The sequence below is a fragment of the Phoenix dactylifera genome, unplaced genomic scaffold (genome assembly GCF_009389715.1).
Source record: "Phoenix dactylifera cultivar Barhee BC4 unplaced genomic scaffold, palm_55x_up_171113_PBpolish2nd_filt_p 001497F, whole genome shotgun sequence".
Taxonomy (NCBI): domain Eukaryota; kingdom Viridiplantae; phylum Streptophyta; class Magnoliopsida; order Arecales; family Arecaceae; genus Phoenix; species Phoenix dactylifera.
In genome coordinates, this window is record NW_024068808.1 from 15006 (window position 1) to 87094 (window position 72089).

At 40.6% G+C, this 72089-nt stretch overlaps 5 protein-coding genes and 1 pseudogene across 9 annotated transcripts in view; 3 read left to right on the plus strand and 3 right to left on the minus strand.

Moving 5' to 3' along the window:
• LOC120108696 (uncharacterized oxidoreductase SP_1686-like) overlaps positions 1-5140 on the plus strand; it is a 13215-nt gene extending 8075 nt beyond the window's left edge. Inside the window, exons 5-7 of one of the 5 annotated variants that reach the window (XM_039122373.1) lie at positions 606-740; positions 1153-1250; positions 4726-5140. In XM_039122373.1, the coding sequence (XP_038978301.1) occupies positions 606-740; positions 1153-1250; positions 4726-4918 (426 nt within the window). In that variant the 3' untranslated portion in view covers positions 4919-5140. Of the gene's footprint in view, positions 1-418; positions 564-605; positions 741-1152; positions 1251-4725 lie in introns of those variants that run through there. The other 4 variants (XM_039122370.1, XM_039122371.1, XM_039122369.1 and 1 more) reach the window with 4 other exon arrangements.
• Positions 5141-6869: 1729 nt separating this feature from the next.
• On the plus strand, positions 6870-12127 carry LOC120108697. The gene is made up of 4 exons (XM_039122374.1): positions 6870-7229; positions 9003-9267; positions 9792-9885; positions 11712-12127. The coding sequence occupies exons 1-4, from the start codon at positions 6952-6954 to the stop codon at positions 11963-11965; spliced, it is 891 nt and encodes a 296-aa protein (XP_038978302.1). The 5' UTR covers positions 6870-6951; the 3' UTR covers positions 11966-12127.
• Positions 12128-25151: 13024 nt separating this feature from the next.
• On the minus strand, positions 25152-48428 carry LOC103717388 (peroxisomal acyl-coenzyme A oxidase 1-like). Its single transcript, XM_008805750.4, has 14 exons — positions 48189-48428; positions 47458-47566; positions 43030-43091; positions 40802-41011; positions 40464-40551; positions 40219-40381; positions 38786-38984; positions 35395-35592; positions 31708-31839; positions 27280-27400; positions 26961-27071; positions 26437-26506; positions 25774-25957; positions 25152-25681 (listed from the first exon to the last, which is right to left on the minus strand). The coding sequence occupies exons 1-14, from the start codon at positions 48324-48326 to the stop codon at positions 25472-25474; spliced, it is 1995 nt and encodes a 664-aa protein (XP_008803972.2). The 5' UTR covers positions 48327-48428; the 3' UTR covers positions 25152-25471.
• A 6388-nt stretch (positions 48429-54816) lies between these two features.
• On the minus strand, positions 54817-56615 carry LOC103717387 (annotated as a pseudogene).
• A 4789-nt stretch (positions 56616-61404) lies between these two features.
• LOC103717386 lies at positions 61405-62852 on the plus strand. Its single transcript, XM_008805747.3, has one exon. The coding sequence runs from the start codon at positions 61774-61776 to the stop codon at positions 62518-62520; it is 747 nt and encodes a 248-aa protein (XP_008803969.1). The 5' UTR covers positions 61405-61773; the 3' UTR covers positions 62521-62852.
• Positions 62853-66896: 4044 nt separating this feature from the next.
• Positions 66897-67655, minus strand: LOC120103652 (DNA polymerase delta subunit 4-like). Its single transcript, XM_039122368.1, has 2 exons — positions 67435-67655; positions 66897-67314 (listed from the first exon to the last, which is right to left on the minus strand). The coding sequence occupies exons 1-2, from the start codon at positions 67565-67567 to the stop codon at positions 67115-67117; spliced, it is 333 nt and encodes a 110-aa protein (XP_038978296.1). The 5' UTR covers positions 67568-67655; the 3' UTR covers positions 66897-67114.
• Positions 67656-72089: the final 4434 nt, after the last annotated feature.

Below are 72089 nucleotides of genomic sequence, written 5' to 3' on the forward strand. Positions count from 1 at the left end.
TGCGGTCATAGAGTTGGTACCTTTAGGTTTATAGAGTGAGCATCGTATGAGAAGAATCACTAAAGAATAAACTTAAAAATAATTCTTATTCATCAAATCATAGGCTGTAATCCTGGGTTTCGAAGGCTTACACTACCCCTAGGACTAGGATTTCTATTGGTGCATTAGGAATCCACATGACACTCCGAGTAGATTTAAATAATGAAAGCTGCGAATTGGCAAGGAACTGATATGCTAGTCCTCTGCAGGTGGTAAAGTTGTCACATATGATTGGATATGCTTGATATTTCACAGAATTCTTTTTTCCTTTTCATGCGTGGAATTCTTTCGACTGCAGGAATAACATCAAAGAATCTCTAAATGTAATTCTGAAGCAAAAGAAATTATCAGTTTAATACTGGAGACTTCCTATGTGCAGGGTCTTAGTGGTTTACTACTCTTTCAGGACCACTCTTTGATATTTACTATTTCATAGAAACATGCCTGCTTCATAATGCAGTATGTTCGGCAACCTTTTTTTCTCCTGCTCACAATCTAACATGTTCAAAATGATATTTCTTTATCCTCAGGCATCATTATATCTCACAATTCAACTCTTCAAATAGGTACCAGATATCATTGATAATGCATATGTGATTGTAGAATTTGATAATGGCTCTCGGGGCATGCTTGACCTTTGCATGTTTGCTGAAGGCAGTAAAAATGAGCAAGAAATTTCTGTTGTTGGTGACATTGGAAAGGTAATTTTACTCAAAAGACTTTAAGATATTGATCTTGAATTTTCATAAGAATCCTTTAGCACATATTCTTATCAGCTGCCAATTTATGCACTAGTTGAGTGGTCTTAGTTTGGTCACAGCATTTAGTTGATAAACTAGTTCCCTTTGTCCTGGCATTGCATTTTTAATCCTCAATCTAATGATGTTTGATAATCCAGTTCCCCTTTTTGATTTTCTTTTATTTTTCCTTCCCAGTGTTTTTTTCTTCTTGTTTCTCTCCTTTTCTATCCATTTCATTTCTCATGGAATGTGTGCTGGTATTTCCTACCATTTCTCTCAAACACACAAAAAAAAACGATACGCATAAAAAAGAGTGGGATTTGTACTATTATATATTGCTTCTACTGAGGAGCAACTCAGAATTTGCTTACAGGGTGAGGCCTTTGTTCCTGAGAGTGTTGTGCGTGTTGGCAACAGAGCAGCAGGGAGGGCTGGAGTCATGACAATAAAAGCAGAGGATGAACGAATCAAGTATGTATTATCATTTATTATTATATACATAAATTATGCTCACATTTTCTGTTTGATTTGTAAATTTGTTTGAAGTGCAATAGTATTTTTTTCTCGATAGTTCTGCATGTTGAGAAGTTAAAATTTGGCTCGATAGCAAGCGAACCATTAGAATAAGGCTTAATAATGATGTAAATTAGCCTCTTAAAGTATATATAAAGGAGAATCCATACCACAGAATCAATGGTTTGATTCATCTGGAAAGTCTAATCTAGCTGGTCACAGTCTAGAGCCAATAAATTTCTAATATAAGTTTGTAAGTACTTTATTTTGCTTTTAGGTAATGTTTTAATTGCATATTCAAGTCAAAGAAGGAGCCCTTCATTTGGTTGACAAGGTGGCCGCACACTAGTGGCAATACAGCAAAGTCTAGTGCAGTAAACTTACTGGCAGCTCAGCAGGTTTGTTCACGCTGGTTATTGTGTAGGCTTATGCTAGCTGTTTTCTTAGGTGCCCCATTTGGACCTTCATGCTATTATTCTTATCTAAAGAAGGGCCTCTATATGTAAGTGTGGGTAACTAAGTCCAATTATACTTTACAACAGAACCCAGCTAACTTTTCTTTATCTTTTCTTGGGCTATTACTTCAGCTTTTCCCCCTATCTGCATTGTCGTAGTCAAATGGGTAGTCAAGTGGTATATCAGTGGATTTGATTTGTACAACTGCAGAATTAGGGAAAGTAAGAAACCGATATATTGTTTTTCTCCATGATTGTGGGAGAAGCAGTGAATCGTTGTAACAGAGTTGTTCTCTTACCTTCATAATCTTGTGAGAGGGACTGAAAATTGAGACTTGTGTGTGTCGATGGCTTAAGACCTTCCTCTACAGCAAGATGATTTGCTTAACAAGGATTCGCACGTTCGAGATGGATGCTTACAGCCCATACTCTAAAGAGGGTTCAGATTGAGGGACACCTTGATGTGGTGGTGCTGCTGTCATCCTTTTTCTTTCTTTCTTTCTTTCGTTTTTTTCTTACCGAGCACATGAAAATTTCCAGAAATTAACAAAATTCGTCACTGTCAATTTCAAGAAATATTATTTTATATGACGGGAGCAATTGTGAATGGAGCAGATGTTGAAAGGAAGCGGGATTTGTTTGTGGCACTAAGAAGTGCATGTGATAGAGTAATTAGAGAGGTACTTTGGCAGGCATTAAAGAAGAAGGTATTTTGAAATTGTTAGAGGCATATTTTGGGGTGTCAACAACCATTAGGAGTAATTTTGGTGAGACTAGTAAATTTTCAGTTAGTTATGCTTTATGGGGACTTACACGGGGTCCATATTTCTTACACTAATCATAGGTGGATTTGCTGCTGCTGCTTAGAAAGATGTGGATGTTAGTTTTAGATGATAGAGTGCTGATTGATGAGAAGAGGATTATTTATTTCTCAAATTTATGATGTCAAACCATTGTAAGATTGTAACCCAAGAACATAACATGATATATTATGTGGAGCTTCATGAGCTGTCATGTTTACTAAGAAAATGAAACAGAAAAGAGGGGGATGGGGGCCTGGAATTAGTTGTTAACTGGACAGAGCTATGCAGCCCAACTGATCAAGAGATCCAGGCCAAAATTTGTTATAATCTAAGTAATTGGTATATAATTGGTGATATGTTTTCTTTTCATGGTATAATATTTTGGCCTGTCCATGAGGCTGCCTCATGATTTGTGATGGGTAATGGTGAAGACTATCTGGTAACCAGAAAATTGATGGATGGGCTGTCAAACCTTTATAGTTTTTTTGATATACTAGGTTGCCATGAGTGTGGTGTATTTAGTAGAACAGCGCAACATAAGGACTGGTCAAAGGTTGTAACTGTAAACAAGGAAGAAGTAGGGATCAGTAAACAACTCTGGTGCATATTAAGTGATGTGGCTTAAATCTAATCCACCCATCACAGGTCGACATGTAGCGAGCATTTTGAAAAAAAATGGATTTCAAATCTTTTCAAATCCTTGGTGGGGTCCACAGATAAGAAAGGAAGATACGACAATCTATTGATTTTTGTCCCCAAATCATGACGGATCCATGCTCCCTCCTCTTTATAAACAAAGCCAGAGGGAGGAGCAGAGGGAGGGAGAAGGGGGGAGAAAACGAGCAGTTAGAGGGTTCCAAGCACTAGTTCTCAATGAGAGGCTCTCAAGGTCTCATGGCGACAAGCTCTCATGGTGACAAGCTCTTGTAGCTATCTCTGCACCCAGCTCCTCTTCCATAGCCATTCTTGCACACTATCTCCTCTGTAGACGGGATGCACGTCTCTATAGACCGGGATGTGAGTCTTTGGAGGTTTCCCAGTCCGCGCACCCTTGTTGATCAGGATGCGAGTCCCTGGGACCGGGACTCGCGACATTCGACCAGAGCCATGCGAGCTTCCAAGCAGAGCTCCCAGTTTGCACTTGTAATCCGCGTATCCTTGGTGATCAGGATGCGAGTCCCTGGAGACCGGGACCTGCGGCATCTGACTAGAGCCAGGCCGAGCTCTCAGGCTGTGCTCTAATGTTGAGCACTCCAGGCCGAGCTCCCATCTCCTAGGATGCACTCCAATGCTGAGCTCCCATGCTGAGCACTCCGGGCCAAGTACTCCAGGTTATATACTCAAGGCCTAACGATCTAGGAAGATCACTATACTCTGATACTTTTTATTCTCTTGCTATTTCACGTTGTTGTTACAAAGCATTGCTTGACTTAAGCATCGGAGGAGGCTCGGCCGGAGCCACCCCAGCGGACCTTTCTCTTCTCTTTGTGTGCACACCCGCGACACTCCACAGTAGTTGGTGTTCCGTCTTCTACCACCATGGACCGAGCGGGTTGATCTGTGTCATCCACGCCTCCAGATCATTAGAGCATGGTTAGGCAGGATTTGATCATCAACATTGAGAAAAGTTTAGGGGATCAGCTGAATGGTTATGATATCAAGACGTGTTACATGAGATTTCAGGCAGATATTGATTTGTATCATATGCTAGATCTTCAGGTAGATGGATGAGAATCTGGGAACATGTAAGAAAGAACCAGTGGCACCGGGTGTTGCTTTTAAAGTTCTTCCCTGTAGGATGATGTGGATCTCAAGCTTTTCTGCAATAAGAGTTGTGAAAGCCAGTAACAATAGCAGTTGTTGCACTGCAGATGTGGAGGTTAACTATTGATATTGATAGAACACCCGCTTGCAATATAAAATTATCTTTGAACCAGGTGAAAGCACACTCATGCCAGCTATATCAGACTAAATTTATAAAATTTAAACATGTCAAGATGTAAAAAATTTATAAGATTCATTGCCTTCCATTCTGCAACAACCTATCATTCTCATATCCTAACATGACTTTGATTCTGAATGGCTTGATGTGGTTCATTTATTCTTATTTTTTTTTCTCTTCTTTTCCTTTTTTTTTTATAGCCTCCAATGATTTAAATAGTTTGTGTTCTCCAGATATGACGGACTGCATCATGGATCGAGCTATTTAGAACACCTAAACTTCCTGTCTGCAGTCAAAGCTCAAGGTGGTGGTGCCCCTGCTGTTGACTTGAATGACGGGTTTCTCTCCGTTGCCATTGGTGTTGCAGGTCAACTTTCAATTGAGAAAGGCCGTTTTGTTACCATGGAAGAGGTCTTGTCAATCTAGTTAACATTCAAAATCTGTCTCTCACTATTCTCTCCAACAGAAAGGGAACAGTTGTCCCAAATGATGATGCTTTCATGTATTTTGTTCTCGAGGGTAGTCCGGTTATGCTGCTTCTTCCACTCTATGACATATAAATGTGTCTTTCTTTTCCAGATTCCAGTTCATCACTTCAACTAAGCGTATCAACTTTAAGGATATTTTTCATCACCTGGTTTTCTTTCACTGTATCAGGATATCAGTGCATGTAATTCAAACATCAATCCTTATAGCTGCGAGTAAACATCCATGCAAAAGTATACCTTTTAAGATATATGGCTAGGGAATATGGTATAAAGTCTCGCAGAGCCATGATAGCAAGGATGATTTGCTGTTAAAAGGTTGGAAATGGTGAGGCTGGCTTCACCCACAGAAAGTTGCAGGCTTTGATGCTTCAACAGGGATTTATATGGCATAAAACAACCAGAGCAGAATATAGGAGATGCAAATGGTTGCACATGTATCTGAGGATGCTCGAGGATCTGGAGGAGTGTTATTAGATGTTAAATTTTGCAGAGCTCAGTGTGGGCCATACTTTGGTAGTAAATGTAAATATTAAATTTATTATGGGATCATTTGCTCACTGAATTATCATACAACTAGAGAGGATTGCAATCTTGGAGTAAAGTCGTTTGTTGATAATATGATGGTAGATACTTCAGATGATAGAATGATGAACTGTCTCCAAAGATGCAAGTTAACTAGATCTTCGAATTCTAGATAACAGATAATCCTCTAGTAAATGATCCTAAGGAAACCCACCATCAGACTGGCTCTAGGATTGTTAAATACTGTCAGCATAACTAACCCTCAAGAACATCAATAAGACTGAGTTTTAAATATCCCAAATTTGAAATCCATACAGAATAGCATCCATAACTATAACATGTATGAACATTATGGAATTTCCAGCCCCTGACTGTGGTTGTTTTCTTCCTAAGAACAAGCAACATCTTGTAAAGCGCCGGATCATCATCGCAAATTCTGAGCTCGGAATGAAGAGGCTTCAACCTACAAAAATGATACCGTCAAATCCCTTCTCAGGCTTAGCACAACAAGTGCACAAGCATAGGAACAAGAAAACTCATAGCAGGATAGCAAAATAAAAGTCTTGGACCATCAATGGTGTAAAGATATTGTTATTTGGGTCGCTTTTCCTCCCAACCTCAATAGACCCAGTATGAGTTCAGAACCCTCAGACCTCCCAACTTCCATCCTGCTCTCTCCTCAGCTACAGACCTCTTGTTTGTTTGGAACTTGAGTTGAGTGATACACGAACACGATAGATGACATATCCTTATATTAGAAGCAAAAATGAATGATTCGAAACTTGCCAAAAGTGTATACTTACAAAAAGGGTGCAGAAAGAAGAATCAGTGAGTAAACTTTCGAGACAGGCCAGAGAGCCATAAACTAATCATAAATTCCACGATCAACCTTTATGAAGGTAATTAAAAGTTAAACCAATTACCTTCTTAGTAGCAGCTTGCCTATCAGTTCACATGTGTGAAACTGGAGGCTTAACATATCTCTGAATAACAATTTTATCACAATTGAGAATAGCATGCAGCACTGCATACCATATCTGCTGATAAAGGAATCACTTCCCCCCCCCACCCCCCCCTGCATAATAGCCTCCCAACAGAAATTTAAAAAATAGCTCCAAAAGTCACAATCTAAACAATCTAGTTTCAAACAGATTCACTAATCAAATTGATGTGTTGTGTTTGCATGATCAAAGTTTCTGAATTTGGTCTGGAACACAACTCTGGATTTGGCTGAGAAGCGAGGAATGATGGGCTGTATTTGTTCCTCAAAGTTTTGAGTACTATGGGCCTTATTTGTTCAACTTAGAGCTCAAAGGCTTTGGGCTACGCCACTGTTTTGCGCTATTAAATCAGCAGAAAGAAGCCTCCTATCCACAAACCCCATCCAAAACCATGTCAAGATAAATCGAACCACCGTGGAGTAACGCAGGGAGAGGGACGAGACCCGGAATGGGCGGAGGCAGCGCGCTCCGTCCCATGGGCCGCGCGGTCGGGGTGGGCGCCGCAAAGGGCGTGCTCTCGGCCGCGGCCGGCGCCGCGACGCCCGCCACGCCCGCGCGCATCCTCCCCATCTCCTCCGCCTCTCCTCCTCCCCCCTCCGTCGCCACCTCCTCGTCGGCGGCGAGCTGGCACTCCCACCCTCGGGAGCTGGCCGTCGCCGGGCACCTTGTCTTCGAGCCGGCTCCATCCAGGGAGGAGGCCGAGGCGGCCGTCTCTGCTCTCAATCAGTAGACTCTTCTTCTTTTTGTCCCCCCCCCCCCCCTCTTCACGCTCTATTTGGATATGCAGATAGTTCGTTTTTGATGTTCGAATTCTGTTATCTGTGACGATCGTTTAATGATTGCTGGAACCATTTTTTGTTGTTAATTGGCGCTGTTATAATTTGTCACAGCATGTCTGTCCCGATGGTTACATACTCTAACTTCTATCATAGATACAATATTCTCCGAATTTTTTAAAAAATTCTCAAGCTATTCTCAGTTTTCTTCTTGGCTTAGCGATTCTCTGAAGTATCTCCGAAAAGGAACCAATCTACAACTGAATTATTATAGGATTATACATGAATTTTATGATTTATTCACGAGTGATTTAAGAGACTTTTATGTGTTACAAACTAGTGATACCATAAAGTGTTGGTAGGCGGGGATGTTTTTGCTATCATTTGTTATTCTTGTCTCTCCTATACTCTCCTATACTTATTTTTAAGCAAGTAAATATAGAAATGTTTTAGCAAACTTAATTGTGTTAGTTTTATTATTTTATGTCTAAGTTTGGTTTTCCGAACTGTTTCCCAACTTCTGGCAAAATTTGCTAGATTTTTTTTCTCTGAATTCGGAATCATTATGTCACACCAAATTGTTCCTGAATAAAAACTCTTGTGACTATGATTTTTGCATCGATCACTACTTACAAAATGTTTTGCAAATGTTTATGGTGGGGCTTGATATGATAATTTGGAGGACTAAACAAGGTATGGTAGTTACATAAGGTTGATTAGCCCCAAGTAACTACAGGAATATTTCGACAAATGTCTTCTGCATATAAATAGAATTTAGGAGCAACTTGCTGCATTTCTTAACAGAGCTGACTCCTCAAAGCTGCCTACAGATGACCATTAAACTTAAATATATTGGATATCACAAGTATTTGGTTTGATTTCTTTATCTGATTAATGATTGGGCTGTTATGCTAAGTTGAGAAAATTGACATGTCAGACTGTCAGTGGCACAACTGCAACATGGTCATGCTTCAGTCGTTATGATAAGTCGACGAAGATTGTTGTTTTAGTTACTATACGTCCTTTCATTTACATCATCTTTATGCCTGTCTTTTTTTTCTTTCTTGTAATGCTCATGTTTAGATGAATCTAATGGAGCATGTTTTAAGTCTATTTGCAGTTAGAGTTTGTGATCCTTGGTTGCTGCCTTGATGGTTAATTCCCTCAAGTTTCTTTACTCTTTGGCATTGAACTCCCATTTTAGTTATCTTTAGATCTTAGGTACAGAATCCAATCTAAAGGGACTTAACATGTGTGCCAAAAACTAAGCATATGTTGTAATTTATCAATTTATTCAGGTAATTACATGCAGTAAATGGGCAAGTTTTAACAGATAATGACAACTGCTGTTAATAAACATGCATGAAATGTACAAATGGATGAGGACAGTATCTGAGAAGTCATTTAGATGGAGGAGTGCCATCTTGTCTGTATCTTACCACTTCTTACTACGATAGAATTAAACTACAGAATGATTCGGTTATTTTTCTGGAAAATAAACAGCAGATCTCACTATAGCTCATCACATACATGGTTCATTTCAAATGAGAATAGAACTGGATAATTTTCTCTTACATATTTGGTCATTTGTTTGAAGATTTCTTATGCTAGCGTAACTACCTCATACTGATCCGCGAATCATTACCTATCAAAATTTTTTGCATGCTGATGACTTCTGTTATTCTACAATAGCTATATTTGTGGAATAATTTGTTTCTTGTAGGTTATTTGTTCAAGCGACACATTGCCATACTTTTAAAGATGGAATTTGTTGTTGTCTGGAGGATGCTGTTGGTGAAATGCCTATTTCATCTGACATAATGCAGAAAGATTGTTCAGCTGAACCAGAATCAGTGAGGATTGAGCAAGCACCACATCTTCATATGGAGCATGCGCTGCATTTTAATAGCTTAAAAGCTTTTAAATCTCAAGGAGGAGAAAAAATTATCAATGCATTTGACCTATTGCAGTCAAATCCATCTGTTCAGGTAACACTAGGAGTTCATACTCTTTTCTTTTCATTTTCTCTCTTTATGGTAGTGTTTGGATGCTTTTTATTGCCATTCATGCTTGTCTTCCCTTTTCTTTAGTTATCCTGCAGAATATTATTATATTTTTATGTTAGAGCTTATTCTTTATAATGCATCATCTATAGTTGCGCCTTCAAATTCTTCAATTAAATTACATCATCTGAAAATATAAATATATCAAATGTAATGCAGTTCTTCATACTGTTAGAGAGAAAATCATTTATTTGTATAGTTTCTGCTCTTTTACATCATTCTATGTCAAGTTACCATAAATTACCGTAATTCTATGCAAAACATAGTTATTAGTGTCTTGTGTACTACTCAATATTATAACTGCTGCAAATGGTGAATTAAATTTGCCAAGCTTACCCTGAAGCATGAGTGAAGATTTTTGTCTAGGATAACATTTTTTTATTTACTTCTTGAGTTATGCAGTTGTATGCATGAATTAGTTTCATTCTCTGGTTTCTTTTTCTTTACAGAGGATGGTTGTTTCTTTGTCATCTGATAAAGCTGTGTGGGATGCAGTTATGAGAAATAGGGCTGTACAAGAACTCAAGAAATCATTCTCTGCAGGTTTGTGGAAGCACTTTCTTATTAGCTAGTATAGTTAACTTGCCAGTTCATGCTGCATAACAATGATATTCTATACTGAAATTTTTTCATTTCTACTTTCCATAACAGAAAAGCAAAAGATCATGTGTTCTTTTTTTGCCAATTTTTCTATGTTTAGATAAAATGGCATTTGTCAAGAATACCTATTGAGTTTAATTTATCACGAGTTCCATAACTTCATTATGATAATGCCAAAGAACTAAATCATGTTTATTCTTTCACTAATTAATTTCTCAACTTTTTTCTTGACTTACGTTCCAGTACTAGGTTTCCTTCTCTCTTTTATTCTGGAATGGTTGGGGGTGGGATCTCAGTATTAACGACTATTTGCCAAGCAATATTAGTACTTTCTTCACAGTATCTCCCTTTGACTAATAACTGCTTGGCTTATATGTCATGTTTTCTCTGAGAAAATTCTTATGCATTATCATAGCCAATTCAGTTTTTACATGTTGAGATAGGTGAAAGAATTGATGTTTGTCTCGAAAGAAGTAAATTAAAGAAACCGCCTAATTAAATGGAGAGAAGTGAATGTCTTCTTTGAAATAGCAGGTCTGGACTTTGTAGAAATCACCCAGTAGATGGAATCAGAACTGCAACAAAGTCACGATAAAATATAAGATGCCTTCTTTGCTATCCTAAAATCTGTTTCTGGAGTTTTATGGTCTGTGATATGTAGTCCTCAATCAGTTCTCTTTGAGGTTCAAATGTGATGTGCGCTTATACTGGCATTATAGTTATGCATTTTAAATTGAATCATCAACATCGGATACATGGATGTAAGTAGAAAATATCCTGTCAATTTCTGGGATGAGTCAGTATTATTCTTTCTTGCTGTGAGTTCTCTTGGAATGCTTTGAAGGCAAAGGCCCAGGTACTTTAACATGGGCTGAACCAGGTGGCAATGGTTAGCAGAAAGAGATCCTAGGACAAGGGTTAAACGTAATGGGAATTGAACTCGATCAAAGATCAGTTCTTCATTTATTAATGATAACATGACATATTTGGACTCCCATATTTACAGTTACAGGATTATTAAGTGAATTTACAAATTTAATATAACCTAATGAAATGCTACATATTTAGTTAACTTGCAATTTCACACCTAGAAAATCTATTTAATTACATAGGAAGGAAAATCATATTCACTTTAATTGCGGAGTTGCAAGTTTTCCTGCACATATTAAGGACTTGTGATGCATATTTCTTTTGAAGTCTAGTACTACTTAGACAGAGCAGTTCCTGTGCTCAGATAATGGCATTATGCAATTAACTAGTTGACATAAAATTGTGCATTAATATTGATCTCTAAAGCTATGATCTTGATTATATCGTAGGTTTTCATTTTACCATGTTTCATGATATGCTCCTGGGAATTGGTTCTTCTCTGGGTTTAGGTGTTCGGTCAGATGCACATCTGGTGCAGTATGCAAGGGAGCATTCTGCACTGGTGTCGTAATAAATTCGAAATTTAAGATTCAAACCTACCGCATTACACTGTTGATTTTGTAGCTTGGTGAGTCATGTATTCTTCTCTTTCAAAGAGCTTTCAAAGACTCTATTTTTCACCACTGTTGCTACATTGCATGATAGAGGTATATTGCACTTAATTTTAGTAAGTACAACACAAATATGTTGGCCACCTTCTTGTTAGTCTTCTACTTGTAAGTGTGTGTATATATATATATATATATATATATATATATATATATATATATATATATATATATATATATATATATATATATATATATAGCAAAATTTTAAACATGGGTTTTGATATGCAGTTGGAAGCACTGAACCGCAGAGCTCTAGTGGAGGCCCTGACATTAATACCAGAATTCTAAGGTGGATCTTGGAGAATACCATGATCAAGATAATGGAATGCATCGACAAGATCACAATGCTGGTGAATGAGCTCTTTCACCCGGGAGAAAGAGAAAAAGATATGGGTGTTTTTGACGATTTGCTAAGATCCTCATTTATGCTATCTGTCATGGTGTTAATTGTTGTTGTCGTGACACGACTCCAGAGAACCTGATTGTCCATTGAGTTGATGCTTGAACTCTAGTCTGTACTTATGTTTATAAGAATGTATCAGAACCCTTTGTCTGTGTGTGTATTGCTTTTGTAGCCTTCAAAACAACCAGTGTTCTTGTTCAAAGTCTGAAATAAAAAATACATATTTTCTTGAGGGTGTCAACCAATGCAATTCTGGGTTGGTATTGAAAATATCATCCTGGTTTCAGCTGATATTTCTCCCATCCTAGTTCAGAAAAAAGAGTATTGATTTTGCCCATGAAAGCCAAGAATGTTCTCAACTTGCAATGGATTCATAACGGGGCACTCGGTTAACATCAGTAATTATCTGTGGGATGCATGGGTAGATTGTCAAAAAAAAAAAAAAATTGTCCAAGTTTTGTATTTTGGTGATTTCTCTTTGAAGAACTAGTAAAGTCACCAAATTTTTTTAGTTATTTCGGTTATGTGGAGACATGTTTAAATTTACAATTATAACAGGAACTATGCTTTGGTCAACATGTAGTCAGGATCTGGTGGCTTGTCATTCATCAGATCCGGGATATGATAAAGTTTTAAAGGATGAACTAGATATGGACAGTTCTAATAAAATTTCATTCTTGAAAAAAAAGATTACATTGAAGCAGCTATGAATTGGATATTAGATCATTTACTGCAAGAAATATGGGAGCATATTTTCATTTGATTCTACCAGCTTCCTCGTGTATATAGTATTGATCAAAATGAAATACCTCCATCCAAACATGAGTTGCATAACAGTGATGCTCCATTGTTCTGCAGACGGGTTGCAGAATGACATGTCATGCAGCTCTTCTTTATAATTCTGCCTCTGTTTACCGCTTAAATAAAGATGTCATAAAGATAGATAAATGAAATCTGAATATGGGAATATGCTTAATTTACTTGGATAGGGAGACAGATGGTGTGAATTTTCAGAAGAGTGAGTGTAAACATAAAGCCCACTCATTATAAAGCCAAAATTAAGATCTTCGAGATGTAAATGAATGGAAAATGGATGACATTTTCCTAGAGCAAGGAGTGACAGTTGACAAGAATGAGATAATGCAACTCATCAAGCATTGTTAATAGAGAAGGCGCAATTTCTTAAATATATTTTGCAAAAATAGCTATTTTTTTGGTTTTGTAAGAAGGTCATTTTGATTTTTTTTGACCACAATACCACTGGCCATGTTATCGCAATTAATGGTAGAATAGACAGGGAATGGGATGAAAATAAACAACATAAATGAAATAAAATATGGGGAAAAATAATGGTGGTTTAAGAGAAAAGAAAGGGAAAGAAAATCCTTTTCTCTCTTAATATTTACCACTACCTGCCACGACCCGCCACCTAGAGTTGGGCAACGGGCCGTGCCGGGCCGGCCCGGCCCAGGCCCCCCGGGCCCAAATTCTAAGCGGGCCGTGCCTGGCACGGCCCGTGAGGCACGGAAGGCCAGCCCGGCCCGGCCCCCGGCCCCTCTATTGGTGGGCCGGGCCGGGCACGGCACGGCACGGGTCGTGCCAGGCACGGCCCGTAACGGGCGCAAACGGGCCGTGCCAGGCACGGCCCGCAACGTCTCTAAACGGGCCGTGCCTGGCACGGCCCGTCTGGAGAGGGGGAGGGAAAATAGCCGTTTCCAACGGCTATTTTCGGGAAAAAGTCGATTTTACCCCTCCCAACAGTCCAATAACGGCTGAATGGAGGGGTATTTTGGGAAAAAAAAATTTTGGGCTTCTATAAATAGCCGGGTAGTTCTATATACACCCCCCCTATTGCTCAGGACACCCCCCAAAAACCAAAAAAAAAATACCCAAACTAACCTTTAGTGTAATTACCATATTGCCCTTGAAATTTTCTCATACACCCCCCTTCCTCCTCATCCGTTTCGTTTTGAAAAGAAAAAAAAAAACACCCCTCAAACCCCCCTTAAACCCCTCCTCCCCCGTTCCCCCTTCTCCCTCTCGTCGCCGGCATTCTCCCGATCTCCGACCACCTCGCCGGCTTCTCCCGGAACCACCTCGCCGGCTTCTCCCGAATTTTTTTTTTTCACGGTTCGTGCTCCGTTCGGCACTGGATCGCCGAACAAAAGGCTTCTGTTCGGCTGAACAGTGCCGAACAGAAGCTTTCTGTTCGGCAACCCTCAACCGAACAGATCTGTTCGGCTGCACAGTGCCGAACAGAAGGCTTCTGTCCGGCACTGTTCAGCCGAACAGAAGCCTTTTGTTCGGCGATCCAGTGCCGAACGGAGCACGAACCGTGAAAAAAAAAATTTCGGGAGAAGCCGGCGAGGTGGTTCCGGGAGAAGCCGGCGAGGTGGTCGGAGATCGGGAGAATGCCGGCGACGAGAGGGAGAAGGGGGAACGGGGGGGTTTTGGGCGTTGGCGAGGTGTTTTGGAGGGGAAGAGCGGGGTGGGGGGGGGGGGGTTTGGGGGGTGTAGAGAGCAATTTAGGTGAGGGGGTGGGGAGGGTGGGGGGTAATTTAGGAATTTTTAATTTTTTAGGGGTGTCCTTAGCAAATGGGGGGGTGTAGAGAGTATTTAATTTTTTTTAATTTTTGGGGGGTGTCCTGAGCAATAGGGGGGTGTATATAGAACCACCCTAAATAGCCCATTCCTCCCTCATTCTCACCACACCAAACCTCTCATTCTCTCCTTCTCTACTGCTATTATTTCTCTCCTCTAAAGTGCTCTTCTAGCAATTTAATTTTTAGTTTGTTCAAGTGCTACACAAGAGGAGGTTCCTGTTGAGAAGAGAAGGTCGCTTCTGTTGAGAGCACAAGAGGAAGCTCGGAATCTCAGCTCTGCCTCTGCCCTCCGACCCTCTACTCAATTCCTCCTTGCGGTTAGTTTTTATTTTTTGAATTAATCATAGATATGTCATCTTTTGAGGAAAGTCAGTTTGGCATTCCTGTTTCTGAGGGAGAAGAAACTAATCCCCAACCCCCTGTTCCTAGTTCCTCTAGAACTGGTGAACCGAGTGAAGGTCAAACCTCTTCTCGTAAGAGGACTAGTACTGTATGGAATGAATTTGATAGAGTTATGGTTGAGGGAGTCTGGAAAGCTAAATGTAAAAAATGTGCCAAACTTTATAGTTGTAGTAGTAGTGGGGGAACAGGGCATTTAAAAAGACATCAAGAGAGTCATAGGATGCATGATTCTCATGCTCAAACTCAAAGTAGCCTTAATATACAAGGGGGATTACTTGTAGGTAATTTTGCATATAATCATGAAAATCAAAGAAAAGCACTTGTAAAATGGATAGTTAAGGATGAATTACCTTTTAGTTTATGTGAATCTTTTTAATTTTGAAGAATACGTTCAATTAAACCTACAACCTGCTTACAAAAGAACTAGTAGGCGTACATTTAGAAGAGTAGCTATGACCAATTTTTTAGCAATGAAACAAAATTTAATTGAAACACTTTCTACTTTAAATGTAAAAATTTCATTAACTTCTGATATTTGGTCAGCATCTGTAGGTAGTAATTGTTTTATTGCCATTACTGCTCATTATATTGATAATGATTGGCAATTAAATAAACGTATTCTTGCTTTTCGTGCTTTTGATTTTCCACATTCTGGGCAACAAATTTCAAATATAATTTATCAAACTGCATGTTCATATAATATTAATGATAAAATTATGTCTATTACTTTTGATAATGCATCTAATAATAATTCTGCTGTTGTATTATTAAAAGACTCATTGCATCCCATATTAGATGGAAATTTACTGCATATTAGATGTGCATGTCATATCTTAAATCTTTCTGTTCAAGCTGGCATGGGCATGATTCAAGATGTGATTTCAAAAATTAGAAATGCAGTTTCTTTTATTCATGCTTCTAGATCAAGACTTCAAGAATTTAAGAAATTATGCATAAATCATGGTAAACGTTTTAAAAAATTTAAACTTGATGTAATTACTCGTTGGAACTCCACATATAGCATGATACATGATGCATACCCATATAAAAATTTATTAAGTGCATATATTAATGATCGTGGATTAGGATTTACATTGACTGAAACTAATTGGAATAAAGAAAAAATTTTGGAAGATTTTTTGCTTAGTTTTTATAATGCTACCAATGTTCTTTCTGGTATTTATTACCCTACTTCATGTTCATTTTTACAACAAGCATATATAATTAGTCAAAAATTTGCAGAACATAGATATGATGATGTTTTAATGCCTATTATTCACCTAATGGAATCTAAATGGAATGAGTATTGGGACAGGATATGTCCTATGCATAACTTAGCTGCTGTATTTGATCCTAGAGTTAAATTAAATGGCGTGCTAATTTTACTTGATGCATACGCTGAAAATATGAATCAAGATGCTGAATCTGCTAAAGATGAGGTAAGACAACTTCTTTATGATATTTATGCTATATATGATGAAAAAATTCGTGGATCTAGAACACAAATACAAACCTCTATTCCTCCTTCTAGTAGTTCTCGTTCGTCATCTATTTTTTCATTCATTGCACAGAGAAGACACACACATGCTTCAAGTTCCTCTTCATCTTCTTCATCTTTAAGTAGTGAACTAGAATTTTATTTACGAAATGATCTTCAGTCTGCATATGATGAAAATCAAATAGAGAATCTAGATGTATTATCTTGGTGGAAGAGTGTTAGAAATCAATATCCTGTTATGTCTGCAATTGCACGCGATATTTTAGCTGTGCCGATGTCCACGGTAGCATCGGAATCCGCTTTTAGTGCAGGTCGGCGTGTTCTTGACGAAAAGAGAAGTAGGATGACGGGCGAAACGGTGGAGATGCTTTTCTGCTTCAAGGATTGGCTGGATGCTGAGGCAAGACTTCAAGATAAAGGTGGACATAATACAACATCCTCTGATGATGATGATACAAACACTACTGAAGACTGAAGACTGAAGACTGAAGACTGAAGACTGAATACTGATTCACTGAATCACTGATGATTAGTAAGATTTCTTAATTTTTTATAATTGTACATTTTTATTGTATTCTGGAGGTCAGACCAAGGTCCAAACCTCGGCCCTTTCTTAGTTTCTTATTGTATTCTAGAATCTAGAGGTCAGACCAAGGTCCAAACCTCCCTTCATGTACCATTTTGATTTAAATTAATAAACTGGTAGGGGTCTATGCCAAACCCCCCACCATTAAGGTGGCTTTATATTCATAAATCAAGATTTCTTAGTGTTCAATATTTATTAATTTATTAAAAAAATTTTATCGGGCCGAGCCGGGCCCAGGCCCGGACCGTGCCAGGCTCGCGTGCCAGCCCGGCCCAGGCCCTTATGGGCCGTGCCGTGCTGGCCCACGGGCCGTGCCGTGCTTGGCCCGCGGGCCTAGACCGGGCCGTGCCGGCCCAGGCCCGAAGCGGGCCGTGCCTGGCACGGCCCGCTGGCCAGGAACCTCTAGCCCAACACGGCCCTATCAAAGGGGCCGTGCCAGGCACGGCCCGGCACTGTAGCTGGCGGGCCGTGCCAGGAACGGCCCGCTTCATGCCGTGCCGTGCCGGGCCGTGGGCGGCCCGGCCCAGTGCCCATCTCTACCGCCACCTCACCACCATTGTCTACCACTACTAGTGATCCTCATCATTGGTGATCAACATAGTTGTCCACATTATTATTGTTCTCCACTACCGCTCACCACCGCTCTTATTTTGACCATCATTCACCATCTCTGATAATCTCCATCACTATCCATGACTATTAATGATCTCTTCCACGATCTACTTCCATCGACGACCTTTACCATCAACTATCATCGCCGAAGATCTCCACTACTACCTATTATTACCGATGATTTCTACTACCATCGATGATCTTTACAGCCACCTACTGCTAATGATCTCCATCACCATCCACTATTATGTACAGTCTTCATCACTACCATCACCATCAACAATCTTTACCACTGCTTATTATCATTGTCTATGATCTCCACCACCATTGCTCACCACCTACAACGATCTCTACCATTCCATAAGGCTATTAATGACGAGTGGTGGATATTACTAACGCACATATATATTTAAAAATAATGCATGTATTATGAACTATGGATGCACACATACAAAACTGAAAAACTTTTTTAAAGATTCATTTTAATAAGATATCTTGGCACGATGACATTTTGATACTAGAAATAAAAAAAATCTAAAAAATAAAAAAATGGATTATATGGATGTGAAAAGTAGACTGTTATCACAGCAGTAATGAGTCAATCTTGTATTTATTGTGAATCTCAATTTGGAACGACTGATCTACGTTCAACTTTGCAATTAGATTTATTATTATGATTAGAATTTTGCAACTGACCTTGTTCCTATTAAAATGTATGCATGGTAATTGAGTAGTTTGTAAGAAATGCATTGCTTTTCTAAAAGGTGAAGCATTACTTTCATGTGCATCAATTATCGTTCCACTTATTTTTAAAAAATGATGCATGTATCATAAATTACTAATGCGTATATGTTGGACTGAAAATCTTTTTACGGACATTTATTTTTTTCGGAAAAAATAGATAAGATATCCAAATACAGTGGCATTTCATATTGCTAGAAATGAAAAGGAGTCAAATAAAAAAAAGAAAACTTGTATATGATGGATGTGAAGTGAACCAACGCTCCCTTTATTCCTACACTAGTTGTGTGTTGCAATTCAGTCTCCCATTATTTCTGTCTTTGCCTGACCATAGAGAACATATGCACTGTCATCCTCTAAGTCATGCTATATCATGACCAATTAATTAGGACTCCAATGTCAAATACATTTAGGTTAAACTATTAGCATAGAACCTTTTCCAGAATAATTGATTACTAAATGTAATGATTTTGACAAGAAAAGTTAATTAGTTTTTAAAATTATAAACAACTGTTTGGGCTCCAAGTCTTCTGAATTTGAACATGTCTATCCTGATATAAAGCTAATTGCAATGGAATGATTTTCTTATTGGACAACATGACCCTCCACTTACATCTGAGACAGATAAGCTAGTGTGCTCTATGTCAAGGACATGATGTAAGGTATCATGGTCGATGCACAGGTTTCATCTCAAATTTACTGATTCTCAAAATACAACAAAGTGCCTTATTTTTTGGATCAAGGGATCCTTCATAGTAATTTTTGAGGTGAATTGTTAATATTGACTGTTTAATGTAATTGCATACTTGAGCGTAAGTGCAAGAGCATCACCTTGGCAAAGGAGAAATTCCATGTAGTTACTATACACTTCAACATTCAGGGGGTGCAGCATACAAAGTTCGAACTCAACCCCTAGTTGCTAAGAAAAAAGGTAATGACCATTGAGGTAATCCCAGTTCATCCTTTTACGTTATTTTAAGGGTACGTGGTTGTTGCAGTTAATTTTAACATTTTAAACTGTGAGGACCCGTGCGGACATATGTTTAGTCCTATATCGGTTATTCGCTGGATAGATCTTGGATACTTATATAAGATCAATGAACCCAAATAATACCTTCTGGCTAGTCATTTTAGGTAAAGTCTTGAGTTATTACAAATGGTATCAGAGCGGACCCAACCCATAACCTATGTAGACTAGAAGATACTGCAGTATGGATCCATTGGAGGGACACTGCAGCACAAATCTATTGGGGCTGACCACGAGTTGATCGTGATATTTGTGATTAGATTTGAACGGATTTGAATCCTTAGCCTGACGAAGACGTCAGAGCTTAAATGGAGGAAGTATGTGAGAACCCGTGCGGGAGTGTGTTTACTCCCACATCGGTTATTCATTGAGTAGATCTTGGGTATTTATATAGGATTAAGGAACCTAAATAATATCTTCCAGCTAGTCATTTTGGGTGAGGTCCTAAGTTGTTACAAATACCAATGCATTATTTAACAGTATAGCAAACTGGAGCATTTCATAGACAACATATCCACAACATGTCATAAAGCAATGCATGTCCAATCATGCAAGTTCATAAATATGGATGTGCATCATAAAACGTTGCATTATTCTAAGCTTTGAAAACTGTACTCTTGGATTGTAGTACAACTATGGTTACTATTATTATCCATGACAGGGCCATATGCTGAGCTATTATAACCTACTAACGAGGGTCATTTGCCGAGCTATTATAATCCGCTGGTGAGGGTCGTATGCTGAGCTACTATAACCCTGGCGAGGGTCGTACGTCGAGCTACTATAACCCGCTGGCGAGGATCGTATGCCGAGCTACTATAACTCGCTGGCGAGGGCCGCATGCGGTGCTACTATAACCCGCTGGAGAGGAAGAGGGTCGTATGCCGAGCTACTATAATCCGCTGGAGAGGAAGAGGGTCGTATGCCGAGCTACTATAATCCGCTGACGAGGGTCGTACATGGCAATCTCAGAGTTCATAAACCTGATGTGGGGTCGGAACCCCGACACCAGCCCGCACACCGGGCGAGCAGGGAAAGCATCTGTGTCCTCCCCGAGGTATTGTCCGCTCTGGGATTGCCGCTTCGGGTCTGCGGGAGGTCGCCCAGGGCCGTGGCCCAATGACAGTCCCGAGCCCTGATGGCGCGGGGGTCCGCGGAGGTTGCCCCCTACCCTCACGATTTTGTCCCAAAAGGCGCCTCGATGAGAAGAGGTGTTTGCACCCCCCATTTAAGGCACAGACCTTTCCGCTGATTACCCGATGTGGGACTAAACTGGGAACCCCATCCCACAACACAGCCCCCCCAGCGGGAAGGTCTGTGCGTGGCCGGGGCCCTTCCTCTAGCGCCATCTGATGTGGGGTCGGAACCCCGACACCAGCCCGCACACCGGGCGAGCAGGGAAAGCATCTGCGTCCTCCCCGAGGTATTGTCCGCTCTTGGATTGCCGCTTCGGGTCTGCGGGAGGTCGCCCAGGGCCGTGGCCCAATGACAGTCCCGAGCCCTGACGGCGCGGGGGTCCGCGGAGGTTGCCCCCTACCCTCACGGTTTTGTCCCAAAAGGCGCCTCGATGAGAAGAGGTGTTTGCACCCCCCATTTAAGGCACAGACCTTTCCGCTGATTACCCGATGTGGGACTAAACTGGGAACCCCATCCCACAACACAGCCCCCCCAGCGGGAAGGTCTGTGCGTGGCCGGGGCCCTTCCTCTAGCGCCATCTGATGTGGGGTCGGAACCCCGACACCAGCCCGCACACCGGGCGAGCAGGGAAAGCATCTGCGTCCTCCCCGAGGTATTGTCCGCTCTGGGATTGGCTGGCGGCAAAATTGCCAGCAAATTGTCTGCCGAGCTGCTCAAAAGAGGAGACAGTACTCGGCTTCAGCCCGGTAAACCAAAGCCGGGCTGGTCCTCGGAGTGTCGCTGGGAAAGCCTTGCACATCATGGCCTCCGAGGCTCCTTGTAGGGCCATTAAGACCCGATAACTTTCCAGGTGGTGAAGTGGATCAGCCTTGCCGTTGTAAGGCTCCACCTGGGGCATCTTGAACCGTAGTGGAACCGGTTCATCTTCAATCTCCGGGGAGAAGGGCGACTTCGTGGTGAACTCGAAGTCGCCATCGCGTCCCGATTTCCTCCCGTGGAGTGCCTGGATTTGGCGCTCCAGTTTCTCGACCTTTTTGTCGAGTTCATCATTCTGGAGGATCGCTGCAGCGGTTCGCTCGGGTGCAGGTTGCCCTGGAACCGACTCAGCTTCTGAAGGTTGTGGCCATCTTCCATGGCCCCTGACTGGATGCTCTCTCCAGAGGGAGGCCTGGACTTGAGAGTCCTGACCTCGAAAGGAAAGTCCGCTTGTAGGGGGCTCCGGTTGAACTGGAGCCGGAGGAGGCGGTGCCGTTGGGATGCCCCTGGGTTGCAAGCTTTGGACAGCGGTAGCCAAGGCTTGCACCTATTGCACCAGGGCATCAAACTGCTCCGGCCGAACTTGAGGTGTTGACTCGGCCGGAGGCGGCGAGTTTCAGACAGAATGTTCGGGACTAGGTGGAGGACGTCGAGAGGCATTGGAAGCCCCTTTACTTCTTAGTTTCATGGCAGCAACTCGGGCCCTTCCTCTAGCGCCAACTGTGTTGTGGGATGGGGTTCCCAGTTTAGTCCCACATCGGGTAATCAGCGGAAAGGTCTGTGCCTTAAATGGGGGGTGCAAACACCTCTTCTCATCGAGGCGCCTTTTGGGACAAAACCGTGAGGGTAGGGGGCAACCTCCGCGGACCTCCGCGCCGTCAGGGCTCGGGACTGTCATTGGGCCACGGCCCTGGGCGACCTCCCGCAGACCCGAAGCGGCAATCCCAGAGCGGACAATACCTCGGGGAGGACGCAGATGCTTTTCCTACTCGCCCGGTGTGCGGGCTGGTGTCGGGGTTCCGACCCCACATCAGATGGCGCTAGAGAAAGGGCCCCGGCCACGCACAGACCTTCCCGCTGGGGGGGCTGTGTTGTGGGATGGGGTTCCCAGTTTAGTCCCACATCGGGTAATCAGCGGAAAGGTCTGTGCCTTAAATGGGGGGTGCAAACACCTCTTCTCATCGAGGCGCCTTTTGGGACAAAACCGTGAGGGTAGGGGGCAACCTCCGCGGACCCCCACGCTCAGGGTTCGGGACTGTCATTGGGCCACGGCCCTGGGCGACCTCCCGCAGACCCGAAGCGGCAATCCCAGAGCGGACAATACCTCGAGGAGGACGCAGATGCTTTCCCTGCTCGCCCGGTGTGCGGGCTGGTGTCGGGGTTCCGACCCCACATCAGATGGCGCTAGAGGAAGGGCCCCGGCCATGCACAGACCTTCCCGCTGGGGGGCTGTGTTGTGGGATGGGGTTCCCAGTTTAGTCCCACATCGGGTAATCAGCGGAAAGGTCTGTGCCTTAAATGGGGGGTGCAAACACCTCTTCTCATCGAGGCACCTTTTGGGACAAAACCGTGAGGGTAGGGGGCAACCTCCGCGGACCCCCGCGCCGTCAGGGCTCGGGACTGCCATTGGGCCACGACCCTGGGCGACCTCCCGCAGACCCGAAGCGGCAATCCCAGAGCGGACAATACCTCGGGGAGGACGCAGATGCTTTCCCTGCTCGCCCGGTGTGCGGGCTGGTGTCGGGGTTCCGACCCCACATCACATATCATGCTTTTCATAAATCTTCCTTCATAAATAGATTGAAAGATGAATAATAGCATCATAATGTATAAGTTCATGATCATGCTACAAACTTCATTTTCTTTTATGGAACATTCTATATCATCATAAATCGAGTGTACATAATATAGTAAACATGATGAATGTCATTTAGTCAAAATCATGTATCACTTGCTACATATGCTTGATCCTAATTTTTGAGAAACATAATTAGTAATATACAACTTCGTATTCAAATAGTTCATGTATTTGAAAGTAATAAGCTTGTGTCAGGATCACTTACCTCAGTTTGCTCACCAATTTCTAGGTTTAGATGATAATTCTTTAACATCAAGCAATATCATAAACAATCATATTATTTGTTACTTGCTCATTCAATTTTTTATTAATTTATTAACCTTTATTCTTCTTTTTTCTACTATTTTTCCACTTCTAATTATTATATCTTATTTCTATATAATCACCCCCTTTCCTTAATTCAAATTCTTTAATATTCTTTTAATTTTTCATCTTACAACCCATTCAAAGTCATATTTCATTGTCAGGCCCATGGCCCAACTAATCATGGCCTGGTTAAATTTTTGATTAGTTACTGGGCTTATTTTTATTCAGGCCCATGGCTTGATTTAATTGCTGGATCAAGCCCATGGCCCAATATGGTTTCTAAAAATAGTTTTGCCTATGTTTTGTTCTAATCTACAAGGCCCTACTTAGTTTCGAAAAGACCTTAGCTCCGCCCATGCACAGTTACATAGTTAATTATTATTTTATTTTATTTATATTTATTTATTATCTTATTTATTTATATATTTTTTTCTTCTTTTTCTTTTTCTTTTTTTCCTTTTCTTTCTTTCCTTCTTTCCTTCTTCTTCTTTTCTTTCTATCTCCGATCTTCCCTTCACCGAGGCCCTTTGCCCTACCGAAGAGAAAGAAGGGGACAGGACTTTGGCCTGACTGCAGCCCCCGTTCGAGAGCTGGCAGCGGCTGCGGCCGAGAGCCGTGGAGTCCCTCCGTTGTTTCATTTCAGAAACAGGGAAGAGGAAAGTAGGAAAAATAACATGATCAAGGGCTTACCTAGCTCCGGGGAAGCTGCGAGCACCATCTCCGGCGACACCAACGTGGGTTCAGGAAACCCTAACCCTGAAGGAAGAAGGGGAAAGAGAAACCGTGAGGGGAGGGGTCCCGGACTGGTGATCCTTTCGGGTTCTTTCTTTCTTTTTTTTAATTAATAATAGGCGGTCTTCGAATTGGCCGTGGCTCGCTCACCATCGTAATGCTCGCGACGGTTGAGCGGGATCGGAGGCCATTCAAGAGGCCGCGGCGTCTCCGCCTCCGTAACGCACGAGCAGAGATCACGATCCTCTGTTCTATATTTTATTTTATTTTATTTTATTTTTTGGAGGGGGGGGGGGGGGTGCAGGACTAGTCCTGCCGGCTTCAGCTTTTTTTGGGGCCTGTTCTCACATAAACAACCTTTCTTGCTTGTGATAAAAAGCTTAAGAGCTTCTCTCAGTAGTTAACATAATGCTGAAAAGTTAAATTTCAGAGACTCCTCTGCATGAACAGACAATTCCCACTTGTAGCATTCTACCAAGATTGACAGCAGATTATCCAGACTTACAGAAGAACGAGTCATTAAGTTTGCCATCATGAACAAGACTCACAGTGAAAAACATCCTTGATCTTACTTTCCCCTTATTTGCTCATAGGAACAAACTTTCTGATTCTATTCATTTGAAAGAACCTTCAATGAACTCCGTCATTACCATTTAAATTGCAGGATTCACAAAAAGTGAAGATGTTGACCTCAACTTATTGTTCTAGCTTTGGAACCTAACTAGGCAATTTTAGAGATGAACAAGTATTGCCTACAATTCTTAACGTTCTTATGACGAGACTTCCAACCATTCAGTCATTTAATGGAATGACCACGTATCAACATAAGCATCAAACAGAAAATATCACAAGCCACAAGAGCACTGCTTAGGGTGGTCGTGCTGATGATACTGGTATGCAATAATAGATTACCGGGAAGCTTAAAGTTGACTCATTTTAGATTTCCTTCCTGACAATAATAGTAGTCAGCGACATCGCATTCAAACTATGCTTCATTTAGACTACAGTTGAAGATGAACCAGAAGCATCTAATATGATCCACGAGGAACTGATCTCATAAAAAACTTGCTAATCCAATGAAAATTTCGACTTACCTAACCAACCACAAACCTCCTGTAATTTGTAACGAAAATGGTTCAACCAATGTGTGCCATCATGGCTCCAAACAGATATCATATCAATACCAATATCAGCTACATTTTCATCCAAGGACTCATTCCTGAACTTTATTGATTTCCCAAGTTGGCCATCAGGAGTATTTATAATTAGTCACTATTGCTGACTCTTAGATAGACATGACAAACTTCAGTTGATTGAGAATGCACCTTCACAGCCTTGATGCCCTAAACTTTTGCTTAAGCACAGGCTGAATGTATTCACGGTATCCATCAGGCACAACTGAGTCATTGAGCGGGTCCTTCCAAGCCTCTTCATAGAGGTTCGGATACACATTCCCATCATAGCGACCAAGAACAGACCCCAAGTAGTGATTGGTGTAGTTGAATGCATCAACAAGTGCAACAGCATTAGGCCGGATCTGCAAGGCACCATGACTTAGTATTTAATATATTTCTCAAGGAAAAATTCCAAGAACAATTTGGAAAACTTTTGCAAAATTACTAAGCTGACCTGGGAATAAAGAGACCGGAGCTGATCATTGGCCAGGGAAGCTTGCTTGGATGTGATGCACCCAGTTGCAAGGAAATCACCGAGATGCTTGTGAAGCACAGAGAGTGCATAGATGTTGCAGAGAATCTGTAGTTGTCCTTTGACTCCATGTCCTGGTATGTCTTGTTGGACCTTCTCAATGAACCTGAAATAGATATATAGCCATGAAATAACAGGCATTATGACCTGATGATTACAGCAAGATAGAAGAACCAGTAGAGGCACAGTTTTCTTTAATGCTTAAGGTACGAGTTTGGCGGTGCTTGCTAACACTATGTATAGCATTAAGCCCAAGCCACTCAATTATTGGGGCTTTTGAAGGCCCCTATTACCAAATCATGCCCATCTTGATCTTGTCGAAAAAAGATTTCCACACTATATCTATACTATTTGTATTAAGCAATGCTCGCCATACCAGTAAATACCAACCTGTATCGGGTATACTATACCATACTGGTATCGAACCAAGAGTTGCTACAGGGGATATACCGAGTCTCGGTATGTTGAACTAATCGTTGTACCGAGCGTACTGATGCTGTATCAGCATGGTATCGGAATTGGGTCTGGTATTGAGATTGTGAATCTTGGTATTAGGTCTTTGGAAAAGGTGGAGGAAACACTTACTTTGATACAATAATCAATTGGCAGTGTGCAACCGCAGCTTCCAATAAATCAGCAGAGAGTTCAGAAAAACCTGCATATATTAAATGATGTCAATAAAAGAATGTGAAATTGTAGCATGGCAACTTGAAAAAGAAGAGCCATGGAACTATTGCATGTGCTCATATTTGGGATTTTCTTTTGTAGATCATAGTTGAGACACTGGGGAAAGAAGCAACATTCGACACAGAAGTAGGAAACTAGCTATTTATTTCTCCAGTGGAAGAAATGATATAAGGGAAATGTTAAATTCTAGTTATCCCCATCTTTCTAGATTCTGCTACCCTGCATCAAGCAACTTCACCAAAAATGCTGGGAACACCACATGCATCTGCAATAAACAAAATCCAATATCTTGTACTGTTTTTTGACACCATCATTCATTATTAATTCTAGGACCTATGTGATGGCATAAAATATTAAAGAAAGAAAACTGACTGAAACGTAGATTTGACCAGAAAATTCAAAAGCATAGAGAATGTAAAGACCTTCTTCTGGGCTTGCTGCCTTGCTTATATTTTGGGCACAATTTACAGCAAGCCTAACAGCTCTAGCTTCAAATGCTTCCAGTATGACAGAAGGCTTCAGCCAGTCCTCAGCTGCACAACAAGACAGCAAAATTAAAGGTTAAAAGTGCTACTAGGTGTAACTTATAAAATCTGGACATAAAGTAGTCATCTACAATGTAAAAGTAAGCTAAGTTTCACAAGCAATCGACATCTCAAACTCCCAATGCACTTATATTTACCAATAAATTTCTCAGTTTTAAGTATATCAGAATATGTTAAATTTTGCAGTAAGATCTACCTCCACGAACATCACACTTGCACTGCATTAAGTGCTGTGCTCTCCCCATATATGCTGTGGTTCCGACAGGCTGTGTTCCTGACCCAAGCTGAGAAACAGTCTTCATAAGAAACCTTGCAACCTGCAAATCATCAAAAGGATCAGTTTGGATTGTATTGGCTGACAGCTAAGGAGAAAACATGAATTGTAAACCAACAAAGTGTTTGTAGCTCAGAAGCTCTGAGAGAGAAAGAGGGATCACTAAATATCCATAATTTTCTAAGGACTTGATTGTGTATCATTTTTATAAAGGAGGTAGCCCACTTGTGCAGTCATTTGCAAATGTGGGGCATGCTGTTATTAAATGCATATGATTCATGATATGAATCTTACAATCTGCAACAAAATGGCCATAGACTAGCTGGATCTCATCCTTTGATCAGGACCTGTTACTATCATGAGGTCTAGATTTGTATTATAATTTGTGCAATCCTTTGGGTCATAAGATCCAACTAATGCTCATGTTATTTAAGTGTTAAACCACACAGAAATCCATTTTTTACTTGACTGCATGGCTTTGGAGTTACTTATTTATCACTAATAAGCCTCAAACTTAAGCATGTAAAATTAGCAAGTCCATTAGAGTTTTAACTTTTAAAAAGTAAAGTAATTTTCGAGTTCATCGAGCAAAAAAAAAGACAAATTTTCTTAGTTTTATGTCATTGTGTTATTTTTTTTTAAATTAAAAGTTCCAACTAAAATATAACTGAATTGATAGGTTGTTGAAAATATCTTGAATAACAGATGTGATGTTTATTTCATTAGATATGATAGATATGGGCTTCTGATGGCGGAAACAAAATGTTTATATGTATGCCCTTTATTCTTAATTCACATTTCTTTTATATTCCAAAAAATTTTCAAAAGAAATCAGATAATATCTTATGATCCGTAATTCAACCTACAATTAGATCCAATCTAAACCTCTTTATGATTTATGATTTCAACCCTAATTTTGACAACATAATGAGGCACTCCTTGTGTAAATTCAACTGAATGGTGGTAGACCAAAATTTTCTACAGAGAACACCATATAAATGTTCCAATAACATTTGACTAAAAAATTACATGAAGAATATATCTTATATGGATGATCTGATCCACAAGGACCATGACCGGAAATTGTTTGATTGTCTTCTTTTTTTTTTTTTTGGTAAAAACGGCTACTCATCTCATATATCTCGAATGTGAGTACAGCCTTCCAAATCACAGGAAGTAAAAAGTACAACTGTGGAGGGACGTCTGATGCAGATGTCCAAAGCAAACCACCGGAATGTCGGGCGACAAAGGAGGCGACCCAGTCTGCTACCCGGTTCGTCTCCCTAAACACATGTACCGCCTGAAAGTCAGCTATCATCTGAGTCATCCTGCGGGACTCTCGGATGAGGGGGTGGCCATCCCCAAACTGATCCACTCCCTAAACCCAATCAATCACCACCGATGAATCACCCTCGAGGTGCACCCGCTCGGTCCCGAATACCTGCCTCTCATAGGATATACCCTCTCAGGCTGCCTGCAACTCTGCTCCAACCACTGTAAGCCCTGGCGTGCGCCGCCCTCCTGCTACTATCATCCTACCGAGATGGTCCCTGATCACAAATCCGACCCCTCCACACATACCGTTCACAGACCTGCTGTCGTCAAAGTTCACTTTGAGATAGCCAAGGGGTGGGGGTGCCCAAAAAACAAGGACAAATCGTGGCGCTGAAACAGCGTGATGAGCACCCCAGATGTCCCTAACCAACCCAGAAGTGACTACCGCAGCCGCCCCAATAACCTCCCTCGCAAGCAGCATCGCCCGGTCTACCACCATCCTCGAGGGCGACCTCCTTCCCTCAAATAGGTCGGCATTCCTATCCAACCATATATGGTAGGACAGGTACGCCACAAAAATTCCTGCCTCAACAGATCTAGGACACCGCATGGAACCTCTCACCAGATGGATCAGGTCCTGCGTTGAAGCCACCGAGGCCGGTAACGGAACCGGTGATCTCCTCCATATCTCTCGGGCCCTAGGGCACTGCAAAAGAACATGCTCCATAGTCTCCTCGATATCTGCACACTCCTCACAACATTGAGAGATTCTCGTACCACGCCGAGCTAACAAACTCCTAGTCGGAAGGCAGCCCCAAGCCACCTTCCAGATGAAGAGTGCCACTTGCGGATGAACCCGCATCCTCCATATCCACCGACCCTCAATCTGTCGAGCTGGCTCCCTGCTGATCAATCCATGAAGGTCTCTAGCTCGCACTCGTGACTGCCCCGTCGATATCCATACTAGCCTATCCGTCTCCCCCCCAGTAGGGGCCGCTCGGGCCAAGACCAACTCCGCCAACTGCTCCCCAAATACCTCCCGGACCAACTCCTCCCTCCATCGACCCCCCTCATCATCCAATAGATCGCTGACCCTCCATCCTGCTAATCTCGTCGTATCCACCATGGTCGGCATACAGCAAAGCGGCACCTCAGTCACCCACCTATCCTCCAGCACATCGATAGACCGACCGTCGCCAATAGCCCATCCGATCTCCGGGTAGCTTGTCTTTCTCCTAGGAAGAAGCAAAATATAAACAACCTGAATTTGGGATAGCTATTCGAAATCTTAGGAAAAAACTTGATTCGCTATCTCACATATGCTTTTTGTGAAAAAAGGCCAATTGAAGGGGAGGTTTTCTTCAAACTAGGAGCTGAGGCAACCATTCAATCAAATGATGTTAAGTATGTTTCCCATTTCCTCTCAAGAAACAAGTAGGGCGGTTCTTTGCAAAATTATGCTCAATTTCATATGTGGCAGTCCCTCTAAGATCTCTTTATTAGTTGGGGGAAGAATCAGCATGGATCACATTTTTTAAGGAATATATCGAGATGGAAATTTAATCTGGTCAAATAATGTGTGGTGCGTAAACAAGGATCGGTTTTTTAGCAAGGTACGAAATGTATTGTCAAATATTCCACAAGATTTATTTTCATTCAAATAAGGGATTCTGGCCAATTGAAAGGATCTTCTGATCATAGACTAAGTTAGTATGGAGTTTGTTTATTGGCAAATATGTTGCAACAAGAATATAGGTCTCAAGGGTGGGCAAAATTTTAGTTTCTTTTTTCCTGTGTGCGCACGCGTGTTTAAGTCTTCAACACATTTCTAGGGTGGCTACAAGAATATGCATGCATATTAAAGTTAAGGATTTGAGAAAGCTGATGATCGCAAGGGATATGGTTCTTGAAAAGACATCAATCAAAACATATTTTTTATGTGAGCCTTCAATAGATGGGAAAAGGCCTTGATGTCAATAAAAACAAGACCTCATCAATTTTTAGGTAACTGTCCCGCATCATATTTTCATAGGTGAAAATAAATGCAAATGTTATACTGGTCATCAAGTATGAGTAGATAAATGATGTAATTTAAGTTGAAAAAATAAGAACAACATATGTAATCCCAGAAAATCAAAGTCAGTCTTGTTTGATTAATTGAAAATGAGCCATTATCACCTTGGTTATCAGCCAAGAAGATTAATTTTCATCTATATCATCTAGGAATAGTATTTCATAAATTAACGCGTTCTTCACTATCATCTACCTAGCTAACAACAATCCTCCGCCTTTAATCAGGCTTATGACTAGCATTGACAATGAAGTTGGGTTTTGTCGAAACAATAGGCAAAGACAAGTTTTGACTTGCCAGTTGAAGGGTCATGATTATTTTGAAAAATATACGGAATCAAAGTATCATCAATGAAACAATTTATGTTACTTAAAAACTTAGTAACCCTATCACAATATCTTCTATCCTTTTTTTGCTAAGTCAGTTGCACTCAACAATAAAAGATCAACTTCTCCTAGTGCATAATATTGTGATAACAAGGTTTCAAGTATTGGTGCTGGTGGGAGTGTCGGTCACTAGTCAACATGGCACATGTCGAGCCATTCCACTACACAACGAATATTAAAGACTCAAAAATTTAAAAAATCCTTTTAACTTAAAAAAATAAAAATAAAGGGTGTCATGCCAACCCTGCATTAATGCCAATATTGGTCTGGCATATTATGTACTGGCCAGCACCAGACCAGCACAGTCCACTACTTGAAGACGTGATCATGGTCATTTGATAAGATAGTCACATAATTGGACTATTATCTATAAAATAAACATCAGTACCAAGATTGCAAAGGATCAACTCTTTATGTAGCATAAAATTAAGCAGGTTGATCTTTACCCCTTTTATGTCTCAGAGAAAGCAAAAAATCAGAAAGTTTAGGGTAGAGAATCTTAGCTGACTACTATCTTATAAAAATATGTAACCTTTTAAAACAGAGTAAAGAAATCACACCAAGTATATGAATTGTTCAAATATGAAAACTCTAAAAAAAAGGAAATAATACCCTGACCTGCAAAAGTAAAACAACATTATCTCCTTCATACGTGCAGGCAGGAACATATACTGCAAACAACTCAGGAAGCCCACTGCTACACAAATAACCATGACCACCACATAGTTTTCGGCATTCTTCGATGCCATCCTGCAATAAAAATAAAAAGGTTAAGATACATATCTAGGGCCAAGAAAATACATAAAACCAGAGAGAAATTAAGCAGATAAATACAGCACAGAGAGCAGAGGATGAATGAGAATAAGCAAAGAGGTTCTAACTTCATCAAGTGTGCATATAACAATACTTTGATAGAAGATGTAACAATGGTAATTGCTGTTTTACTTTGGTTTTTTAGCTTGGAGAAAATAAAGTTTCTATATGCAACTTGACTTTTTTCCTCTTCATTAAATCTCTTTCCAACTCTAAAGGAACCATGTAGTAGAACTTGCTCCCCTCTTGTGTGAGCAACTCAGGCCCTTTTCTTAAAATAGATTGACAACAATATGTGTTTTATGTCTCATGACAAGCTCCTCTTGTTCAATGCTGCCTTGGTCAAGAATGCAATACCATTTGATAGTCTTGATATCAAGTTGACCGATTGTAAAAAAGAAATCTGAAACTCTAATGGCACATATCTTTAACCAGAGTTGAACCCTCTATATTCAGAGTGATTAGTGGGACCCCTAAATCTTAACAAGCCACTTTAGACTAACATGCATGCCACCATCGTCCTTCACCAGTCTGTGGTTGTTCCTATATCTTATTTTCTAGTATTTGAATATAAAATTTATGTAGATCATCTTCACTGATGAACTTGCTCCATGTATGCAGTACAACCATCATTGATGCAATGAAACATCATTTAATCTGCACATGCACACAAGAGACCCATGACAGGAGACAATTGTAACCTCCCATTTCTCGGTCCTTGCAGAATGTTCATAGGAAAGCTATATACTTGTTCTTCCTCGTAATTGAATGTCAATGAGCTTACTACCTGTGTAACTATTGTCTTGTAACACATATATATTTAATTCTTAACACACAAATCCACAAGACAAGACAGTAGTAAGCTCATTGACAAAGTGATAATATATATATTATCAGTGTTGTGGTTTTGCATTCGATGGTGGACATCTTTCTATGGCATCTATTATGCATCGGATAGCAAGAATCAGTGAACTGGAGCTTTTGTATCCAAAGCAGGTACTGTGGAGATTATGGAATTCTGTGTAACTGTGTTGGAGGTCAGTTTGTTAGGACTTTGTTTACAGCATACTATATTTCAGCACATGGTGGTGGTCACATTACGCTTCAAGATTTCACCGGTATCAAACTTTTCATATTTTTTAAAATGTTAACATGCAGCAAGCTTTGTAGACTACTTTTATAAAAAGGACAAACACAGTGTTGCATGGGCACGAATATAAGAATGGAATCTTGATATTTATCCATGAACATACATACATATATACATATAAATATATATATAGATACATACATATATACACAGACATACATACATACACCGTATATATATAGATACATATAAAAGTATATATATACGTATATATATACACATATATAGATACATATACATATATATATGTGTGTGTGTGTGTGTGTGTGTGTGTGCATATGTATATATATACATACACATATATATACATATATATATGTATATATATAAATCCACTTTTTGATTTATTTCATCTATTGCATGACTGGAACAAAGGGGGATACACACTACACAACTATATATATATGTGTGTGTGTGTGTGTGTGTGTGTGGCTACAAAAGAGCTCAACTTTCTTGCAATCTTTAAATGTGGCTACAAAAGAACTTCATAAGTATCCAAGTGTCCAATATGTATCCAACTGATTGCGTATTCGACAGAGAATTTTGTAGCTGGATGCAGGTGTCCAAGTAACACAAGACAAAACACATTTTCCTATTTACTTGTTCATGTTATTGAGAAAACAATCTAACCATAGATCTGAGCACAATATAATTTTAGTTGGAAACATCTTTAATAAGAAAAAATGAAAGGCCTAAAAAGCTAAAAGAAAAAGAGAAAACTTGAAGCATGACAGTTTAACCATGTTCTCATCCATCATAACCTGATACCAAATATTTTTATGCCTCAGAATTCAAATCCCATTATAGGCCCTTGATTTTGTGGACTATCTAAAAGTGTAAATTGCTTCAAGCATCACCATATGGATTATAATTAATCTCATCCATTAGAGACTTCATGGCACATTCAGTTTGCATGTAAGAGGCCCTCATATTTTTGTTGAGTTTTTGAAGACAAAGGCGAAGCGATATGTTTTTTCCCCACTTCAACCATCTAGGTGAATACACTGGTAAATTGAGTAGAAATTAATTATGGGGCCGAGGGTTGAGAAAGTAAAACTTATAATCAAGATTCCGACATATAACGAACCTAAATTAAACAATCAATATCACAGTGGGACTATTGAAACAAGTTGCAGGATTTAGTAGAAAACTAATTAAGGAGATCAGGTCAACACTTTCTATCATGACAAGTAACAAGATATACCTAATCTGAGTCAAGGTTCTATGCTTATAAACCTAGAGCAGTCTAATGAAGAAGCATGATGATTCGAAATTTTGAATGGATAACCAATTAAGTAACTCATGGCCAAACACGTTGCTAATAGCTCCCTCCCCAGCCCCAACACCAGCGTAGGGCCAAAGATGTCATCAAGGAATTATATATTTCTTGCAAACAACAAATAATTCAATAAATTAACAATTTTTCCATCACATTGAAGAATTATATATTAATAATAGATTTCTTGCAAAAAAAATGTAACAGTTGTTATTCAAAAAGGGTTGATTTTTCTACCAAAAGAAAAGGGCTGATTTTTACCTCATATGTTCGAAAACCTGCACCCTCTTAAAAATTTAAGTTTTACCATAGCAATTATCAACTCCATTCAATTCCATGATAACAACTAACAATGCCATCATAGTATTGACTTCTACATTTTACAGCTTCAAGAGCAAAACATAAAGCCTTTCAAAAGTCATGAAGTTTTCTGGTCTTCAAATAATTTTTTTCTTTGCACAGTTGGAAATGTTAACCAACAGCAGGCAATAAGACCAAACTCATGAAAAAAGCTTATATGATTGCTTGAAGATTCGATGGACTTCACAACATTTAAATACTAGGGAAATAAAGCTGATTCAGGTTGCTCAATTAGTAAAACACGCCAAGAATAACCCTCAGAGTTCAGACTAAAAATGATGGACCATCGGATGCATTTTATTGACCTAGATAGACTAGTATAAAGCTATACCCTTTTGCAAGATTGCTAAGCATAAAGGATAAATGAATTTATCTCTTCATAAAAAAGAAAATATCTTGTTGATCTTCATAAGTTATTTAAATATATGAAGAAATATATCTAATCAACTATTCCACAAACCTTAAGGCTAGCCAGTCAAAAGAACCATATGCAAAGGGCTGTACATTTCCCAACAAACTAAATGTTCTTAAATTTTTTAAAACAAGATCAGAAACCCATAGATTAACTAATGGTGTAAATTATAAATAATCTCTGGCAAATCTTGAAAGGGTTTGAGACTGAAACCGCAAAAGAGGTGGGAATCAAAAGCAGCTTGAATCAAAAGCAGCATGAATGTTAGCTACATATAGTAAATGAGTTACGCACAGCTGTAGCAGAGGTCGTTAAGGATTTCAAACCAGCAGTGCATGCATGCGCCTCGGGCAATGTTGAAAAATCATTAGCTTGTAGTCTCTGAGTGACATCTGCATATAGCCATTTCAACCACTCACCCACAAATCTAAAAGCATAAGCTGAAGCCAGCAATGGGAAGAGCCTGCTTTGCTGAGTTTTGTAATCAATGACCTGTGATAAAGAAAGTCTCGATATAAAAGCCAAATAATATGATGCTTGTACTAGAAAGTTAATGCAGATTACCAACAACAACATCAAGTGCCATCTCTTAGTAGCTCAAAATGTAAAATGGAAAAGGAAAGTACCAATCAGCAACAAGAATCTAACAAGAATTAAATAGATTAGGTCCAAATTTTCCTTTCTTTGCCTTTTGGATTACAGTTACTTGGCATTCATCTAGTTGGTCCTCTCTCTTATAATTTGTCTACTGAAAACCAATGAGTATTTACATAAATTACACCCAACATTTATGATTAAGTACCTTATATCACCTCATACTTACCAATTTACTTAAAGCAAAGATTTATATTCACAAAGATTATATTTGTTTATTCTAAATTTAAGTATCTCCAAGACCATTGTTTTCTTTTCATCGGCATCGTTTCATAACTCAGGGAGGAAGAGCTTGTACTAGTGCATTCAAGCTCACGTGCCAGAGGTTATTATATAACTAAACCAGGCATCTGGCTTTGATTTAGGTTGTTTTATGCTCTAGAGAGGCCCATGACTTTGAAGACAAAGCCAGTCATTTTCTGTCCAAACATGCTTTAGAAGATGAAGTGCCCTCAACATGCTACATGCATACAAGGGTGTACATAATGAATAAAAGGAGAACATAAATGATTTCAGTTCACTTCTCTCATTACCTTTCTCCCTTCTAGTTCTTTTACTTCTATTAAAGCCTGATGTACATCTTCAGTATAGATCCCGAACCATGATCAATCCTACTTACCCCCACCCCCTCCCTCATCATATGACGTAGTGGGCCGAACCAGACGGTACGGAACATACCATACCGTACCGGTTCGGTAGCGGTATTCGGTACGGATGGCGTACTGATACTCGGTATGCTAAAAAAATTCCATACCGTACCGACACTGTGCTAGTGTGGCACTGGTACAGAGTGCGGTACCGAGATGGCGTACCTTGCCCTCCCCCTATATGTTCTTGTTCCTTTATGTAATGAATCCACCTCTATTCTGTTTTCTTGGTATTAATATTAGTTTTGAAACATTATTTAGCAATTAAATACTCTTCTACATCAGATTTGATAACAGATATGAACCTAAACTTAATTGTTTCTAGCAGGACTAGTAAGAAACCTCTCATCCATTTCTTAAATTAGATCTTCTTATAATTCTCAAGAAATTCTAACCAAGTTAGAAATCTTCAGATCCTTCTCTTTTCTCTTTTCAGGGAGAAAAAAATCAGTGCCTATCTACAAATAAAAAAAAAAATCTGCACGAAACATGACCCAGAAACCATGTCTCTAACTTATAGCCTACAATCCTTGAATATCCCTGGATCTCCTTTCAAAGCCTTCTGCAACCAAGATACTATGTGATAGGTTCTAAATGGGAAAATCTTTTGTGAGAAACAATTTTTCTCCTTACACTCTTTTTATTTCTGCTTTGTCCTTGAAAACCCAGCCTAAGTCATCAACTCATCATGTCATGAGACACTGGTGCTAAAGACAGCAAGAAAACACAAATAATATAAAACATCTACAAGTTTAAGAAAGCAAGAAAACACAAATAATATAAAGCACCTAAAAGTTCGATATATGGTGAATCTGGAAATCTTATTGGCAGAGAACAGCCTCAGGCTGCTAGCTTAGATTTTTGAAAGATGAGGGCCTTTTGAGTTTTCTTATAAGTAGTTACAGCCATTTTCATAATTCTATGAAATCAATTTAATGTTGCAAGGTGGTCGAGTTACCGGTCATGAAGATTAGACAGCAGTTAGATGGTTCTAGGCTTCTAGCCTTCTAGGTCAAGAAATTCACCTCATGCCCTAAGAAAGAGAAGGTACCTGAAGTCTGAACATTTTACCTCAGTTTAGGTTATGGACTTAATTCAACTTGAACGAGCTGGCTACTGTAGATTTTGATTTATAAACTTCTGAAGCCCTCTCTAAGCTCTAGTGTAGGGTTTACATTTGCAGATCATGTACGGCATATGGAGGCCGAGTGCACAAGCCTTCCGCCATTGTGGGGTCCAAGGAGAGTCAGATGTGCGGCGCCTTACCCCCGTATGCAGAGAGGCTCTTTCTGTGTTTTGCAACTATGACCTCCAGATCACAATGGTGAGCAAACTTACTGTCCCGCAAAGGCTCACCCTTGCAGATCATGTAAGAGATGATGTCGCTACAAATAAAAGAAAATTACTCTTCATGAAACCCCATGCAAAGTGTAACTTAATATCTACAACCAGTTATAGTTCAAATAGAAATTTGATTGGAGATAGCTGTAGTTTAGAATTCAGGACATGTTGAAAGATACAGTGGTCTGATGCGGCTACAGTTTCCATTTTTCTTTATAATTCAGTATGTTCTATCTGCTAATCATTGAACAGTAACATAATCCACAGAAAACAATGGCAGATGACTCACTAGACCAACTGCAAAACAATGAGAAGCAATGGGACAGTGTTTGCTGTTTATGGTTATTATGTGGTACTTTTACATAGCTTAGCCTCATGCATGTGATAACCTACGAGTCTTTCCTTTACAATAAGGGTTTCTAGGTAATTCTATCATAAAGAGTATTACATGTATAATCAAAATGTAATTAAGATAAACTCTGGTTCTATTTGTAACTAAAAGGATGCTCCCTTTAATGCACACCTTCCTACACATGATGCTCCTCTTCCAGGCTTTTTTTTTCTATTATTTGTTTCTATCTTTGGCATAATTACGAGGGTTTTGTAACTAAACATTTCTTTAGAGTTTTACAATTTTGTAAGTCATGTCTCCTGAAAAGCAGGATTTGAAAGTTACTGCCAGAGCTTTCCAGCAAAAATCTTCCATGCAATTCAAAAAATATCATTTTCAGTAAAAAAAATATGTTAGAAACTTTTGAAGAAACAAAGAATCAGATTCTAAGGGATTCCATGATCCATCAGCCATGCAATAAAGGCCTAGTCAAGGCAAAAAAAATGATGAGACACAAGGTTTTATCCAGAAAATTTCGAAGGAGAGGAGAACAGCAATTCATTTCCTAGGAAATATACAAATAAAGAGTAGTGCATGAAGTTCAAAAGGACGATGTCAAAGGTCAAATTAGATTCATACAACTAAGTGCATAAACTTCATTACATTCTTGATAAAGCATTAACTTGTATGGAAACTTCCAGGGAGCTAATACCTGAGTCTCTGGACCACCATCCTGTGAGCCAAATTGTCTGCGGACAGCACTATACCTGACAGCAATACAAGCAGCTCGAGACAGCGCTTTAGAAGCATCTGACACAATGGTTTGACGCACATAGACCATCGTCCCATAAAGTAGTTGCCATGGAACATCAGAGCGCAAATACTTTCCCTCCCTTGTAACCTGTGAAACCCTGCAGCATTTGTTGAAAATGTAAACCCAGCTTTCCTTTTTTTTTTTTTTTAAAGTCGAGTAGCGAGCTATTGCATCTGTAATTTTAGGGCACTCGGACAGCTGTAGCTCAGTAAAGAACTAAAGGAGCCATGGAGAAGATTTACAAGAGGCTGCTTGTTGGCCTCCAAACAGTATTCAAATTACAATAATGCCAATGAAAACCTTCTACAGGACAATGCTTACAAGATATGTACAGTACCAAGTTACCAACTGTTCAGTGCACTTCACAGTACATGTGCAGCTTACAATAAATTCAGATGCAATGATATAAAAACATCTTAAATTTCAAATTACGGCATAATAGGAGATTCCGCATTTTCAATCTTAGCAGTCTTAGTAAATAAAGATGGATATAGTAATGACCATTGATCCAAGGTTTTGCCTGTATCTTTTCTGGCTGACTTATAGCTCATGTCTCTGTATGATCTCTATTTATAGTCTGGTCAACGTCCATAATCTATTCAGTCTCCATGGATGGTTTATCTTAATACCAAGGTTACCAAGCCTGGCTATTAATGAGTGACGTCAGTGGAGAGAAGAGCACAGGAATGTCGAAGCATAATATCATTGTGGTAGGAACATTGCCTAGACCAAAAGGTATGAGTAGCAACTCACGCTGGCATTCCTTAGTTTGTTCCTAGACCAAAAGGTATGAGTAGCAACTCACACTGGCATTCCTTAGTAGTGAATGTTGTCTTCTTCTCCTTGCCTAGTGTAAGTGTTATGGGAATTTGATGATAAGATGCTAACAACTCTTTTGGCTTCATAATAACTAGTGGGACAATTATAAACATATTACATGCCTATAATGTTTCTACAGCTTCTTCAATTTCCATTTATACAAATCAAACTTTCCAAAACACCTAAGATCACTTTAATTAGATCTCAGGCAGCAGACGAGGCCAGAACGCCAAGCAGCAGTCAGTACTGAAATTATTCAGAAAGCCAAATGTCTACAAAGAAATGTCAATCTTTCCCTCCAATTAGTCATACTTTTACATGGATATTCTTCCCCACTTTTTCAAATGCTGAGTTTACAATTGGATAAAAGAGTACATGCATATAGGATTGAAGAAACTCGGATTTCGAGTCCAACTTACAAAATCATGACTATGTTACAACACCAAAAACATAAAAGAAAAGGATATAGATATATCAAAAGGCAAAACAAGAAAAGAAGAGGCTAAACAAACCTCATCAACATTTGATTTCTTGGTATGCGCACATGATCAAATTGTAGAACACCATTATCCATTGTGTTGTATGCACCATTTCCAAATTTTGTTCCAATATCACCGATGGTGATCCCAGGAAGGGGTGAGTGATCATCCAAACTTCGTAACTGGACTATGAAACCTGGGCAGTAAAGATTTTTCAGACGATGAATAAAGAAAACCAACTTGAACATTATCTAACAAACAAGATGTGAGCAAAATACCATGTATGCCATGGTCCTTTCCATCTGTGATCAAACGAGCATAAACAGCTGCATGTGTAGAAACTTTTCCCAAACCACCAGGCCACCACTGCTCATGCAATGATATATATGAACATCAGAAGGCATAGCAAGAATGTTCATTTAATGAGCAGCATAGTCATTATCATGGACTAGCATAAACATATCCTTTTCCAAAACCAATTGGAAAACAAGCAGAGATAAGTATTGGGGCAAGAAATCCTTTAGGCACCATTAAAGTAGATCGAGAGGAAACAAACATTGAACTCCTAGGAAGATCAGTATAAGACCAAAAAGGTCTTATTACAACTATCACTCACCTTACTTGAAGTTAGAGAAGGACTGTGAATGATAAATTCATCAGATTTGGGATCAAATGTTGCAGTTGTTTCAAGGCCTTGGACATTGGAACCATGACCAAGTTCAGTCTGTGCATAGCAGCCAATTATTTGCATTTTATAGGCCAGCGGTAACCACTTCTTCTGCTGCTCGTCAGTTCCTTGTCCTTTTATAGCTGGAACAAACATGCCCTGTAAAGAAATTCACAAAAATGTAAGTCGGCTCAAAAAAAGTACAGAGAATTAACCATCAGGATTTATGTGCCTGCTTGTGGGAATCACCAAGATTCTCTATGTAAAGACAACGACAAATACAAATGAACCAAAGGGTAACATATAAGTTGACCCCCAACAAAATATATTTGAGCAATTCTAACAAAATATAGAGGCTTGTCAAACAGCATGTAACAGCATGACATTTCTCATTAATTAAGATCATTATGCATAAGTGAAGCCGTTGAATTTTTATTTTTATTCTTTTTCTTTTTTAATTATTCCTCATAAAAGGTTCTGTGGAAGTATCCTAACCCTCTAAGTACAGAAGTCTTGGGACTCTCAAAGAACATCAGCAGGTGGCAGCCAGGTTTTATGAGAAATAATATTTATTATCTTTTCTCCTTCCATCTATTTTCTTAGATTTTCCTTCAAGTAGGTTGAGGACTCACCTGTTATGGTTCACCAGAAGAAACCTATGGATTAACAATAAATCTAGAACCTACATTCATCCATTTGGCCCAAATTATGATACGATAAGATCTACCATGGAGAAGACCTCGTGCCTAAATCAGATTACATAATAGTCCAATGACCCCTAAAAGGCTAAAACCAAGCAAAAGAACAAAAGACCAAGTAAAATTAATCACCCCAGAAAAAGAGATCCCAGTGATAAACAGATATGTTTGGACACATGGACCAACATGTGACCAGCAGATAGGGGTGAAAGTAAAACCTCAACAAAGAGAGGACACATCAAATAAATCCAAATCTTTCTAACAACAAGCACCTAGAGAGACATGGCTGCCAACAATTTAATACTCCAAAAGATTCCACATGTTTTTTTCTGATTAACTCTGCAATAACCTATAATCTTTATCCAATCTAGATAGAGTCAAGCTTATGAATCAATGCATGGTTTATCAAAGTGGGAACAATCTGCAACCAGTTCTCAACCAGACCAACCCTCTGAATTGTTAGTAAAGTTCTGGCAAAAGTAACTTTAAGAAAGAGGATTTGTCATGAAAACCTAGAAGGCGGATTGCAAAATTAAGATGCATGCCTAATTGGTTTCACAAGCTCACACAACAGAGCAGCCTTCCAAAATTCACCTACACTTAGATCGAAGAATCAAGAAATTGCAGCTCCTGATGATACTTGATGGCATAGAAAGGGCTCAATGTCAGATTGCTTATTATGGCATATACAAGCATTTCTTTTGTCTCCATAAAGCTCATGATATATTGTTAAGTTGCAATTTTGTCAGATCTGCCCCTGATTCAAGGAACATTACAGGAGCAACTATTAATAAGATCCACCATAGACATCAAGCATAACGCAAAGAGCTCAAGAGAGGATATTCAACTGCCTATGATTAAAGCCAAAAAGAAGAATAAACCAACAAACATTTTGAAGAACTTCACAATATCTCATAGTAGTGGTATTTCACTTTCCTTATCTTGTTGTAGCCTAAGGGTTAAAACAATCATGAGTGCTCTCTTAATTTTAAGAATACATTACCCAAATTTCTTCATTAAAGAAGGGGGGACGTGAGTTGCTAAGAAGCACAACAAGAAAGTAAAGTCACTCATTGTCATCTTGCTTACTCAAAACCTAGAGATTCTCCTGGTTCATCACCATTACTTGCATTGTGATGCAATGAACATCTCCAAATTGTATCATGTATGGAAAGATGGCACATGTCTCATAAACTCAAAGTCGTTGGACAGAGTATAATATCTAATTCCAGTGTAAAGTGGTTGGTTTTAAAGCATACTAATTATCTAACCAAGTATCCTAAAAATAGCAGACAATTTTAAATGGCTATAACATCAACAACTTTCAGTAATTTAACTATTGTAAGAAAATGTCTAGCTGTAATAGCATCAAAATGAGTCATCTGTCTGTATATGTATGTATGTGTATATATATATATATCAACATAAGTCTTTGGCAGTATTATCCACAACAGTGTTATAAGGCACAGAGGTCCATACCCAATGCAGATCCACATAAGAAGGTTCATCCACAAATAATCTTAACATTGATGCCTCTTCCTCTGTTACAACAAAACAATGCACCATTACTATATAAAATAAGGGAAGATATGTGCAGAAAAAGAGGATTGATGTCACATGTGACAATAGTTAGACAGCAAAAATGTTTGCAATTAATGTTAAAAAGTAAACTTCCTGGGAAAATTGGATGTCCTGTAACAAAAAACTTGATCAATATCATGAGCCATTGAAATAGACGGCTTTACTACCTCCATTCCAGAAACATAGAAGTTCTAAATGACACAAGAACTATCACAGAGAAGTTACTAGAAATGCAATGGTATAAATACATATACACAAATAGAAGAAAACAATATAAGAATCTTAGTGAACTGGACGAAAAAACATGAAAGCAACTCAGATTTTGACAATTGTGCATTGTCTTAGAAGAAATATAATTGGACTAAATGTGCAGCTACAGGAACTGCCATGAAGTGCTTTAATGATGGTAGTCAAGATGGTTGACCAGTGGTCAAACACTATCCCGTCCTTAAGCAATTAAACAGTTTTGTATGATTAAATGGACTATTAGATAACCTAGTTAACTTGTATCTTAATTGACACAATTACAAATATATCAAATAATCCAACTAAAAGCTATTGTAAGTTATCGTTATTGCTCGTGAAGAAGATGGTGGTGATTATGATGAAATTGAAGGAAAAGAAGAGGGAAAAATCAGTCATGCACTATTCAAAAGAATGTAATATAATAAAATAATAATAGAGTATTATGTTTTAATCATTAGTAAGACGACCAACTAAATGGTTAAGCTGATTGAAAAAACAACCACTTAGATGCTAAACCAGATGCTTAAATGACTAAATAGGACAAATGACCACTTAATTTAAACTAGCACTAGTTAAATGTTTAAGCACCGTATAACTATTTAAACGGTCACTTTAAAGTTTAGGAGATGGTTTTTGATAGCCTTTGTGAGATACGGGCTGAAGTCGGCAGCCCCGGCCGACTTCAGCCCCGTCTTCCTCTTTTGGAAGGGGCCAGAGCAGGGGATCGGAGATGCGATCCCCTCCGGCTTCTTCGGGTGCAGCGAGGGCGGGGCGCCGCAGGCGTTAAGCGGCAGCCCCGCGGTCATTCCGCGGCCACCCCACGGCCGCACGAGCGGCCGTGGATTTCGCCCCACCGCCGCGATTTTCGCGGCGGAGAACCGTTACGATGGGGCTATAAAGCCCCATCTACTCCTTCCCCTAGGGCATCCCGAGCTTCTCCTCCTCCTCTTCTTCCTTCCCTCCTCCTCTTCTCCGACCGGTGTACCCTCCCGACCGAGCGCCGCTCGGATCCCCCTCGCGGCCACCCCCTGTTCTGAGACCCATCTCCTTGGGTTCAAGCGTCGCCGCCGCCGCCTGACACCGGACCGAGCCTCCCTCGGCCGAGATCCCTCCGCCGCCTCTGCCACCGCCGGTAAGCCCTCTTCCTCCATCTGTTTTGGCCCCATCAACCGAGAGCATTCTCGGTTGATCTCGACCCAGCCACCGCAACGACCGCCGGCCGCCACTGTGGCCGGCTGGCCGTCGACTGAGGGGTGGCCTCCGGCCACCCCGCCGCCGCTGCTGCCGCCCCTTCCTCTTCCGCTCTCCCTCTTGGTCTTCCCCTGCCATGGGGGGGAATGGGGGAGGAAGATGACCCTACGGGCCGAACAAGGCCAAACATGGGCCCTGTTCACAGTGGGCCCGATCTGGGCCCGGTTCACTGTGGGCCCAACATGGGCCCGGTTTAAAAAAAAAAAATCCAAACCCAAAACCCAGATCAAACCCGAGAATCCGAACCCGAACCTGAACCTGAACCTGAACTGAAATCCGAACCCGAACCCGAAACCCGGGACCCGAAACCCAAACCCATTAGACCAGTAAACAGATTATTTGCAGTTAAGCCCTTGGCAGTATGCTATTTCAGAAATAAGATCTTCAGTAATTTGTATTTGATCCCTATAGGAAAGACTTATTACATAAAGGTCCCCAACAATAGTTATTTAGTCCTCTCACTCAAGTCTTATTATAGAACATTACCCTGTAATTAAATATTAGTCCCTGCAATAAATTTTATTGCAGAAATGAACCAATTAGAAGCCAACCATGGGGGCCCTATTTAGCCGAGTCTATGCGGGCCCATTGGGCCGAGTCCGATATGGGCCCTATCAGGCCATGCCCATTATGGGCCAACTTTGGGCTCTGTTGGGCCATATCCAATAATATTATTTTTGAATTTTGCTTAGTCTGAAATTAACAAGAAATTAATTAAACTTTAACAGGTGAACCTGATCCGTCTCCCTGAAGTAGGAATCAAGCGAGAAGAGGTAAGTAACTTAATACTTCAAGTGTGATTTCTGAATTATTTAATAAACTGATTTTGTTTTGATATATGTTTTGCATTCAGTAAAATGGGTCAGACATGTTAAATTTTATTTGAAAATCATGTTATATGCTCTGAAATCCATGAAATATATTTTTATATATATATATGCATTCTCAGCATGGCTATGATCTGTTCTGTTCTGGCCCCGCCAATGGGGATTATACGTTGGACCTGTCGACTTGTAATCTGTGAGGAACCGGTTTCGACACCGTACCACCGGTGACTAGAATAGTGGTATTTGGACACCGTACCACCGGTGCATAATAATAGTGGTGTTTGGCACCTTGTGCAACCCATGCCACTGGGTTACGTGGCCGTAGCCTATTATGTTGAGATTCTGGTATCAGAGTTTTTGGAAAAATGATAATAAGTTTTGAAAATAGTAAAACAATGTTATTTATGATTTATTTTATTATCCTGTATTTGATCTGATAATGCTCTGACCCCACTTTGGGGTATTTTGTTGCTTACTGGGCTAGTGTAGCTCATTATTTTATTTTCTCTATTTTTCAGATCCAGAGGCTTGATCGCACGGGATTGGGGAGTGCGTTAGATTTTCGGATGATTCTTCAGTTATTGGCATTTTAGTTAGTTTAGTTTGGACATTTGAATTATGTTGGCATATGTTATTTTGAAATTTTGTAAGTTCGCTTTTGAACAATTTAAATAATTATGTCATCTTTGAATAGCTGTATCTGCTTTGATATGATCTGCTGCCTTGCACGCCTGTGCGGCCCGCCGTGTGGGTGTGCGGCGTCTGCCGCGCTTCGGGCTCGGGGCGTGACAGCCTTCTCTTCCATCTTCAACACCCTAGATGATTATCGACATACATATTCATAACAAACCACACGTGGGTTATTTTTTTAAAATTTAATTACATATAATCAACTGTACTGGAGAATTATTTACCAAAAAGGAAGGAGAGAAAAGGAAATGTTACTGGAGCATTCAAAGATCTCAACAAAATATTTAACCTTTTACATGATATTAGTGAGCCTCTTGCACATAATCATATTTATAAATTTCATAAAAGAAAATCTTCAAAATGTCTGTCTGGTGGACATTTCCAAGAAGCATCTGAACTAATATAAGCAAAATAAGAAATTCACAATCCACTGAATATTACACAAAAAGGTACCAGTTAAAAAGGATATTAAGCATTGAATTGATCAAGTCAGGCAACACAAATTCACTGCAGATGGTAGTCTCCCAAGAATGGCTTTCAATTTGAAGGGTGAATTGCCAATGAAGTCTGCTGATTTTGTATTATTTGAAGTTCTGAACTATTCTGATTGATGTAATCTGTTTTTGGTCACTCCCTAAACGTCTTGTTACTTTAAGTGTAAAAAGTCTCATACCTTTGAAACATCATCTTGCGATCATTTGTTTTATTGTTTTCCTCCCATTATCCATTTTGCAAACAGAACATACAAATATTTACTCTTTCTTAGCAAAATAACTCATACTCAACCTTATTGTGCTGTTTTAGCATTTCATATCGCTTGCCAAAAAAGAAATATTTGCAAGAGAACATGTCTAGTCCCCCTTTCTGCCAACTCCAAATTCATCTTGATCAATGGATTAACTACAAGAGCAGGAAGGTTGTCTTAAACATAGGACATCCAGATAATGAAGGATAAAGAACAAGCTAGATTTGCCCAATCTTCTGCAACTCAACAGACACTAGAAAAAAAAAAAATCCTGTTCGAGCTAATAAAACTGCCTACTGTTGAAAAAATAATTGAACAGAAATAGACATTGATCAAACCACAAATTACAAATATGTATCATGATAACTATATATATTAACAATCTCCCATCCTTAACGCATAGAAAACAATGTAGAAGGGGGACCCATGTAACAAGCTAGGCTGATGATCATTTCAGAGAGACATCCTAAGATTTTTTGAAAATGTTCAATGTGAGTTACTAGTGTTATAAGGAAAAGAAAAGTGGCGTGCTGTCAAAATGCTGAAACCAGGGGGGAAAATATATACCAGTAAGATGGAGCTCGTTGATGCGCTTCCATGCGTGGGCAGCTTTTCTCAGGGTGTTTTTAAACAACTCCTTCCGCCCAAGCATCGTTCTGTTATCCTTACGAAATACCTGGATATCCAAAATAGCATCACTTGAGCAAGATCTCACAAAAGACCAGGCCCTTAAATTCCAATTCAAAACTAGAATAAAAATCTAATAATTTTTCACAGTTTGCAGCCCATCAAAAAGAAACAAAAATCTCCTATAAAATCTCATATGAGTGTTTAAAAAACACTTAAAAGGAGCAAACCGAAGAATATAATTCGAGTTTTTTTTTTTTTGTGTGTGTGTGTACACTACAATATACAAAACAATCACATCTACAATCCTTGATCTTTTGAAATAATACTAAAAGAAGAACACAACCAGAAGCAACAAGACCCATCCAATGCCCAAGTCGAATTTTATACAGAGAAAGACGAAAAAAACACGGATTTTTTTTCAGAAAATCAAAGAATCAATCGTATTTCACCAAACAAAAGGCTACATTTAAATTTTCCCAATTGACCCTAAAAGGCCAAATAAAACATTATAATTCATCAACGAAAAAACACCGAGATCAAAAAAAAAAATCAAGATCGATCAGAATATTGAATAAAAAAAAAGACCGATGCGGATAAATTAAATCACTCCGAAAACCCAAAAAAAACTAAATTCACCGAAAAAAGAAAAAGGCGATGGAGAGGCTCACGGGATCGCTGGCCACGAGGCGGGCCATCCGATCGGCGACGTCGAGGGCGTGCTTGGATCCGGCCCAGACGACCTTCATGGCGTCCACATCGAACTGCGCCTTGCTCCTCTCGTGCGCCAGGTGATCCACCTCCTCCATCGTCCCCAACTCTCCTCTCCCAATCTCTCTCAGACCGAGAAAAATCCAATCTTTCTTGACAACACAAAGCCCAACAATAGCCGGCTTCCCCCAATGTCAGCTTCGATCCGTATTTATACACACACGGAATATACCAATAAAGGAGCTCTGACGAACGGCTGCCGGTCAAAGTCCCACTGGGTCCATGTTGGTACCAAAAGTAATCTTCGTCGCAACGAAGTCGCGCGGTGATCCAGTGGTTACAACAACTGAGGAATATTCCGATCATGTGGTTCCAATTATAAAGTGGTAATTCTGTTTTGATCCATTTTGATCGTAGAAGAGTTGATAACTCTGTTCCAATCCAGTATATTAGATCTTATCTAATTCAAATATTTGAAATATAGAAGTTGGATAGATTAGAACGATGGATTGCCATATGAGAATAAAAATTAACTAAAAAAAAAAAAGTCAAAAGTCAAATGGAGACAAAACTCCTCTCGTCAACTAAGTCTATTGATCCCATAATTTTAAAAAAAATTAAAAAAAATACACGTGCCAAGAAAGGACATCCATAAAGAAAGATGGTTTCATTTTTTTTTTTTTCTCATCAAGTCTCTCCATCTATCATTTTTCTTATCAAGCCGTCTATCCCATTCGTAAAGTCTTTCTTCTTCTCCTAAGTTTTTTTTTTCCTCCTCCTCCTCCAAACCTCTCTTTAATTTCTAGGATTTTTGCACCTAAAAGTTCATAAAATCTAAAAAATGATATATATATATATATATATTTTTTTTTTTCTTATGTTAGATAAAGTTAGAAAACTATGTACCAGTGCTAATCAACATTATGTTCTGAAAACTATGTATTGATTTATCTAAAAATGTATATTGACTTGCTAGATTACTAATTTACTTAGTGTATATCATCTAGCTATATAGTGTATACTGATAAAAAGTAAATTCTGAAATTGTGTATCGATTTACCTGAAGATATATAATACATCACTTCTGGATGTGTATCAAATAAGCTTATAGTATATATTATGAAGTCAACGAGTGTGTTTTATTAATCATGTAATGTGGATTGGTGAATACAATATCTTAAAAATTATGTATTAATTTACTTAGAGATGTATATTGGGTTGCATGCGTTCATGGTGAGGCAGCTGGTCAACATCGCTCACAGTTTAGAATTCACTGATCCAATGGGCGGGGTGGTTGCGGTCTAATAAATCCACCTACTTTTCGGTAGTTTGACCAATAATTGAGGGCTCAACCATCGTACCAACATTCAATAATTTTCCTAGCAGGACAAAGGATGAGGCACAAGAAGTTTCGTGCAATTTAAACGTTGTTAAATAATCACACTTTTATCCCACCTTGCAACCTCGCCGAGGGAACGTGTTTGATGACATGGTTGGGCCTTGCATTATTTTTCTTTTTCCATTGGTTCTGCCATTTTTTAAAATTCACGGTCGCAAGAATGTTGAAAAAAAAGGTTTCAATCTCATATTCTCAGTGTCATTACTATTTGAAAAGTATTCTTAAAACATGTGAAAAGAAGCATGAAGTTTTATGATTATCCAAATATTGGTATTAATTTTTATTTGATACGTGAAGTATATAAATTTTGGCACTTCTAACTAGTGCTTTTTTTTCATTCCTCTATATCAAAAGGAACTAATTATATATTTATTTTACTATAGTTGGAAGTGATCATATTGTAGTGGGATGAGGAAAAAAAAAAGTAGAACTTTTGCCCGTGTCTTATATTTAGCCCTCAGCACGAGGTTTCTTAGGCAAAGTCATTCGTGTTTAATAATAGGGTACGTGGGAAAACTTTTAGAAGAACAAGGCCATTTAAATATTGCATGGGTCTGAGCTGAGGTCTGCTAAGCTTAGCCCATGGCTGAAACCCCAAGGGCCCAACTCATACCCAACCAAAAGTAGACCACTTGTACCTAGTCCCAATCTGACTCGTTAGATGAACGACCGAGCCAGGCTTAGAATGGGTGAAGTGAAAAAAAAAAAAAATCAAATCAAATCATATCTTGGCTCATTGGCCTACTTTATGATATATACTAGTATCCAAGTGTATCAGTCTCCACTAAGAAAAACCCCTATCAGTCTCTATGGTAGGATTTTTTGAAAATATTAACAGAAGTTTTAGTTTTCTTATTATATCGGTTTGCTTTACAAAGCTTACATAGACATTTGCTTTATGCTAGATAGAGCATAATGACTGAAAGACTTCAAAACTAAGGGATTTGGATTCTCGGAGTCCAGTATCCGCACCATAGTTCCTAAGCTAAGATTTTTCTTGTTTTTTTTTTTCCCTAAGGTCTCTTGTTTATCCCCTGGAGCTTGCACCAATATGTTGCATTTTCTAGGAGTGTTCAGGAAAAAGACTCTACAAATCATTCGCATGTATTATCAATATGTGGCTATAGCTCTGGCGAGAAGAGTTTGATATCACTTCTAAGGCATGGTCATGGAGCTTCGACTGCAATCAGCTTAGACTGTCATCATGTTGCAACCGTGCACGAACTCGATGCTCCGCAAATAATGCACTTGCTTCAGACCTCTTGTATCCATTAAGATCATACATAGAATGGCTGGAATCAGCCAAAATATGCTTGATGTAGTACACAGTCCACGAACAAATATGGCCATCAAGAGATCAAAGCTTTCATAGAGAGTTTTGATCAAACGTGTAATATTGCCATTAGGTAAGCAACGGATTCCACTTGCCCTATGCTACTCGGGTCAAAGTGTAAGCTAGTGATGCCTTTGGCAGCTGGACTTTCGCCATCTAAGGTGTAGCATTCCACCGCCAAACCAAGATTTGCTTTATTAGGTATCAGACGGGAATAAATAGAACACCTTTCAATAATATCAATACAGTCATATGGATCATAAATGCATGAATGCGATGGACCAAAAAATCTGCGGTTCTTAATGGAATAGGTAACCAAGCTACTTTGCCATGAAGAATTGAATAAAGGGCTCGCTTTGACCGTTAGAAGTAGGTGACCCATTCTATCTTCTTTTATGGTGGGGTGCATCTTGGATGGCCTAAATCCCGAATCGAGATGGCCTAACCTAGTAAAGGCATAACTCGAAACCATGCTTAGCCTTTTTCACTAAATTGACTGGAGCAAAAAGTCTACCTATTACTGGATGATCACTATCAATTCACTAGCATATCATGTAGTTTGCATGGAAGGGGTGCACTGAATGGACAATCTAGGATGAAGAAGTAGTTCCATGGGTTTGCAGTTGATAAAATGCTGTGGGGATTGCAATCACGAAAGAAATGCCAAAGCCCCTTTGGCCTTATATGATTGTAAGTGGTCTGAAAATATGTTTCGCATCATATGTTGGTCCACCATAAGTCCTGAGGTTTGCATGGAACCTTAGATTTGTCAACAACCTTGTAAGCAGGATTAGTAGCAGGCTCATCAATACAGCCAAATGCCATTGGCCCAAGTGTCAGTTGGCCGAGCAAGTTCAGATCGATTAAAATGGAAACAATTTTGATTCACATCCTAATTGAATGTGCCCTAGTGTGTGATGCTAGAAATGAGCTTTTGTTTTTTTAGAGATTCTTCAAGAATAAAGGTATGTTTAATGACTTTGCAAAATACTATTTTTTTGTATTTTTTTAGAATAACTTGGAAGTTTGGACGAGAAACATGTATGTTGAAATGCCTTTACAAATAATCTTGACTAATATTTTATTTGATAAAAAAAATATATTTTAGTTAATTTTTTTTCCTATTTCTTTGTATCTCTATTTTTCCTCTTTTGCTGAATTAGACACTTGGATACATGTCTAAATTAGATTCTCATGTTAGACACTTGAGCCAAGTATCTGCAAACTTGTGCAGCATGGAACCTAAACGAATTGAATAGTTGCCTTTCAAATTATAAAGACCTAGCACACAACTTATCAACTTTTTCTACAGAGTGCAAGCACAAATGATATGCTATGAAACAGAGTAGTTCAAGGTCCACAGATGAATGCATCTTGTGTTTGTTCAACCGAAAAAAAGAAGAAGCATATTTATGTTCATCTTTCCCCTGCAAATTCTTTGATGTACGCATAACTAAGAATGTACCTAAAATCTTCCATGACTGTATGGCTCAATTTTAACTTTTGTTTGCCTCTCGTATCTCTCCTTTTGATTTGTCTTAAGCAGAACCAGAAACAATTCGATACTTGCGTCAATAGTAACTCACCATGCAGGAGGTACGCACCTACAAAGTTAGATACAAAACACACCTAAACTGAAAATTGTAAATACTTTACTGAAATTCTTAAGAGTTGCAAAAGTATACAGTGTGTTGTATATGTTGGCAGGATCGTATAGAGTCCATCTTGGAGAGTCTCTTAAGGGGAGTGGTTGATTCCATTGTTAGATGGCAGAAAAGATACAGGTTCACAGGTTCACAGAAGGATGGAGATTAGAAAGTGATGATGCCAAGTTAGACATTTGGCTGGCTTTGTTAAGGTGGAACATTAAGACTGATATTTCATGAATATAGGATAGTGAAATGCCATATCAATGACTAATGGATGAAATCAGAAACTCACTCTTCCTGAAAGAAGTTTGGATTCTTTGATATACTTGGATCACAAGTAGATAACATTGCAAGTCATTTGTTGGAGCAGTGGTTGTTATGTTAAGGGGAAGTAGGTGACCCATTCTATCTTCTTTTATGGTGGGGTGCATCTTGGATGGCCTAAATCCCGAATCGAGATGGCCTAACCTAGTAAAGGCATAACTCGAAACCATGCTTAGCCTTTTTCACTAAATTGACTGGAGCAAAAAGTCTACCTATTACTGGATGATCACTATCAATTCACTAGCATATCATGTAGTTTGCATGGAAGGGGTGCACTGAATGGACAATCTAGGATGAAGAAGTAGTTCCATGGGTTTGCAGTTGATAAAATGCTGTGGGGATTGCAATCACGAAAGAAATGCCAAAGCCCCTTTGGCCTTATATGATTGTAAGTGGTCTGAAAATATGTTTCGCATCATATGTTGGTCCACCATAAGTCCTGAGGTTTGCATGGAACCTTAGATTTGTCAACAACCTTGTAAGCAGGATTAGTAGCAGGCTCATCAATACAGCCAAATGCCATTGGCCCAAGTGTCAGTTGGCCGAGCAAGTTCAGATCGATTAAAATGGAAACAATTTTGATTCACATCCTAATTGAATGTGCCCTAGTGTGTGATGCTAGAAATGAGCTTTTGTTTTTTTAGAGATTCTTCAAGAATAAAGGTATGTTTAATGACTTTGCAAAATACTATTTTTTTGTATTTTTTTAGAATAACTTGGAAGTTTGGACGAGAAACATGTATGTTGAAATGCCTTTACAAATAATCTTGACTAATATTTTATTTGATAAAAAAAATATATTTTAGTTAATTTTTTTTCCTATTTCTTTGTATCTCTATTTTTCCTCTTTTGCTGAATTAGACACTTGGATACATGTCTAAATTAGATTCTCATGTTAGACACTTGAGCCAAGTATCTGCAAACTTGTGCAGCATGGAACCTAAACGAATTGAATAGTTGCCTTTCAAATTATAAAGACCTAGCACACAACTTATCAACTTTTTCTACAGAGTGCAAGCACAAATGATATGCTATGAAACAGAGTAGTTCAAGGTCCACAGATGAATGCATCTTGTGTTTGTTCAACCGAAAAAAAGAAGAAGCATATTTATGTTCATCTTTCCCCTGCAAATTCTTTGATGTACGCATAACTAAGAATGTACCTAAAATCTTCCATGACTGTATGGCTCAATTTTAACTTTTGTTTGCCTCTCGTATCTCTCCTTTTGATTTGTCTTAAGCAGAACCAGAAACAATTCGATACTTGCGTCAATAGTAACTCACCATGCAGGAGGTACGCACCTACAAAGTTAGATACAAAACACACCTAAACTGAAAATTGTAAATACTTTACTGAAATTCTTAAGAGTTGCAAAAGTATACAGTGTGTTGTATATGTTGGCAGGATCGTATAGAGTCCATCTTGGAGAGTCTCTTAAGGGGAGTGGTTGATTCCATTGTTAGATGGCAGAAAAGATACAGGTTCACAGGTTCACAGAAGGATGGAGATTAGAAAGTGATGATGCCAAGTTAGACATTTGGCTGGCTTTGTTAAGGTGGAACATTAAGACTGATATTTCATGAATATAGGATAGTGAAATGCCATATCAATGACTAATGGATGAAATCAGAAACTCACTCTTCCTGAAAGAAGTTTGGATTCTTTGATATACTTGGATCACAAGTAGATAACATTGCAAGTCATTTGTTGGAGCAGTGGTTGTTATGTTTTCTCCTTTTCTTTCTTCTTGGTTCACAAGGGGAAGTCCCAGGTATCAAGATTATCAAAAACTTCCAAAGAGTTTTAAGTCAGCAGGGATTAAGGAATCCCAAAATATTCTACAGGCAGTTTAAGTCCCAAAATTGGAGATTCATAACCAGGATTTTATGCAAATTCTGTGTTAGATCCACATAAACTGACATGCAAGTCCAGAAGAATGACACAAGACAAGAGGCTATTACATGTAAAATCAATTCATTTCCAATCAAAAGTATTCGAAAACAAGAAAAAAATAAACTTCCCACCTATGCTATGCTATGTGTATAAGCATAAAAATCCATACAAATGATCCTGTGCACAAGCCTGAACTTCCTCAAGAACAACTTGTGAAACTCCAAGCCCCAGACAAATACAGAGACCAAGCAAACAGTACCAACAATCCCAGCCACCCTCAGAAGTCATCCTGAATGAGCTTGTTCAGCAGGGTGGTAAGGAGTGCATCCCTCTTCTCGGCCCGGCTCTCTTCCCTCATCCTCCTCTGCTCCTCCCTCTCCCGCCGTGCCTGCTCCAGCATCAGCCTCTCTTTCTCCAGCTTCTCCATCGACTGCCGCCACTCCTGCTCGAAGGCCCGGCGCTCCTGGGCCCTCCTCTCCATCACCTCCCTCCACTGGACCTCGACGCGCTGCTGCTGCTGAAGGAACTCCTGCAGCAGCTCATGGATGCTGCTCGATGCCTTTGTCCGCTGCTGCTGCTGCTGTGCCCCTTTATCAGCCTTCTTCTTTCTGCTCTTCGAGGGGTGCTCGCCATCGCTGTCCTCATCATCCTCATCATCATCCTCAGAGAATTCACCGGAGGATCGGTCTGCGCCGAGCCTCTTCAGTTTCTTCTTCGAGGGGGAGGCGCTGGATTCAGACTCCAGGAGGAGGCGCTGCATGTTTCTTGCCCGCTCCATGAATACGGCATGAAGCTCTTCGAAGAATGGGCATTGCCTGCCATTTTCTGGATCAGCTGTCTCTGTATCCTGGGGAAGCAAGCCCAGGAACAAGTAAATCCTTTCATATCAGAATTCAAAAGGGAAGAACATCCATCAGTACACAAAAGTTCTACAAAAAGTTCAAGTAAATCCAATAAACTGAGACCAACTCCGAATCCTAAATGAAAAAAAAAAAAATCTTTTTTTTTGGTAACAATGAGCGTTTTCTTTGCCTAGAGATCATTATTCCTGGAAAGCAGACTAATCTTTATTCTGGCCCTTTTCCAAAGTCCTGCTCTGAAATCTCAACATTGTAATAGTCAAATTGGAAAAAATATTAAGAAAGTTGTTTGGCGATGCCCCATCGCCTCATTTGCCGATTGCTCCTCCGGTCCAATAATTTACCCTTCCAGAAACTCGATTCTAATCTTCAAGAAGAAGAACATTGCTCGATTTCTATTGGAAGACATTGAAGGAAACCAATCTTAACCTAATAGTCTAATATCCAATGGATGGCAAGCGCATAAACAAATGGAAAATTTTGCAAGAAAGAAAGACAAACCTTGTAGCGATTGACGAGGTTCTTCCACTTGCACTTGCACTGGTCGGGGTGCGGCGGTAGCCCCTCTCCCTCATCCGGGCGGCCACCGCCTCCCAGAGGGTCTTGTTCCACCGCGCGACCGTCAAATCCCGCTCCAGATCCCCCCTGAAACCGATCAGCTCCCTCGTCTCCTGCTCGCTCCACTGTACCTGCGCCACCCTCTCCTCCTTCCCCATCCTTATCTGCTGCTGCTGCTGCCAAGATCTGTTCATCTGCGGCGGCATCATCGCCATCCGCCCGCCCATGGCATCCCCATCCCCTCCTCCTCCTCCTCCTCCTCCTCCCATCATCTCCCTGCGCCTCCAAAATACCTTGGCCTCGAAGCTTTCTTCTCTCCTATTGCTATCTTCCACTTCTCGTAATTAGGAGAGTTTCAATTGGGACATTGCTTCGACCATGGTTCTCGTATCTATATACCTGAGGAGGACCTGTCGGATTCTAGAAGAAGTAGACGGTCATTGTATAAAATTACAAAAATACCATTACCGTTTCTTGTTATTATAATTTACGGATTATCTAATATGTGTCGTCTCATCTGTTCTTTCAATGAAAAGGACCCTGCAAGGACTTAAAGGAAATAAAAAAAATCATAACCAATTGTGACGTATTTGTTGAAATTTTGGTCGCCTTTTCTGATGCACGTCTCATCCACCAAGAATGGTGTTTTCATGCTATGGCCTACTGTTGATTTAGGCATGTTTAAAGGTAGGAAGGAGGATGGATTAGTTGAAGCACAATCCAAATTGCTTCTCAATATTCTTATCACTATCATGAATTGAGTTGAATATAAGTAAATTTATGTTTACTGTTTAGGATTCAATCTAACTTACATATCTACAAAAGAGAGATAGTATTTGTTATTATTTTTTTTTTTCTTTTAATACTTGAACCATTGTCAAACTTGGCTAGAAGCTGTTACCAAATGGTCTTCTCTTCTTATCCTTCCTAACAAGTTTGTGGCTCGAATAGTTGATTATCATATTAAACAAACATACAACCATTTCTTACGCACATGCATTTAAATAATAATAATAATAATAATAATAATAATAATAATAATGGTAAATGTAGCTCTTGCAAGCGCTATTTCCTATAGCAAATAAATCATATGAACTTATGTTAAATCTAAATGTACTTCGGAGACTTCTTTCATATTTTCTTATATGCTCATATGTATTTCTATTTTACAAAAATAAGATATAATGGTTAGCATGCGGCAAATGTGACAAAGAAAAAGTCTATTTAAGTATAACAATCAAATCTTTGTGTTAATGCGATTATACATGTACTTCATGAACATAAGTTCATATCAACAAGCATGATTTTCATTAAAAATAAATATATTTATTTTTTTTTCTTTCTTTTTTTTTAGAAAATTAACTAGCTTCTATCATTCAATTGAGATTTGAAATAATGAATGTATCAAAAATTGAACTGAAACTCTTTATTTTATCAAACTAGCATGGAAAGCAACCAGGGCAGGTCCAGTTGGTGGAATTAAATAAATCAAACTACAAATCACCCAAAGAAAAACATTATAACAAGCAAAGCTTTTTCTCTCCTTGGGTGGGAGCGGCGGATGAACAAATTTAGCATATTAGTCCGCAAGGAAGTGATAGTTTCACCTAACAGCTTATATCATCAAAAATGACTCCTAGAAAATAATAATAATAATAATAATAATAAATATAGGGGCATTTTGGGTAGTTTACTGACAGTTGTATTTTTGCGACTTTTTGTCCGGTTCCACACCAGGGAAACCGCGTCGTCCGAAGCGGTGTGAACGCCCGCTTCCGACGTGGGAATGCGGGTGCGAACACGGAACAAGGTGAGAAGCGGAAGTTTGGAAACGAAGACTCGTATGTTTGGTGCGGAAGGCTCGGTGAAATTGCGGCTTTAAACGCCAGGATTTGAAGGTCGGTAATCTGCCAAAATATAGAGAAGGATTCATTCGACCAAGACTGACCGAGCTCTTTGGTCGCATTTTTATTTGATAAATTGGATAATTTAAATTAAATCAAAAAAAATACATTCGTAGAGTCTGAAAATAAAATATTAGAAAATTATATAGAAAGATCTGTTGAGAAATTGCATAGAGTAAATTTTGTGTGATTCGTCACTACCATCCAGTCAGTAGCACTATTAACTTCTTTATGAATATACGAAATCTCAATAGATAGTGGTAATCGTGCTACTCTTCAGAAATCCTGTAGAAGTGGATGAATTTTGTCAAATTAGAAAGGCATATGATAACTGTCATAGAATTAGTATTTAAATAAATCTGTGAAGTATGTAGTATGTAGATACGCAACTCAGCCATTGGAACTATGGTATCAAATACCCTAACACCACTTGCCGTCGTAAAAGTACCACTGGCATTTCGGATGACAAAATCTGTTTCACACGGATCACCTCTTTCTAACATACTGTCATCAAAATTGATCTTGAGGAAGTAGAGGATATTTGTAGCATCTGATTTGGTTTGGATCTTTTACAGTGCATGTATTGTACTGCAACATGCTTGGATAGGTGACACATTGCCCATCCCCCAATCGTCCTAAACTTGGATGGCATGCCAAATAATGCAGGTTCGAAGATGAGCAACATCCATTCGTCTCCAAGATGTCCAACATGTCATCTGTCCAAGTGCAAAACATGCACTATTTAGGATCCCAACTCGCATCTAACCATTCACAGGCTAGTGGTTTCATTCATCATATCGATGGGCTTTTAAGTCAAAAGCAGCTCCCAACTCCAAGCATGTTTTGGGCCAAGCCCCTAGAATGAGTTTCTCCTTTCTTTGTTATTTTTAATTATATGATATGTGTGTCTAATTAATTTTGTTAAGTTTCATACATGTATTTATATTGAATGGAGGAAAAAACTAAACAGAGTTTACATGCATATCATAGGCACAGACTGTAGGGATGACAGACGAGCTTTCTATCCATAACAGGCTGGGTGATTCTAGTACAGTCCGTTTTTAGCTCGGTCCCAATATATCTCCTCTCTAATACCATAGTCCTCGTTGCTCTGTTGAGGGCGATGGAGCGTCTCATTCCGAGCTTCCTCTAGAGTCCGCGTGGGGGGGGGGGGGAGGGAGAGGCATGCACTTGCTTGCTTGGGATGTGATCTGTCAGCCGACGAGTATTGGGGGCCTCGGGATCTACTCCTTGCTTGAGCAGCACGAGGTACTTACCACCAGACATGCAGCCAAGTTTACTCTGGAGCCAGACAGTCTGTGGGGATCGTTGATGAGGGCCAAGTATAGGGAGCCGATAGGGACTTCTGTCTTTCACGCCAGCCGCTGCAGCTTATTCATTTGGAGGGAGATCTGCACACGGGGCCCGGAGTCTAGAGGCGACCAGTTGGAAGGTTGGTGATGGGCGGCTAGTGGATATCCCTGAGGATAGGTGGTTGGCAGTGATGCCGCTCAGTGAGTGGCCGACCTTCCTCGACTCGGTGCAGCTGGCGAGATGCAGAGTTAGGGATCTCCTTATCCCAGGGGAGTGGAGGTGGGATGCAGATCTCGTGCGAGAGGTTTTTGGAGAGGCACTAGCTAAGCGAGTTCTGGTTGTGTCGATCATTACCGAAGAGAGGGTTGATAGGAGGGTCTGGAGCAGTTTTGGCAGACCAAGGGTGCACGCCCATGACCTTCGAGGGCTTGCAGCAAGGGCCTTGGTACGGCTGATTGAGGGACCTTGGATCTGGCGAGTGCGCATACACCCTCACGTCGCCTTATTCATTTGGAAGGTAGCTTAGGGGTGTCTGCCGATTGATGGTGTGCTGGCAAGTAGGGGATGAGGATCCCCCTATGTGCGGGTCCTGCCCTACAACGGAGGAGACCATTTGCCATGCCCTCTTTTGCTGTTCACGTGTGTCCTAGGTCTGGCGGAGCGCCGGGATCGTCTTTGACGGCGAGCGGGGTAGGTCCCTGGTGGAGGTGTTTCTCTTGCGGCTGTGGGCATCTGTGAGGAGGCATGACATAGTGGAGTGGGGAACCCGATTTTCTTATCTGGCTTACCATACTTGGCTAGATAGAAATGCTCGGATCTTCAAGGATAGGTGGCTACGCCCGAGACTGGTGGCGGCCAGAGCCCTACTCCATGTGTCGGAGTTCACCAACAGTGTTACATCCAATTCCCCTGAGATGGCTAGGGACATCTAGGTCTCCTATCCAGTTGATTCAGCGACCAGATTTGTTTATGTTTCCTAGGAACCCCTACCCTTTTGCTTTCTTAAGGTGAATTTTGATGACAATGTTGTTGAGTAAGGTGAGAAGGGGTGTGGCCTTCATCATCAAGGATCACCATTCTAGGTTTGTGGCGGCTGGCGATCGACGGATCTTTGACACCTCTATCACTAGGCGGAGCTACGGGTGGCGTGAGAGGGGATTTTCTTCGCGAGGCGCGCTCTGGGGGCGGAGTATATACACCTGGAGGGCGACTCGATTGCGATAATCGAAGAGATTTGTGGATGACCCTCCGAGTTGGGTAGACACTTCCTGCTCTACGATATTTGGTGGATGGCAAGGGACTGCAGATCCTTCAGGGCACGCATGTGTATCGCAAGGCCAACTCAGCTGCTAACTAGGTGGCATCTTACGCAGTGCAACACACTGAATATTTTATTTGGATGAACCAGATGGATGTTCCTCACCCGCTGGGCCAACTTCTTTTTTCTTATTTTTTTGGCTGTACTCATCTATATTTGGTGTGAGGAGCCGATGTACCAAAAATAAAAAAAGAACAAACAAACTTTAGGATAAACATGGAGAAGTATGCAAGCAAGAATAAGAAAAAATTATAGCAACATCCCCTCAATTTTAAATGTGTCCTAGAAGCACTTTCCCAACTTTAAAAAGTTCCAAACTTATATCTCAAGTTTTCAAATCATTCTAAAGTAATCCTTCAAATCCTCCACCAAGCCAGCCCTACTAGCCTAATGGCGAAAATATCCTCAACCTCTTCGGACATCCACGAATATTGACTGTATAGATGGAGTTGAGACTTGAGAGTGCTATGAGATCTAGGGTAACTTTTGACTATGGATATAAATGGATGAATGAAAAAATTTAGTTCGCTACGAGACCTGATTAGATTACCTAGATATGCATGACATCGTTGGATATATCCTGAGATATTGTCTTGGTTGCTACCTTTCTTACTTTCTTGAAACAAATTTTACAATTAATATCTTCAAATATATATTTTTTAAAACCTTGGATTAATGATGCTCGATGTGTCAGGATCCTTCTAAACTCCATGCGGTTCGTCCGTTTAAGCTAAAATCGCACCTACCCTTTCAACCATGAAAAAGGAAAGCCATCCCAAATGCCAACGGTCAAAAGCGCAGCCAATAGAAAGCAGCATGCCGTGGCGATGACAGCGGAGCCGTTTGTTCCTTCCTCCTTTATTCCTCTAAGAAAAAGACGGCATAGCCGTTTGACATAAAGGAAGAACGAACCCAAAACGCTCCTCTGCTGCTGTCCCTTTCCCCAATCCTTCTCCCACCCCAAACCCTACTCCCCTTCCCCACTCTCCCCCATGGCCTCATACCTCTCCCACCTCGCCTCCCCAGAGCGCGACGCCGTCGATGCCATCGTCTCCCAGGCCATCGATCTCTGCACTCTCGAGCAGGTCGCAGCCCTCAACACCTCCCACCTCTCCGACTCCTCTCTCCTCCCCGGCGACCTCGAATCCCGCTTCCGAAAGCTCAAATCTTTCCCCGGAGCCAATCCCCAGCATCCGCAGCAGCAGTCGAGAATCCCTCCTCGACACCTCGATCAAGGGAAGGAGAACATACCCCGAAGCTTGAACCGTTGCGAGAGCGTCCCCAACCCATCAATCGATTCCGGCGAGCCAGAGGAGAAGAAGCCGCCCGAAGAAGCCGAGACCTCTTCTTCTCCTCCCCCGAAACCAGAGGCCGAGAAGGATTCAAAAAAGCCGGAGCCAGCAACTGGGTTTGCCTCGTCGCCTTCGATATCACTCGCTTCTCCGAGAGACTCTCCGTCGCCGCCGCGGGGAAGGTGCTGCTTCGTGTTGTCGCCGAAGAGGGTGCAGCGGAGAAAGGGGAAGAGTGGGGATTGGGGCAGGAGCGACGACCTTCTCTCGGACATGGGCACGTTCTCGATGAAGGAGCAGCGGCGGAAGCTGAAGAAGGCGCTCAAGGAGCAGGAGAAGGCGAGCCGGGAGGCGGAGAAGATGGTGGAGTTGGTCAAGCACGCGTCGGCGAGGATGAATGTGGCCGCCATCGATGAGTTGCTGAGCGACGACGAAGAAGAGCTCAAGTGAATGGGTCCGGCGTCTCATGAGATACCAGCTAGTTTTCCTTCTTTTGGCAGTAGAGAACCTGGGAAAAATGTTCAGTTTCCTTCTATATATAGCATGCGTCCCCTTCTATGTTAGCTTTGTAATACCATAAATACACATATATACTGCAAATTTTTGTTTTCTTAGAGCGAGCAAGGATATGATGAAACATAAATCATCATATTGATGTTCCTGCTATGAGAGTTTTGATAGCATCGAGAGCTTAATTGTATTAAATCTTGGTATTGCTCAAAAGAAGAAGAAGAAAAGATTATCAGATTTTGGTATTGAATATCACCATAGTGATTTTGTTTCATATATCTCTTAATTTTCAGGCTGCTTAATAATTTGACAATTTTCTACCAATTCTTGCAGAGCAAGCACTGAAAAAAATAATATGTGGCATTAAATGTCACCCATATTATCTTTTCCCTTCTTCTATGCTTATATTTCTTTGCAAAATAGTTTATTGAAAACAGATATGCTATATGTTGTGAAGTTCTGCCCTGATACAGCTCAATGCAACACATAGAGTTACAACCAGGAATCGAGCATTCTTTTGATGCAAAAGGAGACTTCAGAGAATGAGGACCGCAACAAATTCATAGCAGGGTTTTCATTGATCTCCTGGTCACAATTCTTTCTACTCAGATTTTTCTTCCCTCAATCAGCTCTTATGAATTATGATATGGACTCAGCTGGTTGTGTTATTGGTTTACTGGTGTCATGCAATTGAGCAGCTTTTCCTGCCAGAAAGCATAAGCAGGAGCAGATTTGCTTGCTGGATCTTTTATAGCAAGGGGGATTGTCTGAGCCCCAGGTATTTAACATTTGTTGTTAAATCTTATCCAATTCCCTTTCGGGTAACTCATCACCAGGGACATCAACATGTATTGAACATGTATCATTCCAGGTGCAAGATCCACCTGCAAAGTGAGAAAACAATGATTGAACAGAGAATGCCTGCATTACTTTCTAAGGCTTGAGACTATAACAGCAAGACTGGTCCAATTTCAAACTCTGTGATGCCATCTAATATCCAGACAAATTTATATCTTCAAAACAAACATGGAACAAAATTTTGAAAGTATTCCATTGACAGCTGAATACAACTGAAACCAAAACCATGTTGGAGTTTAGGTGTTCTCTAGCTATCAAAGAAATTAGCATGATTGTGATTTTGTCATTCTCTCAATATTAGCTTAGCTTGTTTGTCCATTTAGAGGTGCCTTTCTTCTTCAACCACAAAACTACCTTCATTACATGGATTCTCCAAGAAATTCAGGAAATGGTTTTGGTGCAAATTCACTTTTAAAGTTCGCGCAACAAACTCCTGTTACCTGCTGGGTGGTCCAAACCTGCCAAGCCACTTTATATAATAAATATAGAAAACAAGGAATTATGCATCCCTTCATGATTTAATCATGATTTTACTGTGATTTTTGACTGGTCAAGAGTCACAAAATAGTGCTCTCCAGCCTCATGATCCCATTAGATGAATATTACAGGATAACGATTTCCAATAATAGAGGTCTAATAATTTTCTCCCTTCTGGTTCTTTTCTTGTGAAGATATGATCATTGGAGTTCACCCTGTTCTTTCGCAAAATTTTGCGACTATGTAATTGACATTCAGACTGGAGACTTTGATACAGGTGTGTACTAGAGTCGGTACTTTATATGCAATATTTGAATACTTTTTGCCTATGAAACCATATCGGATGGCATATAGGTTGATGAGGCCGAGGGTATCCTCCGAACCCCAGAGCTCAGTCCCCATCGGGCTTAGACAACGGAAGCGACTGCTTCTCCTTAGAGGTATTGTCCGCTTTAGGAGGGAGGGGATTTCATAGTCTCTTCCCCACACACGGTTTTGTGCCACAAAATGCGCCTTTGAAGAGAAAGAGATAGCCCCCCTCCATTTAAGGAACAGACCTCTCCGCTATCTAGTCGATGTGGGACTAAGTTCGGACCCTTTATTCCTACAACATAGCCCCTTCCCCAGCGGAGGGGTCTGTGCTGGGGTCAAGGGCTTTCAACGAAAGCACCATTGATGAGGCCGAGGGTATCCTCCGAACCCCAGAGCTCAGTCCCCACCGGGCTCAGACAGCAGAAGCGACTGCTTCTTCTCAGAGGTATTATCCGCTTTGGGGGGAGTTTTATAGTCTCTTCCTCACACACGGTTTTGCCCCACAAAAGGCGCCTCTGAAGAGAAAGGGGTAGCCCCCCTTCATTTAAGAAACAGAGTTCTCCGCTATCTAGTCGATGTGGGACTAAGTTCAGACCCTTTATTCCCGCAACATAAGTATTCGATGATGTAACATAGGCATCTGCATATGATGGTCCTAAAACGAATAAAGTCACTATTCCTATGAGCTAAGATTGGAGGGTGTATATTCTGATGAATAATTTACCAGGGATTTTTCTGCACCTCAGAGATTGATAAATATACTAGACATTTAGGATCAGAACATGCAAGTAATATTGGTACATTCATTGATGTACTTTTTTTAAAAAAAAACTTTTATATAATTTATTTAGATATTTAGTCATTTTAGATTTCTTTATTCTATGATTCTTGTTTTAAATGGCTTATGCATTGAGCAAATTCATTCCAGATTCTGAATCAGCATAATCCTTGGGTTTTTGTCAACCAAGATAAGGATTTGCGCCTGAAGATTCAATCGGCATAGATAACATGAGCAACAGGCTCATCCTTGACTCTGCTATTACAGTCTTGAGAACATATGTGATTAGCATTCTCATCCAGCTAGAAGCATATACAAAATAGAAACATCTTACATTTCTATGTCAGGTATGTCCATATCTACAATACTGCTTTGCATTTAAGAAAATTGAAATTCATGAGTTTCAACGAATGCTTAATAGAAAAAGGCTTCCAACCTACATGTTAGTCAACTTCGTGTCATTTTATGAATTCTCATTAGCCAATTTTTCCTACTGAAGGCTAACTCTGCTTTATGCAATTTCCCAACTTCTTCAACTCCTATGGTACTTTCAGTCTTTCCCTCCTTTTCCAGACAATGACTCAGGTACCTCTCTTTATGGCAGCCTCCTCAAGTTTTTGTTGTACAAGTCCATACTATCTTATCTGCTACTCTATCGATTTGTCCTCAATTCAGGTTAATTTCTGTAATTCCTCTATAATACTCTTTTTTCTCTCTATCCTTTCTAATTTTACCGCATCCATCAGAACATTCTCTTTTCTATTGCATGCTTCTTGCTTTCTTAAACCCCCTTATTGCTTAACATTGTAAGCCTTACAAATGTTAGTTGACTATGGACAACCAGAATATATAACAACTAATCATATATAAATGTTCTGCTCGTAACAAGGAATCCTTCCAAATAGTTTCATCCTTTCTTCTTTCCTGGACTCCCATCGAGGGATGTGAGGTACTCCTCATCCCCGGTGAAGGCTTCAAAATCCGAGCAAACCAAGCCAACCCACTTCACCTCCAAGCAATCACATTGTGAAATAACCTCAAACTCATAGAGAAGGCTTTTTTTTTCCTAGAAAATGTAGACAAGGCTTATGAAATTGGACTCATGCCAAACTGGCTTGATTTCTTGCACCAAAGGAGAGCTCAAGCTCAGCTTGTTAAGCTAACTAAACAAGTTGGCTGGACCAGGAATTTTGGACTTAGTTTGTTTACAAGTGCAGCCTTAACAGCCTGCTCAATTTCAGCTCATTTTCGTTCCGAACAAGCCTATCAATAACAAAAAAAGAAAAAAAAAAAGAAAAAGGTTCATGCTGATCTAGCTAATTACCTTTGTCTGTGCCAGCTCCAAGGCGATTCTAGCTCCGGTGATGACACCGAACTGGCCTAATCCTCCTAGAGCCGCACAAAACAAATTGGAGTTGAGGTGCTTGGAACAAGTCATTAGCTCCCCTTTCACTGTGCTGCACCCAAAAGAAATACGAAGAGAGAACAGGATTAAGTATTAACTAATTAATAGCCAGTTCCTTGGTTCAAATAGCTAATGATCCCATTGTCACCTCTTCTAGTGAGAATCCACACAATGCTATCATCAAGGAGGAAAAAAAAAAAAAACACGAGAATCCGCTGAATGCTTCTCAGGCTTCCACATATAGGCGGCTTCAGAGCAATGCCAGTTCACCATTTTGGATCAGCGCCTGAAATTTTTCAATTTGAATGAATCAAAATTGGAGCAGATGTCAACACCATTTTAACGAGGCCCTAAGGTTCCTAATTTGAACAAATTTGGAGGGATCGGAAGCAATTCTTTCCCCGGTGATGGAAAGAGAAAAGATGCATCCAGATGACGCGCTCATAGGTTCCCAGATTTCTCAGCATTTCAGCAACAAGAGAGATGGATTCAAGTAATGCAAAGATAGTTATAGTACAGAAATGAAGTTTCTGTTCCGGAAGTCAAGACTTTCATCTAAGCCCAGCCACACTACAGGAAGCTAAAAGTGGATACTGGATACGAAAGGATGCACCTTTCTCTCCGACGCAAAAAAACAAACATAAAAGAAGCAGCTCCTTCTTCTTTCACCATCTACATAGACAGCAACCTATCGATTCACTGGTTCAGACGCGGCCCTCCCAGAGGCACTCGAGGGCGGCGGAGGAGGAGCACTTGAGCAGGATGGCCTCCACGTCGGGCGAGGGGTTGAGTCCCATGACGGCCGCCCGGTTCCAGCGCTCCGTCCGAGTGAGGCCCAGGCAGGGCCCGTACCTCATGTCCATGTCGAACTCCCGCAGCCTCTCCTCCGCCTCCTTCTCTTGCCCTGCTTTCCCGCCAATCCCAATCACCACCGCCGCCAACAGCATGAACGAATCAAACGCTAACTCGTTGGATGGAAACTGAATGGGATCGCGAGGAGGGACTAAGGGAGTGTACTGCTTACCTTGGACATGGGCGGACTTGAGGACGGGAGAGCAGGCCGGATCGGCAGTGGAATACGGCTTGGGGGAGGGCTTGGTCACTCCGCCCTTCTTCTTCTCCCGGTAGAAGCCCCTGATTCCACCGGCCGATGCCATCGTCCCTATTACACTCTCGCTTGCTCGCTCGCTCGCTCGCGCAGTTGGAATTGGGGGAAGGAGGGCGATTTTGGGGGGGGGGCGAGAGCGGCCCTCCATATAGAGGGGAGGGGGCAGAGTGATGGTCGGAAGACGATCAGTGCGGTACCACGTGTCGGCATCTTAGGTCATTCGAGATGATGGATTTATGATCGGCTGAAGGTTTATTTATCTTCGAACCATCAACCATGTCACCATCAACAACATTAATAGCGGAAATCTTCATTAATACTTTTGAAAAAGAAAATTCTTTCTGCATGCATGCCTGCTTATTCATTTTTTTATATAAAATATATTATAAATTATATTTTTTACATATTACTGTTACAATAGGAGATTTTATCTTCAAAAAAACTAGCTGAAAGATATTTTTTAAATTTTTTAGTTTGTACCTAAATTTTGTTTTAAGTTAAAAATTAAATTCATTTAAATGTAATCACGAGCACCACAATAGTTCTGCATTCTGCGGTGAGCCTCCATGGACACGTATTGTAGTGTCTTTTAGTTTATATAGGCTATCGGCTAAATTTACTTTGATACTATTTATTATGATTCAGGTTCTTATTTAAAATGATTAGTCAAAAAAATATTTTTAAATTTTTTAGTTCTACATAAAAACACGAACTTAAGCCTAGAGTCGCTTGCCTATGTACGTATTCCTGGTTGTTTCTCTTTGGGCCACACATTGGATTGTCGCTTATTATAATAAAATAATCCTCGCTAGGAGATCCAGCAATCCCTTCCAGCCTTGTCCTTATCTAAGAAAGTCTCTCTTCTATTTCACTCTAATAACAAGTTAAAAAAAAAGACAAATAATTACAGAAAAAAGAAATATTAGTGGGCTAGCTTCCAAACCTCAAGGTGGCGTCTTTCTTCACGACCTTTTTAATATTTGTTACTAGTATTTGGCGCACAAAGTGCATATGATAAGAAATATGGATATTTGTTTGTGGTGACATTTGGTTCATGCGTAAAGTAGGCATAAGGCTTAAGCCTTATGCTTGCCATAACTTGAGCAGGAGACATAACTAAGGAATACTAATTATGCTGGTCAAACTTAGTTGCGAGAGGTATAACTACACCAAAGGAAAGTTGTCATAAACTATTCCTTAACATAAAAGCTAGGGCATGTTGACCTCGACCCTACTTGATTTTTATGTTATTCCAGAATTGGCTCATCGACAACTCGTTGAGGCTCAGCTAGGTTATTTGAAAATAAGCAAGCTCAAACAACCTTTAAGAGCTCAAATGGGTGCAAAGATACAAGGAAGCTTAGCTCAGCTTGATAAAAGCTCGGCAATCTAACTTAAGTCAATTGCAGCTTGAGCTCAAGCCAAGCTCAAACATTAACAAGCCAAGCTTGTGGAGCCTGATACTTAGTTCGGCTCATTTGCACCCTAATTGAAAGGTAGGACAAGCAAAAGTTTTAGCAAGGCATGTCAACATGTATAACATAGTCATAATTTCTACTTGAGAAAATGACAATTGCATTAGACCAACCACTGAATTTTGAAACTCCTAATAAAGCATTTGTCTTCTAGATAAAACCATTTAAAAGCTAAATAATTTTTAGCTCGGTTATAAAATTTAGCTAGAAGGTATTATTTGTATTTCTGATCCTGCATAAATAACCAAAATCTATCTAGTGTATAGCTGATGTTGAATTAAACACGTCCGCACAGTCCACACACAACCAAAGCCAAATTTTGCTTTGAGTTAAAATCAAAACTATAAATGTGAATGGAGGCTTGCCCAATAGTCACATTGCTTTGCATAGCAATTGAAGATTCTAAGTTCGAGTCCTTCATGGTACATCCTCAAGTATTTGAGCCTGAAATTTATACTGTGGAGAAAGAAGAAGAAGAAGAAGAGCAAATGAACATGAGTATTTTTGGAATTTTAGATGAATACCTTGTGTTGGGGGAAAACCCAAGTCGCACCAGCCCGGAGGCGCTCGCCTAGGGAGCGCCGACCAGAAGGCGCCCGACCCGGAAAGCGCCCGATCAGGGGGCCCCAACCTCGCAACATGGGAAAACCCAAGTAGCGCTCGACCAAAAGGCGCCCGACCAGAAAGCGTCCGACCAGGAGAAGCCGACTAGAACGCGCCGACCTCGCGACGCTCGAGTTAGAGGCACCCCACTGAGCAACTGGCTCGGCTCGGCACCCGGCCAGGTGCCGAACCCTAAAGATGCCTTGTCTAAATATTCGACCCCAGCCTAATCCCTTAGAGAGAATCTGACAACTAGATATCCAACTCCACCGTACTCTGCTACCGTCGTCAAGCCATTAAGGCACGTGACCTCCGCAGGCCTCCGGCACACCCGATCATTAATGCGTGTGACCCCTGCGGGCCTCCAGTGCACTCAACCATTAATGAACACGGCTCAAGATGATCTCCGGATCACTGGACCATCAAAGCGTATGGCTCTCCCTGATCACCGGTTCACTCAGCAATTAATGCACTTGCTATCTACGAACCCCAAGCCCACCACGGCCGGCGGTTGAACCACTCCAACAGGTCCGATCAACCATGACAATTCGCTGACTCCGGTCTGATCCGGTCTCATCCTCCACAATGCCATTAATGAGCATGATCGTACCCAATTATCACGAAGAAGACAATTTCCCCTGTCATCTTCCAGGTAATATAATGTCCTTCTATAAAAGGGAACCTGGGGGAAAGGAGGGGGGACAGACACAAGAACAAATACTCTCCTCTTTTACCCCACTCATATACTAGCCCCCTCTGACTTAAGCATCGGAGGGCTGGCGCCGGAGATTCCGGCCACCAGCTTCTTGCAGGACTCTCCAGGAGACGCCACCAGCTGACGCGCCGCCGCCCACCGTTCCAGCAGCGGAGCTCCTCCCCTCTCAGCTCGTGGCCGCCCCCGGGTCCAATTTCCAGCAACAGTTGGCGCTAGAAGGAGGGCGACGAAGTTCTCCCCAGTGATGAACGTGAGGCTCGCCGAGTGAAGCGTTCCGCCGCCTGGTACATATTGCACGAGGGAAAGCTTTATCGAAGATCTTTTACCTCTCCCCTCATCAGATGTCTCCGCCCGACAGAGGCGGATTATGCAATGCGTGAAGTCCATGAAGGGATTTGTGGAAATCATTTGGGGGGACGAGCATTAGCGCATAAGATTTTGCGCCAAGGATACTACTGGCCGACACTCCAGAAGGATGCCTTGGACTTCGTCCGAAGATGCGACCGATGCCAGAGAAACGCCAATGTCCAACGTCGACCCTCGGCTCCCCTTGGCCTTTTGTCCAGTGGGGGATCGACATCTTGGGACCATTCCCTCTGGCGACCAGGCAAAGAAAATTCCTAGTCGTCTCCATCGACTATTTTACCAAGTGGGTGGAAGCCGAGCCAGTCGCCCGGATCACCGAGCAGAAGATGCGGGATTTTGTCTGGAAGTCAATAATCTGTAGATTCGGACTCCCCCGCATCCTTGTATCAGACAACGGCCGCCAGTTCGACAACCTTCGCTTTAGAGAATTTTGCTCAGAGCTTAGCATCGACCACCGCTTTACCTCGGTCGCGCACCCTCAGATGAACGGAGAAACCGAGGTAACAAATCGTACTATTTTGCAGGGGCTCAAAGCCAGGCTCGACAAATCCAAAGGACAGTGGGTCGAAGACCTATACAATGTCCTGTGGGCTTACCGGACCACGTTCCGTGTCCCCACCGGCGAAACTCCTTTCAATTTAACATATGGAACAGAAGCCATCATCCCGTTGGAGATCGGACTCCCTTCTCCGAGGGTAGAACATTATGACGCCAGCTCCAACTCCCCACAGCTCAGAAATAACCTGGACCTAATCGAGGAGACAAGGGAGGCCGCCCGAGTTCGCATGGCGAGGTACCAGCAAAAAACAGCACAATACTACAACGCCAGAGTCAAAGTCAAATCCTTTAAGGTAGGGGACCTCATCCTTAGAAGAGCTGAGGTCTTCCGGCCGACCGAGCAAGGGAAGCTAGCTCCGAACTGGGAGGGACCTTACCGAGTCACACGTGTCCAACGGCCCAGAGCGTACAAGCTGGAGTCTCTCGATGGGACTCCCATCCCACGAAGTCGGAGTTCCGAAAATCTCCGGGTGTACTACCAGTAAAACCCCAAGGGGTTCCCCATTATAAATCTCACTTTTCTACAACAACTTATGTGCAATTGCTCAAACGTGCCAAAATTCTCCTAATGATTGTCTCATGACTACCAGACTTGGCCCAGCTCGTCAATCGGCATTGAGCGAAGCCGGTCGCCTTAACGAAACTCCGGAGCGTCACCATCGAGCTCGGCTCGATCTCCATCGGCCATCGAGCTCGGCTCGATCTCCATCAAACATCGAGCTCGGCTCGATCTCCATCTGGTCGTGATCAGCAAAATGTTCGTGATTGGCGATGAACATTCTTGATGGCAACTGGTTTCTATTATGCCGGCGTCCCCAGAGAACGGACTCCGAGCAAAAGAGCGTCCTCAAAAG

Excerpts from the sequence above, each read along its gene's own strand:
- LOC120108697 (XM_039122374.1), top strand. The coding sequence starts at position 6,952 with ATGGGCGGAGGCAGCGCGCTCCGTCCCATGGGCCGCGCGGTCGGGGTG. Across the intron at positions 9,268-9,791 it reads AGTCAAATCCATCTGTTCAG|AGGATGGTTGTTTCTTTGTC; the intron begins GTAACACTAGGA and ends TTTTCTTTACAG. Across the intron at positions 9,886-11,711 it reads CAAGAAATCATTCTCTGCAG|TTGGAAGCACTGAACCGCAG; the intron begins GTTTGTGGAAGC and ends TTTGATATGCAG.
- LOC103717388 (XM_008805750.4), bottom strand. The coding sequence starts at position 48,326 with ATGGAGGAGGTGGATCACCTGGCGCACGAGAGGAGCAAGGCGCAGTTC. Across the intron at positions 31,840-35,394 it reads TAACGACCTCTGCTACAGCT|GATGGCATCGAAGAATGCCG; the intron begins GTGCGTAACTCA and ends TTTTTATTGCAG. Across the intron at positions 25,682-25,773 it reads TCCGGTCTCTTTATTCCCAG|ATCCGGCCTAATGCTGTTGC; the intron begins GTCAGCTTAGTA and ends GGTGCCTTGCAG.
- LOC103717386 (XM_008805747.3), top strand. The coding sequence starts at position 61,774 with ATGGCCTCATACCTCTCCCACCTCGCCTCCCCAGAGCGCGACGCCGTC.
- LOC120103652 (XM_039122368.1), bottom strand. The coding sequence starts at position 67,567 with ATGGCATCGGCCGGTGGAATCAGGGGCTTCTACCGGGAGAAGAAGAAG. Across the intron at positions 67,315-67,434 it reads CAAGTCCGCCCATGTCCAAG|GGCAAGAGAAGGAGGCGGAG; the intron begins GTAAGCAGTACA and ends GCGGGAAAGCAG.